Source organism: Dermacentor silvarum, chromosome 5 (genome assembly GCF_013339745.2).
Source record: "Dermacentor silvarum isolate Dsil-2018 chromosome 5, BIME_Dsil_1.4, whole genome shotgun sequence".
Classification (NCBI taxonomy): domain Eukaryota; kingdom Metazoa; phylum Arthropoda; class Arachnida; order Ixodida; family Ixodidae; genus Dermacentor; species Dermacentor silvarum.
The window spans coordinates 64,059,935-64,131,862 of record NC_051158.1 but is presented as its reverse complement, the minus strand read 5'-3'; the positions used below and the strand labels follow the sequence as shown (position 1 = coordinate 64,131,862).

General features: G+C 48.3%; 3 protein-coding genes across 3 annotated transcripts in view; 1 reads left to right on the top strand and 2 right to left on the bottom strand.

Moving 5' to 3' along the window:
- Positions 1-16,851: 16,851 nt before the first annotated feature.
- Positions 16,852-31,874, top strand: LOC119454144 (solute carrier family 2, facilitated glucose transporter member 8). The gene is made up of 5 exons (XM_037716142.2): positions 16,852-17,251; positions 27,273-27,496; positions 29,602-29,876; positions 30,762-31,034; positions 31,526-31,874. The coding sequence occupies exons 1-5, from the start codon at positions 16,852-16,854 to the stop codon at positions 31,872-31,874; spliced, it is 1,521 nt and encodes a 506-aa protein (XP_037572070.2).
- Positions 31,875-35,773: 3,899 nt separating this feature from the next.
- On the bottom strand, positions 35,774-59,883 carry LOC119453413 (uncharacterized). The gene is made up of 6 exons (XM_037715441.2): positions 59,808-59,883; positions 59,563-59,710; positions 52,014-52,164; positions 49,212-49,330; positions 48,043-48,369; positions 35,774-36,192 (listed from the first exon to the last, which is right to left on the bottom strand). Exons 2-6 carry the CDS (start codon positions 59,617-59,619, stop codon positions 35,968-35,970), a joined length of 879 nt encoding a protein of 292 aa, XP_037571369.1. The 5' UTR covers positions 59,620-59,710; positions 59,808-59,883; the 3' UTR covers positions 35,774-35,967.
- Positions 59,884-70,672: 10,789 nt separating this feature from the next.
- The window catches only part of LOC119454142 (uncharacterized), a 24,676-nt gene continuing 23,420 nt past the window's right edge, over positions 70,673-71,928 (bottom strand). The window contains exon 3 of the mRNA XM_037716141.1: positions 70,673-70,897. Within this exon, the coding sequence (XP_037572069.1) occupies positions 70,673-70,897 (225 nt within the window). The remainder of the gene's footprint in view (positions 70,898-71,928) is intronic.

Sequence of the window (71,928 nt, the reverse complement as noted above, 5' to 3'; positions counted from 1 at the left end):
GAGCTGTCATGACTTTACATACGTGTTTGAATAATACCTTACTGCAAAGCTTATGGAGAAACCAAACGGTGGGGTGTTCTTTTAAAACCAAATAAATATGGAGGGCAGTGGCATTGTGAAATAAAAAAAAAGTGAGCACCAGCGTTTGTTAGAGGGAATTTAATTTTCGGGAAGCTGTTTGCCAGTTAACCATAACTTATTATTAACAAAGCTTGAGACGTATGGCATCAGGGGCCTACCACTGCAGGCAATTAAGTCATATTTAGAAAAAAGACGGCAATATGTGCGCATAAATAAATTTAAATCGTTTCCTGGAGAAATAAAAACAGGAGTCCCGCAAGGAAGTATTCTTGATCCGCTGCTTTTTAATTTATATATAAACGATGTTGTTCAGATCTATCCGAAGGCAAAATTCGTCATATATGCAGTGTGTTCTGCAGTGCAGTGTGCAGATACTAGTGTGTTAATTTCATCGGCATGTTATACTAGTTTAATAAACAGCGCAAACGAGTTTCTCCAGAACATATCCACATGGTCTACGGAAAATTATCTAAAAATAAATTCAAGTAAGACGAAAGCCGTAATTTTTTATGCGAAAGGCACAAAGGTTCCACAAAGCCACACTTCAGAGATGAACAAAGGGGGCATAGAAATAGTCAACGAAATCAAAGTATTAGGTACATACTTCACTAGTACGCCACACTGGGATCGACATGTAGACTCTGCAGTACAAAAGCTTAGCCGTATCACAGGAATGCTAAACAGGAACAGATATCGTCTACCAACATCCGTAAAAATTTTAATTTAATTACCACTCATTATTTGCATCACACATTAATTATACACACCTTGTGTGGGGCACAACAACTGAATCTAACCTCAGGAAAATACACTTACTACAGAAAAAGATCATACGTATCATAGCAAACGTGCCATATCACAATCACACTGAGCACCTCTTTAAACACTACAACATACCCACAATATATTCCCAATACAACCGCGCTCTCCTTCGTATATGGCACTCAAACTTAAGCTCTGAAAACAGCGTATTTAATGAAATTGCGTGTCTGCAGAAAAATACAGCTACCTATATTACCCGTCATGGAGAATATTGGTCTATATTATACCCCCTTCAAGAACCAATTACGGCTTGCAAATGACGAAGAATAAATTACCCAGACAGGTTAATTCATTTCATGACTCCGGAATTGACATCATTAACATAACACGGTCAGAACGGTTGTTACTTATCCGAAACTTTTCCTAATGAATTAGGCATAATTTCTTTTTCATCTGTATTCACATATGCGTATTGTTACATGTTTGTCATCACATAATTTTTGCTCATCCTATTCCTTCTCCTAAGCATTCCAATATAATTCTAGCACCATTTCCTTTCACCTTTAATTATCCACCCTCAAGTGTACGCAATTCTCACTTTTATTTACCTATTGCCTAGTGTATGTATAGTTGTGCTGTGTACTATATGCAATGTATTTCCTTGACATTGTCCAATTTCCTTGTTTCCCTATTGAAAATTTTCTTGAATTGATTAATTATTGTACTTTACCATTTATATGTAATGTTTCTGCATTCAGTTCATTGCGCGACTCACTGCCACCATGTAACACGGGGGCTAAAGGCACCTCAAGCTGCCTCACTGCAGCTTTTATCTTAGCCCCTGCCATTGTATTTTCAGGAATGGAAACAAACAAACAAACAAATAAATAAATAAATAAATAAATAAATAAATAAATAAATAAATAAAGAAAGAAAGAAAGAAAGAAAGCATGCAGGGCGGTGCTTTGTTTGCTCGTAACAAAGTTTCACTGACATTTTTAGCAGATTGTCTTGTTTCAGACTTGTAAAGGCAAGAGAGTTAAAAGATGCATAGTCACGGCTGTGCATTTTACCAGGCTTGAGATGGTAGCAAACTGGCACAAGTGTTATTTTTTAAATGCTGACCAGCAAAAACGCTTGCATGTTACCTTCTGAACTAATGTAGTTAGGTACTAAACGATAACCGTGCACATCTTTTTCGCTTTCAGTCGGTTGTCCTACGTACCACTTCTGGTGTAAGTACAACTTACCAAGTGCTTTATGACTTTCAATGGATTGCTGAAGACTCAACAGCTGCAGCTAACTACGATGGTCAGTTATACGTAAAAATTTATTAAAATACCTAAGAACCGCGATACCATCGTTAACAGCAGTAGCGGTTCCATTGCTTCGATATTACAACTACTTGTTTGTATGCCTTGCTGCTGCGACTTCCGCGATGATTACCTCACTTACAATGCACAAGTATATGAAGATGTGCCCACATTTTGCGCTAGCCCAAAAACATCTGTTTTGGGGGCCGTTAATATTATATTGTTCGTACCTGAACCACTTCTCGGGCTTAGTGAGAAAATGCAGACCGCGGATAGCATACACTGCTGTGAACATCTCTGCCAAATTTTGCAGTCGTGCGATCCGCGTGAAGCTCGCAAGCAGCGTGCGAAGTCACCTTATCCTCAAACACTCTCTTTTCAGCCGAAACCTTCTGCTCACTCTTTTCGGGCGGCTTTATTTCGTAATGTAACAGATTCCCATACGCGCCTGCTATTGGCCAATGGAAGACATCAATGAAGAAGGGTGTTTGGATCAGTGCGCTTCTTCCCACTGTTACTGTGTATATTTATGGCGATTATTATAGTTAGGACAGTTGTAGTACAGCTAGTTATCCGGTTTATTATTTATGTGTTACGTCCCTATTTCGAAGTGCGCTGCCATATCTAGCAGTTATTAAACAGGCTGCAGTAAGCGATCATCTGTTTTCGACTATCGATAACAATTACGTATACTTACGGACGAAGTCTAATATCGTTTGCGCACGCTAGGTCGCGGCCACGCCCGTGTGCAATAAGCTCTGGCCACCCTGCTTATTGGTGTCGTAGCTGTCGGGTCTCCTAATTTTGACTATTTCTAAACACCCAACAAACCACACAGCGTGAGACCACTTATCCTTCGATTTGAAGATATGTGCCAAAACTACAATGTTCCGAGCGAGGCTCTCAAGGTCGCCGAAAGACCGAACAGACTGCCCCCGTGGTATGATTTCGCACATTTTTGTGATTTTACTCTAACATGATACAAGAAAAAAGAAACACCGCTTGAACACATAATACACGATTTCTGAGAATTAGAAGAAAAATACAATGACTACACCGAGTTTTACACTGCGGTTCCAAGACAAATGAACATGTCGGAAGCGCAGTCGTATCGGAACACTGGGAGAGATGTGTTAGGTTGCCACAGTTTGCTTCGGTTTTTGCAGCCGGAGCATTTGCCCTCCTTATGGCCTAGGAAAAACAGTAACATGAGATTATAAAAAAAGCAGTTGTCTACACAGATTCCCTCAGTTCACTTAATTCCCTCTATTGAAGATGAGAGTGCGAAATTTTTCTCGACTGCATCCTGAGAATGCTCGGCAAAAGTGAAAAGCATGGTGAAGTCATTCGTCTCTGTTGGGTTCCAATCCACATGGGAATACCGCGAAATGAAAAGGCGGACAAATGCGCAACAATGACCAGCCCATGAAAAACTAACAAAAATACATCTTCCATTCAAGCACTGTGTCAGGTTGGTCCGTGCTGCGATCACCTTCAAAGTGGTAACAGGATTGGGGCTGTCAAGTAAACAATAAGCTACACATAATAAAGCCCATACTGCAGGACTGGAATACATCATATCACCAGGAACGTTTCATGGAAGTTATTCTATGTTGTGTTCGCATCGGAGACACACATCTCACACATAACTTTTATTAAAAAATGAAGAACAAGTGGTTTGCTGTCAATGCCAGGAATCTCTAACTGTGAATCACATTGTAATAACATGTCCGGCGTTGGAGGAAAAACGACAAATATTTTTATGAAGTATACAAAACACTTAACACTACTTCATCCCTGCCTGATCCTATAGCTGAAAACGAACTTGTATCTGCAGACGATGTTCTTACGTTTTTAGATGAAACAGGTTTCTTAAACCAACTTTAATAGTAATGATCTTTGTTGCTTGAAGCACTTTCATCAAGTTCTACAGGGTGTCCCAGCTATCACGCAGCACGATTTAAAAAAAAAGAGGAACGGCGTTATGCGAAGCAAACCTAGTGCGTATTGTTTCCAGTACCGTGGAGTAGCCGCCAGTAATTTTTTCGTTACTGAGATTTAATTATGTAATTGTTAATAATTACCTAATTCGAGAAGTACTGTCCTAATTATCGAAGTGTCAATGGGAAAATTGTAGAGCAACATGAAAAACTCCCGATACAGCTTTCTGTTGCTCAATACGTGCTACATAAATGTGTTTTTCCGAGCGTGAAAGAAGCCCGCGAATACACACAAAGTGCCTCGAGCGGCCCAGTCGCGCGACAATTCTGCGTGTATTCGCGGGCTCCTTTCACACTCGGAAAAGCACATTTATGTAGCACGTACGTACCCTGCTCCGCCGTAGCCTTCGCAGTGCAAATCACTGAAAAAGGAGCGGAAGAACCGCTAATGGGATCTTTGATTGCCAATAACTCCGCTTCTGCTCAACGCATTGAAGAACTCTTTGCGGCGAAGTATTTCTGAAGGAGTCCAATTTAACCTTAAATCTCTACTTCGCGGTGAAAAAGCCGGCAGATCCCACACCCTGTGGGAATCGATGTTATGGGAAGCGGAGTGCGGGGATCCGACTAAGTTAACGGAACGACCATGAGAGCACCAAGACGTAGGCGGCTGTTTCATGACCTACATGACACGCATGTCATGACCTATCGTTTATGTCCGAACCCATTTCAGTGACTTTTGAGTGTTAATCATTATTTGCTGAGTCATTGTCATTTTTGCTTATAGTCATGCTCATAAATGTGACTTCTACCATCATCCTTTTGCGTTTCCTTTAATTAGTACCCACGTTCAAACACATTCCAGTTATATACCAAGTTAATGAAACGCCCTGAGAGCACCAAGACGAAGGTGGCTGTTTCATGATCTACATGACACACATGTCATGACCTATCATTTATGTTCGTCATACACTCTTGTCATACTATGCCAATTTTGGTACACATCAAATTAACAAAACGACCATGAGAGCATCAAGACGTAGGTGGCTGTTTTATGACCTACATGACACACATGTCATAATATTTATGTCATGACCTACCAATGACGTTCGTCGTACTCTTTTCATACAATGCCAATTTTGGTACGTACCAAGTTAACCCATTAGGTACCAGCGTGACCATATGGTCACGTAGATGTGCACGAAGCCTTTCAATTTATACAGGTTAAAAAAAGAAAACCGCACCCGAGTTGCCCCAACGTGATTTTCGAAAGCTTAGGGTACAGTCTACAGACAGACAGGTGGCAGAAATTGTCTGTTTAATTGGGAGCTGCTCAGGAACCCGGGAAATAGTGGTGTGCAGTTCGTCACGTTGAGAGGCAATGGTGGCGTGGGAAATGTTTTTTTTTTAAATTTCGGTATTCATTTGAGCAATTGTATGATCCACATATGTCTCTGTATACTTCCTCTTTCTGGGGTTTCACGTGCCAAAACCAGTTCTTATTATGAGTCACGCCGTAGTGGAGGGCTCCAGATGAATTTCGACCACCTGGGGTTCTTTAACGTGCACTACAACGCAAGCACACGGGCGTTTTTGTATTTCGCCTCCATCGAAATGCGGCCGCCTCGGCCGGGATTCGATCCCGCCATCTCGTGCTCAGCAGCGCAACGCCTTACCTGACTGAGCTACCGCGGCGGCTCTGTATACTTCATGCAATGTGTGACTTTTGGTGGTAAGTTGTGAGAAGATAACGTCCGTATGTTTTGTGTACGAGCGTTTTCCATATGGGCACGCTGGGCCTTTGGGCTCCCTTTATTGTCCGACGCCAGACCTGTGCGTACGAAGAGCACGTGCTTTCCGACAACGGGATAATCATTGTGCGCTGGATGGGCAACTCTGTTGTAACAATTGTAAGCACCGTACACGGTGTAGAGCCCATGTCATCTACAGACAGGCTTTCCTGTGCACAGAAGATGATCGAAGTGCCTCGTCCAGATGCTGTTGCCCGGTATAACTGCTCTATGGGACGCGCCGACCAGATGGATGGAAACATAGGGGCCTACGGGATGGCAGTTCGTTGCAAGAAATGGTGGTGGCCAGTATTCACTTGGCTTTGGGATGTGGCCATAAGCAACGGTTGGGCGCTTATTTGCAGCACGGGGTCCAACCTCACTCAACTTGAATTCCGGAGGCAAAATAGTCGAAAGCTACCTCACAAGGTGGAACAGCAAGCCGAAAGGACGTCAAAGCCTGGTGACATTGCTTTTAAGCGAAGCTTTATAGGCTCACAAGTGTAGGCGGTGGTGGTGGTCGTGTCGCGCTGAAAAGTGGGCCGATCCTGGCGATAGTGCAGAAAGGGTCCACGCTCAAAGGGACATACCAGGGACAAAAAAGAGATAGAGATAGAGAGAGAGAGAGAGAGAGAAAGGAAGAAAGAGAGAGAAAGAGCAAGAAACAGTGAAAGAGAGAGAAGAAAAAGTTTATAGAGGAGAGAAATAAAAAAGAAATAGAAAGAGAGAAAGAAAGAGAGACAAAAAGAAAGAAAGGGAAAGAAAGAGAAAGAGGGAGAGAAATAAGTAAAGAGAAAGAGAGAAATACACAAAAACAAAGCGAGATAGAAAGTGAGAAAGAAAGATACCACGGTCACATGGACACACAAGTTTCGCTTACCCTCATTTTTTCGACAAGGGAAGGGCTGGTGACATTGCTTTTTGTAGTGCACGAAATGAAAAAGTGGCCCACTTCGTTGGAGCCGTACCTAACGGCAAAAGGCGCCGGTGCACGGGTGCGCTGGAGGCAATTGCAACGCAGCTCACTAAATATGACATCGGCATGTGCATGCCATGCTTCAAACCATACCATACTAAATAGGTGTCCCACAGGTCCCTAATTATATTGGTTGCCATGTATCAAAGCCTGAAATAAAATTTGCCACTTTGTGCGTTTTACGGTAGCCTGGGGGCCCAACGTGGCCGTATGGTCATGGGCTATATTTTGTTAACTAAGAGCACGTTCACAATGAAAGCTTTTATGTGACTTACTTACACACAGGTACGACAAAAATATCATTTGTTGCGAGAAATCACGAAAAAAAGAAGCCGGTCACTAATGGGTTAACGAAACGACCATGAGAGCACCAAGGCGTAGGCGGCTAGATAGATAGATACTGTCAATCTGGCAAATGTTGGTCGAGAAATGCTTCGCATTTAAAAATGGTTCCGGACCCCTTTAAGCTGAAGCCCTTTGACAACAAGGCTAGGCAATTCGGCACATGATCAAGTACGAAAACCAAGAAATGCATATCACGAGATACAAGGAGTACGCGGGACAAATGCAGAGGACGCAAGCCAGCATTCATCATGTGTGCCGCCTTTATTTTTCGTAAGGGATTATTACGCTGCTTTTTGTCCTATTTGACCATGTGACAAATAGCGACAATGAGTCACGCTACTGTCGCACGCAGATGCGAACACGATAACTGAAATTCCTATTTTTAAAGCTTTTTTAGCTTGTATTTTTTTACAAAGATCGTGTTACAATGACATCTGCAATAACGTGCAGGGAGGAACCTTCAACGAGCGAACGCTGGGTGGTGTTGCTGTTGAGCATCTTTCTTCTGATCATAAGCGTCGCCCTGTTTGTTGTGCTGTTCGGCCTCTTCGCTCAAACCGGTGAGTGGCCGGCGTAAGTTACACAGCCCCGATAACTGCTGTATTCATCGCACGGTCGAAGGAATATCAATATCGCTCGAAGCTACTCACGCGCTAGTGAATATAACACAGGCTTCTGCTGAAGTTACTCAATACTTCTTACCTGATTATTTTCAAAGGCGCACTAAAAGAATTCGAAGTAACGCTGGACTACATCCGATATTAACCGTTGCGCAGCTGTGTGGCAAATAAAAATTTAGCATGTTCTGTTTACGCCGTGCCATTTAGAAAACAACGGAATATTCTAAACGGAGTCAGGAGTGGGATACCCTTAGAGCTAATGGGGTTGATTTTGTTGTTGTCACGAGCGCCTCTTGGGTGCAGAAGCAAACACGTAAAGCCGGTCAAGCTTTATAATACAGCGAAGCTGTTAAGGGCTTACCTTTCAATCGTCGCGTCCGGCAATAGAAAAAAACTCTCATTAGCCGTATGCTGGTGAGAGTGAAAGCCCGCGAGGGTGAGAGGCGCGCGCTTTCCGGGGGAGTGAACGCACAACGGAGAGCAAACGTGACTTCCCAGTGGAAGGGGAGTGGTGGGCGAGGAGAGCATCGAGGCACCCTAGACTGTGCGTGTGTGTGGCCGCTCAGGGTCGTTGCTCAGGGTCATCAAGGTCGTTGCTCACGCCGTTCGCTGCTATCTGTTTTGCCGCTTTCGATATGCAACTACATGCCTGCGTCAGTACCTCACATAAGCTCACTCTACTGAAGGCGCCGCTGGCGCCACCGCTCAAGCCAAAGTGCACAAACCACCGCTCCAGCCAGCCCAAAGTGCACTTCCTGTTTCAGCTGGCAGTGATTAACTTATATTACACGTCGGCGAGCAACATTAAAACAACGAAGTAGTTCTGTGACGCCTACCGATAATACAGTAAATAGGCTTAGGCTTGCCTTTGAATAGAGGCGCCAGCGTAGTGTGACCCTGCCGCCGTCTTACGGCGTGGTCGCGAAACTCGACGCTTGTCACCCCACTGAGGCAGGCGTGATCAATAGCGCTTGTGGCACCATCTTGGGACACTGAGTTTGACTTCAGGACACAAAACTGTAAAAAAAGCTATCACTCGGATTATTATGTAATTGCAGGCACGCAATATTGGTCGACATACAGCTTTAGGAATAGTGTACCTCTCTCGCCATATAAAGTTTTATTGTAGCATGTATATTCGAGAATTCTAGCTTAAAAGTAGCATCTCGAAGGGCCAGACGGGAACAATAGAGCTGTTGGTGAAGCATTTCACTGAGCGTGGATTGGACGCAAGAACGTTTGCGTTTATTGAAGGCACCAGCGTAGAAATAAAAAAAAAAAACATATCTCGAAATTGATTCTACAGCATGGCAATGGGACATCACATCCACTCTAGATAGGCCCTCAAGTGTAATAGCCATTTAAGTTTAAAATTTGGAATAGGCCTATACTTCTGAATACACTTTGAATAAATATAGGTACACAAAGTATGCGCAACTTTTTGTTATATGTCTATCAATGATGATTTTGGTCGAGCCAAATGTTCATGGTGTTTTCTCTGTCTGCATTATTTTCAGGAGGAGAACAACAAATAGGTAAGCAAAAATGCTGTCGCCTGTCAAAAGCGTGCTGGTGCGCCGTAATATGTAGCAGTATCAAGGAAACTTGACGCGTGAATTTGTTTAATGTGAACGCTGTATTATTGCAGTCACCACAAAGACGCGTAAGTATACATGGTGACTTCACAAGGGTTTAAACAGCGCCTCGATTTAATCGTCTTTTGCGTAAAATACATAGCGTTGAAGCGTTGTTTCGATCAGTCATGATTGAAGGGATTGAATTCAGAATTGAATTCCCCGTCATTTGTTTCCATTTTTGTCTCCTGAAGCACAGCAACACACAGTGAATGGTTATTTACTTTCCTAGTGCTGCACTTAAATGTGTCGTGACTAGCGACGTTTTCTAGTCACCACTGTGTATTACAGCCCTCCGGTAAGTGGGGCCGAGAGCATGGATTTGTGCGCAGCGTTTTCAGGATCTCGCATCATTGCGGCAGCATGTCTGAAACGGATGACCAATCCGACAGAAGGCACTCGAGTGGCTTCAGCATGAACGGAAGTATAGCTAAGCCAATGTGCAACATACGCGCCCGACATTCGAGTGTGCTTAGGACTGAGGAGACAGGACAAGCTCTCTCACGCTTATAAGGTAAAACGCATGTATCATTTCTGTGCATTTGTGTGCAAGATTTACTGCTCATTAAATTTATTTGCTTTTCAGATTGCTTTGTGTTACTGAAGAAATCGCTCAGCAGAACTTCAGCCGAGAGCGATAAACGGAGTTTATTAGTTCCGAGCAATTGTCATAAAAGGCGGCTTTAAAATACCTCAACGTTCTTGTGTTGACCCAATGAGGATTTGAGACTTGGGTTGCTATTACAACTGGAGAAGGAAAATAAAATGAGCAAACACACGTGCAACACATGATTTTGCTATTTTGTGAAATAAACTTTGAGAGTACAAAATAAAGTCGTTGTATAAGAATCAGTGTAAGTATCCTTTCCGGTGTGCTTATCCTCTCTTATTTTCTTAGCTTCCGTGTGCAGTGCCAATATAGGCACGCTAGCCTACATCCAGAGCACTTGAGCCGAAAACCGCATATTGATTGGCTGTGACTGTCCTAGTTCACATAGGAACTAAAACAGACGCCTGCTGGTATTTCTGAGGTCCACAAGCTTCAACAAAATTTTGTTAATATATTTATTGTGTATGTGCGTTTTTGTGATGACTGTGTGCACCATAATTAACAACCAAAATACCAGGCTAGCCTCTCCAGCATGCCATTAAAGTTTGCAACTCTTGTTAAGAGACGCGATAGTGGGGATGGCTCCATAGGTAACCACCTTGAAAAGATAGTCCCGGGAAACGGTGAAATAAACATTCTGAATATTTACATGCCAGAACAGCAATCTTCAGATTTCTGTGTAATTCCGACCACCTGGGGTTTTTAACATGCACGTAAATCAAGTACACGAGCTCTTTTGCATTGCACAGGAGCTCTTTCACATCTTCCCTAAATTGGTCTTGCTTAGGAAAGAGCAACCTCAAGCTCAGGAATGCTATGGCATATATATATATATATATATATATATATATTGACCGGACGGAAACGTCTACTCATTAGTAGAAGTATTTGTTAGTTGCGCCGATTGTTGTGCGTTTGTTGATGTTGAATCTGACGCTGGATATTATTCTGTCTGCGTATGGCTTCCCTGAGACCCTAAGTAGACTTTGTGCATATAAATTGCCTCCTTGCTCTCCGGCCGATTGCGCGATGCCTTTCGTATTGTAAGCCAAACTCCATGTACCTTGTAAATGTTGTTTATGAACGTGTAGAAGCGGTATGGACGAAAACAGAAGTAGAACTATGTGCACGTGGTTTGGGCTGAGGAAATCAGGTTCTCCATATCTTCAATTTCTTCATATAGTAATACAAGATACACGCTATGCAAATTATTGTATTTATGCATAGATCAGACTTTGTTTTCACAAACGGTAAGTCTAATCTAAACGGTGTCGTAGATAACACAAAAGTAGCGAAGATCATTCAAAAGTCAGCAGGCACATTTGGGTACAAAATACAAAACGTGACATTATGGCGTAGTTCGCAATGGTGATGCCAATCCTGCGCCGTGCTAGCGTCATTTTCTGGCTTACTTTCTGGCTCGGTTTCGGGTAAAACTGACGCTTTGAACATTTTATGAGTTACACTTGACTTAACATTAACCTTTAGCGTGATTTTCAAATCGTCGTCCATACGAAAAGCCCCATTTTCTCACCTGATAGTAGTCTAATGCTCTGTTTACGACTCCGGCGTTCAGGGCCAGCACTTGTTCCAACTTGAGCTGATGACCTTCAAGGAAGATACACATGTGCACGTCCACCACCTGAGCCGTGGGATGGGAAGCAAAGTACTCTCAAACAATAAGAGCTGCCCGTTGAAGTATTGCATGTGGTACTTCTTATGGCCTCTATGCACCTGAAAGTAATTATGACCAAAAACGAGGATGTTGTAGAACACGTGCATTATACAGCAAACAATATAGGCAACCCCTTTTCATGTTTTTCTTGACATATTGCTAACATAACTGAACTAATGTTGAATTCAGAACTTTTGAAAGCAACTTCTTTATCATAGGATACAATCTTACAAGGCAGAGCAACAACATACAGTGAAAATATGCACTTACATAGTACTCCGTGAATGAAAGGTAGTTTACGTGTGTCAAACTTTAGAAATGAATGCAAACCAGAAATAACTGCATACATCGTCACTGACGCAGTGGCTCAAATTACGCTGATGAAACAGTCAAGCTTATTTTATGTTCTCTTGCGTTTCATACGAAACTCCCTCCGGATAATAAACATTAAGGACCAGATTACGTTGTTTGTTTAAACAACGTTCAACCTGGCAAAGCACGACTAGCAGTCGTGCTTTCACTAAATGGGCACTGCGCAACACGCGCAGTTAAAGGTTGTCTCTGCTTCTACCGCTTCAAGTTGCCGAGCAAATCGGTCTCGTACAACCATCGGCTAATCAACGTGATGATTTGTGGCATGACGAGAATCGGATGACGAATGCTACAGACGATGATGGCACGACTACGGCAGCATGACGTGGACGGTCTGACAATGGAGGCATGCCAGCGGTTATCTGGCAATGACGGCATGACAAGGGCGACATAAGCGATACTAAATGACGAAGGTATCAATATAATAAAATGAAGAAGAAAGATTGACGTCGATAAACGACGAAGCGCGGTATGACAACGACGCCATGAATACAGTGAGATGACGTTGCTGAATTGATGACAATGATAAAATGACCGCGTGACGACGACGGCATGACGACGATGTCGTGATGACGATGGCATGACGAGAGTCAGATGACCAATCCGGAACGAGGACAATGCTACGACTGCGACAGCATCACGACCGGGAATACATACCTAGTGGCCCAAGCAGGTCGACAACTCGGGACATTTTGTCGACGTAAGAGGCTTGATGGATAGATAGACAGATGGATAAATAGATAGATAGGTAGGCTCAAAACGGACGAAGTAGAGAAAGAATGATATTCGCATTAAAACTGAGGCACAGTCCATAATCAACAGAAATCAAGTCCAGCAGCGGCGACGAATGTCCAGAATATTAGGCCATGCGCAGCTGTTGTTTATATTGCACCTGCACCAAAATGTTACGCGAACTAAGGATTAAGCACTGGAGACTACTTACAAAGTATATTTACAAAGGATAAATGCTGGTGTTGGGCTGCTGAGCACGAGGTCGCGGAATCGAATCCCGGCCACGGCGGCCGCATTTCGATGAGGGCGAAATGCGAAAACACCCGCGCACTTAGATTTAGGTGCACGTTAAAGAACCCCAGGTGGTCCAAATTTCCGCAGTCCCCCCTCCCCCTACGGCGTGCCTCATAATCAGATCGTGGTTTTGGCACGCAAAATCCCATAATTTATTTTTTTAAAGGATAAATGCAGCGCTGGCCAGTTCAGCCGACAGCTTAAGAGCCAGAAGCAGTTCGTCGGGGCGCCCGCGCGCGTCGTCCACAAGAAGCACGCAATACGCATGTACAAAGATTATTTATTTCGCTTATGATTATTTTGCACTTACCATTTTATTCAGCTAACATTTCGGCTGCGCACGTGAAGCTGTAGCGAGTGCCGTGTTCCATCAAACTGCGATTCCCCACTTTCTAGTTTGTCCATAGGAATTAGCGTTTTCTGGAGAAGTACTGTTGGCCGTTACGTGGAGCGCGCATTGTTCGCTTGAGTGCATGAACATGCGTCGTCAACAATTACTTTCCACTGAAATGGACAATTCTGACAGTGTTTATGTTCGTGGATTTTGGTAGCCGTAAGATAAAAGGAACCTAATTGTCAGTTTTATGGGCCCAATCTCTGGGTCTTCCAGGCGCAACTGCGCATGCAGAAATCAGTGGCCCTGAGGAGGCCCTGAGCTAAAGTTTGCTCTTAACTGTTATTTATTATAAAGGACTACAATGTGTTTTGGACATCCTCACTCGGGTTTAAACAGCCAACAGGAGAGGGACTGGCGTCGTATTCAGACGAAGACTATACCCCAACCTGCATCACCTAGACAGAATACAGCCCCACGTGGTTCATTGATGGGTGCCCGTGATGCACAGACATACCCACACTAAAACACATCACACGGGAGTGTCCCCAGAGGCCTCCGCATATAGACCGCCCAATAGTACTCAAACATCCACTCATGAGAAGTAGGCAGTGGGAGGCATGGCTTGCGGAAGAGATCGGGAGAGCCAATTGGCTCTTCTGCACCAAGCCCAGCGAGCCACTCGTGCCAGTGGATCCCTGGAATAGGGGCCCCAACAATCGTGCCTTCTTTTATTTATTTTCAACAAAGCTTTTACTCCCTCACGTTGTGTATTGCGCATGAGCATCATTTCCTTGAATATCAGAACAGAAGTATCACTGATGCACCGGTGCATCACTTATAACTCTGTTGTGTTATACGGGAAGTCTTGAAGCATACAAAGTCTTCAAAATTGATCCGGAGCCCTCCACTACGGTATGCCTCATAATCAGAACTGGTTTTGGCACGTAAAACTCCAGCAAGAAGAAGAAGTATACGAAGATTGATCATCGCTGCAGTAAATTAAGGAACCACCCGGCCTTTTCGTCATCTCTCCATAGTGGGTAATCCTAGTGTTGGCGCGCAAGACGAAGACGAATCCGTTCGGGTGAGCCACGCGGTCACGATTCACGTGGCCAAGAAGGAGAAGAATCTAGCGGTTAATCAGCTGTGGTTCCTGTCGTTCCGCCGTCACGCTGGCTTCAGACAGAAAATGCCGAGCGTAAGTGTCGCCTTTCTATTGTCGCGGGTGAGCTTAGGCTTCACAACATCTGTGGTTCCGATGAGAGTAGCTCGGTAACGACCTTTCTTGACGCCCCAAATCATCGCCTTCTAGTTAGTAGTAAGCGTGGCGTATAGCATTGGAGGAAAGTTCCTGTATGCGTGGTGAGTCAGCCAGTCCTATTATCCCGAGCTTATATAGCCAAGCAGCGGTAAACCAACACCGAGTGTTGTCAATCACTGCAACGTCTTCGTGTCGCCCATCCGAGACCAAGCAGGCGTATTCACAGGACACGGTTACGAGCGCAGTTCCTGTTTAACATGCTTACCACGACACGAAAAAAAAGCATATAGTGTCGTGGTAAGCTTCCCGCGCATCACATTTAAAGCGAAGCTTTTCTTGCGAAGTTTTCCTGACTTCGGCTGCGCGCTGGCCAGTGTTACCGAGTACTTCTCGCACAAAACGTCCAAAAATGACGTCTGCAATGGTGTCGTTGAATTTCGGACTACCAGTGGAACGGCTTTATGTTCACAATCCCACGGATATCAATCTCGCGCCAACGTCAACTAGCTCCGGGACAATTGGCACACGTGTCACGTCGCGTGCGATTGTCAGCTTCCATTAGGTCAAACACGCAGGAAGCTCACCACTGTCTTTCGCTTAGTACTTCTCTGCATACACGTCTATTCCCCATTTTTCTCTCGACGAAGTCCTTGCGGTAGCATTGCGCCGACGCTTCGCAGTGTGCATTTGCACAAACTGCCGTTTGCATATCGGCGTAATTTGTGAACGGTGTAGCGCACCTACCAAATTTAGGATAATAGAGTGTTTTAGCTGGGTGCTTGCTGACCGCTCCGCTCAGACCGGCGTATGCTAGCAAATGCCACACAACCGCTTAGCGGGAACGCTAGTGCGCTTGCGCACAACGCTCATACCGTCAGCGGAACGAAGACCGCATCCCTCGCTCCGCTACAAAGCCGACTGAGCGGAGCGTGACAGCGTGTCTACTCGGCCTCTTCGTTCTTTTGCAGCCGAGTTGATAGGGCGTCGCTCGCGTCTCGGCAAGACGCGCTTATCAAATGAGAAATCTACGCAGTTCCCGGCAGTAACTCAGAGCGTGAAATCTGACCGGAACGGAGCGTAAGCGGCGCTCTGCTAAAACTGTCTCATATCAAAGTCGTGACCTTTGCAGTACATGAAGGAAAGGTTGCATGGAATTATACGTTTTATATGGAACGACCCCAAATAAACTTCTATGGATTGCATTTAGTTTCATTACATTAAATTAACCTCTTCCCGAAGGCTTCGCTTAAGAGATTGCCAATGCGTGCGTTCAATCGTAATATTTTAATGCGACAGCGTTTAGGGCCCCGTGTCGCAGAAAATCCGGTGTCGGCAACCGGCGTGTCATAGCGAGTGGCGTAGAAAATCATCCAACCACATCTACCACGCAGGCCCTCCAAGTGGTGCAAGGTTTTGGCCATCAAAAAGTTGAATTTCTCAGTGAAATCCGTCAGAAAAATGGCGAAGTACGACTTTACAATTTTGCGTGGGATTCGCCATCGTATTGTTTACCAATCAGCGTCGGATTGCAATTTGAATGTACGAGAAAACCTAATTCTCCTGCGAGGAAACTCAAACACAAACCATTTTCGAGCATTTCTACCAGACCTGCGCGCGTCGGGGCGAAGTTGGTCGGGGCAGTAGCAAACAATAATAATTATTAAAAAAGGTCCTAGGGTCTTCACATTTTAATATAAGACGACTTATATTGCCCCTGGAAAAACGTCTTCCCAGCAATGCATTTCTGTTTAAAAGTGAAGCCGACTTTAGGTGGATCGGTGTAAGTTTGGTCTTTGTAAGCTGGCTTTTTCACGTTCAGTGTTGAGGTGAATGAAGCCTACTTGCCGGATGCGAACGATGCGATTGCGAACGGGTCCCGATAACGCTATCGAGTTCTACTCTTAAAGGCGAAGCTTAATCGTCCTCCAATTTTTGTTAATAATATTGTTATTACTCTAATTCTTGGCCTCTGTCACATTTCTTGGGTCGTGTAGTCAACCCCGTCTAGTGCCTTCTTTGACCATGGACCGAGGTGTTGGAATGCAGTCTGAATTTGAAAGTTCCGGACTTATTACGTACATGGTTGGCGTCACGTCCCTTTTCGCCGAAATGACTCTTCCCAGGACGCCGAGCGACCCTTCGATGGTTGCTTCCGCACACGAGCAGCCGCAGCCGCAGCCGCAGCTGCAGCTGCAGCCGCAGCAGAAGCCAGCGCCAGGCTCACCCGGCAATGCCGCCATGGAGGCGCTACGTCGCTGGCGTCCCGCGGTCAAGGGCGCCACGCCCACAGTGGCCCCGGACGACCCGGCCGCTGGGGGCCGCCACGAGCGTGCCATGATGGTCGCCCTGCTGGTCAACATGTCGGCGGGCATGGCGCTGGGCTACGCCTCCGTGTCCATGCCCCGTATCGAGCTCGAGATCTGGTACAGCCTGCAGCGCAGTGCGCCCCACAAGGAGTGGGTCGCCAACGTCCTGCTTCTCGGGGCTGCCGCTGGAGCGCTGCTCTCCGGTGAGCCCGCTGCGGACACCGAATATACCAATTACCATCTATGTCGAAAGCGCGACACTTACTGACCGATAGTAAGTGTCGGATAACTCGCTCATGATGAACGGGACATTGTATACCAGGTAACCCAACTATCATGCAGCAAAATTTAAAAATATGTTAATGCAACTTAGGTGGACCGAAGCAAGGTAATGCTGTTGGCGGTCGCTTGGAGATACTCAGAATATTTGTTTCATTCCGCCTAATTACATAATTAGTGTTAATTATTCAACTTCTCAAATATTATAACTGGATGAAAAGTGTCAATGAGAAAATTGTAGAGCAACAGGAAAAACTCCCGATACAGCTATGTTGCTGAATACTTGCGACATAACAGTGTTTTTCCGAGCGTGAAATAAGCCTGCGAATACACGAAAAATTGCCGCGCGACTTGCCACTCGAGGCACTTTATGTAGTATGTACTGAGCAACAGATAGCTGTATCGGGAGTTTTTCATGTCGCTCTACAATTTTCTAATTGACACTTTTCATCTAATACTCAGAAAAATACTCAGTAGGCAATACCTCAGAATTTTTTTTTATAAAACTGATAACTTATGGTAAAAGCTGATGCGCTTTCTCTGCCAAAAATTGCCCTCATCATGGCGGATCCGTAGTTCGGCTGTTAAATCGCCAATCTCTGATCTGATCTAACGGTCCAACTAATTCCATTTAACATTGACTGCAGGTTCGTATATAGCGCTTCTTTATTATGATAGTTTCCAACAAAAATACTACAGAGAATTCCGGCGCTAAGAGTGTTCAATGATCACTGCAATGGATTTGTGCTTCTGGCTTCAAGCGATATTATGACGTTCTTTATTACGCCTGACTATATTTGTAAATTTCGAGATACCTATATTTTTCTTAACACAGCAAGGCAATCAGTCTGTGCGAACATGCGGTATCATTGTAAATTGTTAAATTTATAACACAATGTTTAGTTGAAAGTGATCAATTTACGAAGTCACAAAGTCGCTTGAAGCCACAAGGAGGAAGTTCTGGCAAATTTATTTACTGCGAATTATTCCATGCTGGCCTAACTATCATACTTGCAGCTTCAGCAGACAAAAGCTCCAGGACTCCCACTATTGAATTTTCTAGGACACCCTATGTTGAAAACCAAATATGTCATTCTTACTATGAGCGTCGACTTGTTAAGCCAGAAAAATGCAAAACCAAAAGGTAGGCGGCGAAGCCATTTTAAAATCCACTCTGGGGGCCAATCCTTGCTGGGGTCCACTTTAGTATTTATGAATAAGGATAGCATTGCATTCGAAAGGAAATGCAAGCTAGCATTCACCGTGGCAACTTCTGCGAACTTTTCCTGTGCAGAATAAGCGAAAACGCACGAATATGTTCGGAAATACTTCAAGCGACAATCACGTCATTTAACCGCACCTGAAGCCGAGCCCGAATTTCTGGGAGCAGCTGAACGTTCGGCTCGGGCAGGATTTCTCTGTCGCTAATCCGGAATTACTATTTGTTGTTTCAAACCAAATTAAAGCGCGGTGCAAACCAGTCGAACGTATCATTACAATTTGCTGCTATTCAATGAATTTCCAGGGTTTGATAAATTGCTTTAACGCATGCCATCCGGTTAACTGGGGGGATAATTATTTTGAAGATGATAATTTTACTGGCTCCACATTGAAACCGGTAGAGGCAGTCACCTAGCCTGCTTGAGCTCATCGAGTTTTACTATTTGTATAGCAGCGTAGCATTTTGGCTTGGTCAATTACCTCCGCATGTTATCTCGACCGCTGACCAGTTAGCCTTCCCTGCAGCATTAAGCTCTAGCAATTAAGCAAGTTTGACGTTCACCACAGTTCTGGCTGGGCATATATTTACGCATTCTATTACAATGTGCTGAGTGATCTTCGGATATTGCTGCAGTAGCAGACACAAGCCTCATTCTGTTGAGAACATTTGCTCCTGAATGTTTTTATTGTGATAGCAACTAATGGATTCTCCAAGCGCATTTTTGCCGCCGCCGACGCCGTGACCTTCCGCATCAAGTCCAATGGGGATAGAACCGTCGCCGCGTGCGGTACGCTGTGTGTGCAAGTGACAGCATGCGAAGGTGAGCCGGCAACCGCAGCTTAATCTCGTTCACGAGAGAGACGAAGGCGGTCGGAAGCGCGCAGTCTTTGCACGCGAGGCACGGGGAGGAGGCGACGCAGACGGAGGAGGTTCCTGCTGCACTTGCGGCTGCTACTCACAGAGCTGCTGCGCGGGCGCCATATCTTGAAATCGATCAGCGGTGTGGCCGAAGTGTGCGCCCACGGGAGCCTCATCTTTAAAGCGATCTGCGATGGATACAAAAAGCATGCGCCGAGTGCCGGTAGCTTAGTACGCGCTGTGCTTTTGACGTTTAGCTCGCGTTGAAGCGAGAGCCAGTGCGGAGGTCAATTTGCTCACTGCCGCTGGCTCGCTTTCTCACTCCAACGTTTTGACGAGTTTCCGTGGTCATCGAGCGAGATGTGTTCATGTTTACCTGTGTGCGCGTGACACAGCGCTTGCTTATTTAGTTATGTTGAATTGCAATGGCGGAGTCGGAGCAAGTTTTTCTGCTCGTTTCGGAGCAAGTTTGTTCCAATGACAGAGAGGGCGGGAGTAAAATGTTCCAATGAGAGAGTCGGAGTAGATTCAGAGCGGGATTGACTCCGTGGAGCAGGAACAGATGCTCCGCCAAAATCGGCGGAGTGGACCGGAACTCTGCGTGACGCATTTCCTTTACGACGTTTGTCTGCTGGGAGGCGCAGCCGGTCGCGACTCGCGATGGTAATGGCGGACGACATGAACGGCTCGACTAGTTTGGCAGAGCGTGCGGCATTGCTTCTGCTACTCGATAGCGACAGCTCCGAGGCGGAAAGCTCAAGTTCCGACACGAGCGATTTCTCGGATATTGCCAGCGACGCTGAAACTGCCGCTTGTGAGCGGGAATTCGACAGGATGCACCGCATTCCCGCGAAGAGGCCCGAAGTAGTGAGCTTTATCGAGGATGTCCTTCAAGTTGCGAAGACACCTACCATGTTTGTCCGCATCCTGTGTGCTCACCATAGCAAACAAAAGCTGTTGCACGCTTAATTGGCAAGATATCCATTTTGCAGTTTTAAGCAGCGGGTGAGCGGCGCTGAAAAGACAAGTGACCGGTGCGGCGGTGCTGGGAGCAAACAGCGGAAGGGAATGACAACACGCAAGGTACGGTATCCTGGGTAACTTGGTGCCCGAAAGATAGAACTTCCGCTTCCGCCTTGCTCCGGCGGCGCAAGTTGTGTTCCACTCGCGGATTTGGAGGCGTTGCTCTACGCCAGAGTCGAGTGCTCGCTCGCGGAATCCGTCGGCTGCTCCGGCTCCGCCATTGGAATTCAACATTAGTAAGTGAATATTTACAACTTTATATGGCTCTAAAGGTGTTTATTTGGCAGAGCTTGGAGCAGCGCAACGTCAACGGTCAGCGCAGTAACAGCTTCCAAGCACGAGAGCCAGTTGCCGATCAAGAGCGCTTGACCCACTAGAGTTTTGATTCAGTAGCGCTGAACCCACTAGCGTCTCTCTTCTTCGCTACAATCACCCCCGGGAGCGATTATGGAGCCGTCCGGTGACCTAACAGTTCGTCATGATGAGCGGGTCGTAGTAAGGCTTTAGACGGTCGACATGGAAAATGTCTCGTCCACGGCGGCGGATGTTTGAAGATGGCTCTACTGGTTCTATTACATAGTTCACAGGAGATGCGCGTTCGATGACACGATAAGGGCCTTCATACTTCGGAACCAGTTTTGATGAGAGGCCAGGGGCAGTGAGAGGGAGTAAGAGCCACACGAGCGCTCCCGGATCGAAGGCGACCGTGAAAGTGGCGTCACCACGAGTGCTCCTCTGGTACTATTATTCTTCGGTAGTAAAGGCCCGAGCGAGTTCGCGGCACTCTTCTACATGTCTGACCGTGGCAGAAATAGGCACGAACTCGGATGCATCCGGCCGGTACGGCAGAATTGTGTCGATGGTGTGCGAAGGGTGCCGACCATACAGTAAGAAATAGGGTGAAAACCCAGTGGTGGTCTGCGTAGCGGTGTTATACGCGTAGGTGACGAAGGGTAAGATGGCGTCCCAGTTCGTGTGGTCGGAGGCGACGTACATTGAAAGCATATCACCGAGCGTACGGTTGAAGCGTTCCGTGAGGCCATTCGTTTGAGGGTGGTACGCCGTAGTTGTGCGATGAACAACGTGGCACTCTTTGAGAATGGCTTCAACTAATTCCTACAGGAAGACGCGTCCGCGATCGCTGAGCAGTTCTTGAGGTGGACCATGCCGGAGATTGAATTGGCGAAGCAGGAATGTGGCAACGTCACGCGCTGTAGCTGCCGGAAGGGCGGCCGTTTCGGCGTATCGTGTGAGGTGATCGACTGAAAGAATGGCTCAGCGGTTACCAGCTGATGTCAAAGGAAGTGGTCCATACAGATCGATTCCAACATGGCCGAACGGCCGGTTAGTGCAGGGTAGAGGCTGCAGACCAGCTGGCGAGAGCTGGGGTGAAGATTTCCGGCGCTGGCAGTCGGGGCACAAGCGAATGAACTTTCGAACGTAGTTGTACATTACTCGCCAGTAGTAGCGTTGTCGGAGGCGCTGATAGGTTTTGAAAAGTCCCGAGTGTGCACACTGTGGATCAGAGTGGAACGATGCGCAGATCTCAGAACGGAGGCTTCGAGGGACTACTAATAACCACTGGCGGCCGTCAGAGGTGTAATTGCGTCGGTGAAGCAGGTCGCAGCGAATGGCGAAATGGTGAGCTTGACGGCGCAACGCACGAGTGGTTGGCTGCGATGATGGATCAGCAAGGAAGTCTATGATGGAGGCAATCCAGGGGTCCTTGCGCTGCTCTGAAGCGATGGTCCCGATGTCGATGGAAGAAACGTCAAGCTGGGATAGGGAGCAGCATGCATTCTCGTCAGGCAAGGGCGAACGTGAGAGGGCGTCAGCGTCCGCATGCTGGCGTCCGTTGCGGTACAGTAGGCGGATATCGTAATCCTGCAAGCGAAGTGCCCAGTGGGCGAGACGGCCTGAGATATCCTTCAATGACGACAGCCAGCATAATGCATGGTGGTCCGTGACGACATCAATTTGGTGACCATACAAATAGGGCCGGAACTTGAAGTGCGCAGATGATCACCAGGCATTCTTTTTCCGTGACGGTGTAATTAGTCTCGGCCTTAGTAAGCGTACGGCTTGCATATGCCACAACATACTCAGGAAACCCTTGTTTGCGTTGCGCTAGGACAGCGCTGAGGCCAACACCGCTGGCATCCGTGTGTACCTCAATAGGTGCCGTTGGGTCGTAGTGGCGCAAAATGGGAGGAGACGTCAGCAAACGACGGAGCTTTGCGAACGCTTCGTCACACTCGGATGACCACGAATGGAGGGGTGCGTTGCTTCCAAGGAGCTTCGTCAGGGGCGATATGACGGTGGCGAAATTACGAATGAAGCGCCTGAAGTAGGAACATAAGCCTACGAAACTGCGCAGTTCTTTGACGGACGTCGGTTTCGGGAATTCGGCGAATTCACGAAGTTTTCCTGGATCAGGGAGGATTCCATTCTTCGAGATGACGTAACCCAGTATAGTGAGCTGCCGCGCTGCAAATCGGCACTTTTTTAGGTTCAGTTGTAGGCCAGCGTTTGTTAGGCACGTCAAAACACGCTGGAGGCGTTGTAAGTACGTGGTGAACTCAGGGGCAAAAACAACGTCGGGTAGGTAAGATAAACACGTGTGCCACTTCAAGCCGCGCAGAACTGTGTCCATCATGCGTTCAAAGGTTGCTGGCGCATTACAAAGTCCAAAGGGCATGACGTTAAATTCGTATGAGCCGTCGGGTGTGAGAAAGGCTGCCTTCGACCTATCGGCGTCAGCCATAGACACATGCCTATAGCCGGAGCGTAAATCTAGAGATGAAAAGAATTCAGCTCCTTGTAGGCTATCGATAGCGTCATCGGTTCGCGGTCGCGGGTATACATCTTTGCGAGTGATCTTTTTCAGGCGCCGATAGTCTACACAGAACCATACAGAGCCATCTATTTTCGTCACATTACGACAGGAGATGCCCAAGGACTGTTTGAGAGTCGGATCACTTCGCGGTGAAGCATTTTGTCGACTTACTCATTAATCACGCGACGTTCTGCGGCAGAGACGCGATGTGGGCGTTGCCTCAATGGCGATTGGGAGCCAGTGTCAATATGGTGCATGACAGCAGACGTCGGGCCCAGGGAAGGTTGCCCGACATCAAAAAAGAACGAAATTCTCAAAGATGCGCAGAAGCTGAGAACGCTGAGCTGGGGTGAGGCCATCGGCAATAGATGAATCGAACACACCTGTGGCTGTGGGCAAAGGGTCGGACGTAGAGAGAACCGAGCGTGCTGTAACTGGCGCAGGACGTGTCTTCGGGAGCATCCGTAATTTGTACGGCGTCGATCGCTTCCACATAGCCAAGACATTCGCCTTGAAGCAGCACCACAGGGTATGACAAGGGGTTACCGACAAAAATAGCTGTGGAGCTTTGTTTGACGTTCACTGTCGCAAAAGGTAGCAGCAGACCTTTTCGAATATAAAAGTGGCCGGATGGAGAAAGTAGTGCGACGGCGTCAGAGAGGCTGCTGCAATGCATAGCGACAATTGGGAGGCACGTTGGTGTCGAGTTGGGAGGCACTGACGAGTTGGGAGGCACGTTGGTGTCGTGCCTGACGGGTAGCTTGTTGACAAAAGAAGCATTATGGGCGAGCGTCATATCTGATATCGGCGACAGTTCTAGTTCGGCCCGTGCGCAATGAATGGCAGCATTGTGGCGGGCGAGAAAGTGCCACCCCAGGATAACATCGTGGGAGCACGATGAAATGACAATAAATTCGACGGCGTATACAACGTCCTCGATGAGAACACGAGTGGTGCACGCCGCTATCGGGTGAATACGCTGTGCGCTTGCTGTGCGGAGGGAAAATCCAGCAAGGGGCATCGTGACCTTTCGAAGAAAGCGACATAGCTTTGCGTCCATAACTGATACAGCGGCCCCGGTGTCTACGAGGGCATGTATGCGCACACCGTCAACTAACACGTCTATCACATTGGTCGGGATACGTTGAGGACTTTACGTGTTTCGACGGCGTGGCAGCCCTTGCATCATGGACTGCGACGACTAGTTTTCCTCTTCCCGAGCTTCGGGACGAGATCGCATCGGTGATGGGGAGCGTCGACGTGGAGAGCGTGAGCGGCGGATGTTGGCAGACCGGCGGAATGGTGGTGACGCAGCACTAGGTTCATCATCGTAATATGGGCGCGGTGAATCCACCATACGACTTGGCGCATATGGTGTAGCACTAGGCGACTGCACGCGACTACAATGGCGTGCAACGTGGCCTGCGTAGCCGCACGCAATACATATTGGCCGATTGTCCGCTGTACGCTACCGAGTCGCTGCGGTAGGCTCCATCCATGTGGGAGGATGCGTTGGACGAGGCGGCAGGTGAAGTGATTGCATGGAAGGCTGTTGTCGAGGCATAGCGAGGACTTCGGCGCACGTGAGAGGTCCCCGTTGAGAGAGCTGTTAGGGTTGGGTGACGACTTCTGCGTAGCTGAGTGGTACAGCCGTCGGGATCTGTCGGGGCCTGGGCATGACTTCAGCGTAGCTGTGAGGCGCAGCCGCCGGGACATGCTGGTGATGCTCAGGCAAAACCTCGTGCAGTTCTTGCGCTATGACGCGGCGAAGCGGAGACGCAAAACTCGGCGTTGGCGCGTGTACCGGCTGCAGCTGTGCAAACTACATCAATGAGAGTTGCCGGGCAACTTCCTCACGGACGAACGCCTTCATTTCTGCGAGAAAAGTTGTCTGGTCGGACATGGCAGCGAAACCAGCGAGGTTTTCGCCACGCGGTAGAGATCGACGGGTCAGTGATCGCTGCCTGCGGAGTTCTTTATAGCTCTGGCACAGCGTAATAATTTCGGCCAGAGAGCGAGGATTTTTGGCCAGCAACATGTTAAAGGCATCGTCCTCAATGCCCTTCAGGATGTTTTGGATTCGATCAGACTCCGCCATGGTCGAATTGACTTTCCGGCATAGGTCCAGGACATCTTCAATGTAACTGGTGAATGTTTCACCCGGCTGTTGGGCCCGTTCTCACAAATGCTGCTCGGCACGCATCGTGCGAACAGCAGGGCGACCAAATACATCGGCGAGGGAAGCCTTAAATTCGGACTATGTCTGGAACTCTGCTTCATGGTTATTATACCACAGGCTGGCGACACCAGCGAGGTAGAACATAACATGGCTAAGTTTCGCCGCTTCGTCCCACTTGTTATGGGCGCTTACCCTGTCGTACGCCGTGGGCCATTCGACCACGTCAGTGTCGTCGGCTCCTGTGTAGATAGGAGGGTCGTGGTGACGAGGTACCCCGCAACACGCAGTAGGTGTGGGACGAGGCGTTTGCTCGGAGGCGTCTTGGGGCATGGTAGATGGTAGGGTACGGGATCGGAGTTATAGGATGATTGTCTGAGGTTAACCAGCACACTCCATGTCACAGCTGTCCCCGATTCGTCGTCGGCGCGAAGTCGATCGACGGGGTAGACAAGCTGGTTGGTCGTTCCGTACTCAAGCGAGCACAGTGAAAAGAGTAAGAGTCGGCAGTAAACAAAAAAAACACAAGATATTTATCGGCTGATAAATATACACAAATTAATAAAATACAATAATAAAAAAACACAAGACAGACTAACACACCTGAACTTAATGTAACACAATGATGAAGACAAATAAATACGAGCAAATAACAGTAGATATAAGAATGAAACAGTGCGAGTATCAAATATACAAGAATACACTAAACAGTATTTCACTAAACCAACGTTCTATATAAGTCAAAGTTCAAAAGAAAACAAAAGGTGTCATTCATACGCTTGGCCGGGCAGCAGCAGCAAGTCCATAGACCGTGAAGTCGGTGCACAGAGCTTTCCCGAAGAAGGCTGGCGGTCCGATCTTGTCGAGGTGGATGCGAATTGCTGGGCTGGGTTTCCCGGGAGTCTAGATCCGACGAGTTCCCTCAAGCAGGTTGAGCTAACTTGAGGCGGACTACCGAGGGCTTCGTTGCAGACGCTGGTTTGACGTCTCGTACGTCAACTAGTTATATAGAGTTCCGACGCGGCTAGGCGGCCCAGGCGATATTGGACTGCGCTAGCTCCTTGACTGCTTCTCAGCAGATTACAGGATCAGCTTCTAGACTAATCAGCAGGGCCCAAAACCTGCGCTTAAATAGCCTCTCCTTTCCCTAGTTCCCTATCTAGGGAAACTGCCGGTATGTAGAGTTCTCCTAATTCACGGCTCCTAGCTCCCAACAGTCTTGGCCGCGCCCCTTTCACCATGGACGAAGAACCGCAGATTCTCCTCTCTCCCAAGGTCAAGGGCCAAGGTCGAGCCCGGCATACCACGGGGACGTACACGCACACTTCTGGGTCCATAATCGGCGTGTCGCGTCTCGAATCGAGATGGCACACCGTGCGGCCACGACGCTTTTGACGCCCGTAATTCGGCGTGTCCTTAATCAGCGTCCAAACCATTCGAAAATATGCCACTCCGTGACACTCCACCAATTCTAATGGTGCTTATTTGGCAGAGCTTGGAGCAGCGCAACGTCAACGGTCAGCGGAGTAACAGTTTCCAAGCACGAGAGCCGTTGCCGATCAAGAGCGCTCGACCCACTGGATCTTTGATTCAGTAGCGCTGAACCCACTAGCGCCTCTCTTCTTCGCTAGATGACCAATAAAACTAATATCGTTACTTCGTATAGCTGTCTACTAATTTGCTATCCCAATCGATGCTTCGCCTTTAGGGCGAAACTGCGACTTTTTGTTTTTAGGCGGCAAGCCGGCACCTCAAAAAGCAAGGCTGCAACTATTCACTGTGTAATAGCACACGTTCTCTTCCGTGATTTCTTGCTTCACACAAACCCAGGGCTTCTGCTCCACCTACTGGGCCCCAGAAGAACGCTGATGCTGTCCGCCTTCGGCCTAATCAACGCCTGGATATGCGTCGTCGTGTCCAACAGCGTCACCATGCTGTTGATCGGCCGCGTAACGTGCGGCATCTGGCTCGGCGTCTCCACCAACTCCGTGAGCCTCTACGTCTGCGACGTGGCTCCCCCGGCAAAGAGGACCTTCTATGGCGCGCTCACCGAGGTGCGGCACGTATTTTACACCATCACCTTCCTAAAATTAGGGCGTAAATTAAGTGTGGCTGTGCTTCCAGTTGTCGATTAATTTTGCCTCATTCTGCGATCTGCTGTACTTGTCGACAACTTTCTGGGGATATATGGCAAGAAAGCTACAAGAGTGTAGCTTCTGCATGCGCGTTATGGCGCCAAGTAGTCCGGCAGACTTTGACAGTGCTTCCTGCCATACTGAATCAGCCGAGCTTGATATTGACGACGGTTTCGCATTTGCCGAAAGGCGGAAGAGAAAGAGCAGAGAATGAGGGAAACTTAAGACTGCGTGCTTATTTCATTATATGAGCTGTTGTAAACTAGACGTTTGTTCTCTGTTCCCCAGCCACGTCTCCAGCTTAAGCTAACGGGAATGAGAGTGTGTCACCATTATCAGGCATGCTCTTTCCGGTGCGTGAATCGGTTCTGTAGCTTCCCTTTTATTGCCAAAAAAGGTGTTCGTGCGTATGGCCTCCTGGCTAGCAGATGAAATAGACCTGTCCGGCTAAGTATTGGTCTTGGGTTCAATTCCTGAACCAGGACCGAACCGTTTCCTTTGTGGCTTCGTGCTACTGTGCTGTGGTTGATGATCTTTTCGCTCGCACCCTAAAAATACCGGTGCGCGAACATAGTAATTTTGAATACAAATATAGCAGGGTATTTCCCATCTGATTCTTACACCAGAAGTATATGAATGCTGGTTTCACCGGGATTACGAGGGGTACAACAAGATTTATTGGAGTCTCGGAGGAGAAATAGTGATGCAAGTTGTGACCGTATGAATGGTTCTCATTCAGAAGATCCAACACCAGCTTTCGATAGAACGCACGGGACTGATAACTTCTGCTGAATAATTTCCATTTGACAATAATTTCCATTAAGCATTTGGGAATCTACGAATTGGTTGTCTCGATTTAGGCTAAGTGGCGTGGGAGAATTCCGAAGTAAAAATCGGGCACAGCGCGGATGAATTTCAATGTTGCGCGATGGTTATCAGACATCTATCATTTCATCGATAACACAAACTGACTGAGTCAATGAACATCTGCGATGAACAGTAAGCGAACAAACGAAGAACGGAAGAACGTTTTAAATAATTCCGCCGAGGAATTCGCCCAGCTTCCAAAGTTACGTTGGTCAAGAGAACTCACGAAAGGCTTGAGATTTCTTCAACTGCTCAATTCCTGCGGTTGCCAGACATTGTACAAGGAACTCCATGTCGCCAACACCGAAGCATACTTTGTGGGATTGATGAGAACTGGCCACCAGTAGGATGTACAGTTAGGGAAATTCAAAATGGTGCCCACGGTTCACCTTGTTACTAAACCTTGTGGGAAAAACGCCTCGGTCCGGTGGTCCACGGCCAAAGCTACAGTCCGTCCCGGCCGCACCCAAGGGCGCGCAGCCGCAGCTCGCATGTCTCTCGCACTACTGCTAGCGCGTCCGTCCTTATCCACGGTTGGCTCCTATCCACTATTCTCGTCAGCGTTCCCACAACCTATGACGTCTGAGCAGCGTTTCGTATCCCGTATGGCATGCGGACGTTCTCGAAAATGTCAAATTGTATCATAATAGCTCTCATAGAGATGCCTGAAACTGAACTTAGATTGAGTGATAGGCCTTGACTAAGTCTACTTTGCTATATAACGTTGTTTCATGTAAGGTAGGTGAGAAATAATAACGAACGAGAGGATTACAATTGGGGAAAATGCGAGCCCCAATTGCTTGGTAGTCACCGCTTGTACGCCAATCCCCAGTCTCACGCTTTAGTTCCACGCGGAGAATTTATAAAGAAGGTTGCTAATTATAAATCTGAAGAAGACTCTCGTAGACAAGCTTGCTGTTCGACGTGCACCATTTCAAAAATGCCCCATCCTATACACCATGGAGAGTGGGTACATTGAGGGCCTGCTGCTTGTGGGAGTCCAACGCTCGATACTCCCACAAAAAACACCTAAATTTTTCCCTACGCCCTCTCAATACTTCATATTATCTGTTTTAAACCAAGAAATGCGCATATAACTCTCATATCCCACACCTAAAGGTGCATTGAGTCATTTGGCCCGTTTTCACCGCCTACAGGTGGCCGTGAGCTTGGGCATGCTAGCGGCCTACGTGCTGGGTGGTCTCGCGTGGCAGATGTCGGCGATCGTGTTCACGCTGGCGCCGGTGCCAGTGTTTCTGCTGCACAACTACATCATCGAGAGCCCGCGCTGGTTTGTGACCAAAGGCCGCTACCGTGACTCAAACACGGCCATGGTGCGGCTTTACGGCGACGACGTGCCCACAGACTTCAGGTTCAGCAGGACGGGCGAGGATTCAAACATCTCTACAGTTGGCCGACAAAAGGTGGCCAGGTAGGTATCGATCTAACGTCACGCTTGATTGTGCTGCTGCAACTGCAAAGAGCGTAGCAGAGCTGATAAGGCGTCATGAGGAACCAAAGTGAAACTTTCGGTTAGTTGGTGCTGAACTACCAAAGTTACTTTGCGCAATAGACACGGCCCAACAAGAATTGACACTCAAGGCGCTGAACTAAAAACTGAAACTTTATTTTCACGTGCAGGTATAAATACGCTCCGCATCAGAATAAAAATATAGGAACAACAGACAGAAAAAAAGCAACTTGCAGAAGCATCCCACAACATGTGCCAATTATACTGTATACCATTAGAATTTATGTTCCTTACTTGGCAAGGACGTGAGCGTTTTGACAGGGAGTGCCTGCGCTCATCGAGTGTGATGTGTTCATGTCTGCCTGTGCGCGCTGACACCATGCTTGCTAATTTAGTTAGTAAGCCACTGTTCGCAAGTTTATGCGGCTGATAAAATTAGTATCCTTACTTAGTATAGATGTCTAATAATTTGCTGTTTGCAATCCATGCTTCGAATTTCGGTCGAAACTACGACTTTTTTATATCAGCATATCTTTTGAGCCGCATGGGGCATGAGCATAAAAATTGCATCCACTTAAAGTTATCGCCATTGTGATGGATAAATATAAATATTGCACGAGGTTTCACGGTGCATAGCATAAATCTGAACACAATCGTACGTGTCGCCGTTAGTTGCACCCCAACATGTGCCTTGGATCTCTAGAAATATTTTTGAGATACGGATGTAATTACATGTTATGGCCATCCCTTGCCCATTTAGATCAAATCTACCCACGTACCAGCACAGCGCATATGCAAGAAGGGCAGCTGTCTACTACCGTCCACGCGTATGCTTACCCTTTGCAGGATGCTGTCGGTGTGCCTTCTGCTGAACCTGCTGCAGAGCCTGTCGTGCGCGCAGCTCGTGCTGCTGCACGCCGTGCAGGTGGTGGGCCCCCTGGTGGACGTGATGGCACCGCAGGAGGCAGCCTGCCTGGTGCTCGCCACGCACGTCAGCTGCGCGACCCTGTTCGCCGCCCTGACCCGCTTCATAGGCCGCCGCCAGCTGCTCATCGTCTCGGCAGTACTGGTCGCCGGCGTCCTGTCCACCATGCGTCCGTTCGATTACGTCGTCTTCAGGTTAGCCCGCTCGTCGCACCAACCCGACGAGCCCGAAATGCCTACTGCTGAATTGCTCTACCATTGAGAAAGGTCCATTACAAGAGCGTTACTGAAGTGTCAAATTGCCTCATTTCATCCAAGGAGATGCTCTCGCTGCTATGTACATTTTAGATGTCGCTTAAAGAAACACCAAAGACAATGCACCCCTAGGAATGTGCTCGACAAAATATTTACTAATACCAATACTTTCATAGACGGATGATGTCTCGCGAACATACGTCGTCATCCTATAAGGTTCAAGTCACAGCGGAGCCTGAACGAGCCGAACTTTAATGGCAAGGAGAAATATGGAGAGGAGAGAATCGGACACGGTGGTTCGATGACTCACTTATACATCTTTCCCTTGAAAGCTATGTGCCCCTGCTTCCTGGAACTGCCGTTGACTATAACTCGGCCTAACGTTTTCCTTAAGTTCGCATTTCTTAAAGCGCACCCGCTCACTCGTGCAGCCAGTGGTCGCCCAGCCCGGCCACCACAACCAGGTGGGACGCGTTGTGCTCCGTCTGCCTGCTGGTGCTGACCTACTCGATCGGCCTGTGTCACGTGCCTCCGCTGGTGATCAGCGAGCTGCTGCCCTTGAAGGGGTGGCGCTACCTGAGCGCCTCGTTCGTCTGGGTCTGGCGCTGGCTGGTCGCCTTCGTGATGGTCCACTTCGACCAGGAGCTGCTCAGGGCCGGCGACTTCAAGAGCCTGTCGCTGGCGTTCGGCCTGGCGTTGCTGCTCGTTGCCGCAGCCGCTGTTCCCTTCGTGCCGGAGACCGAAGGTCGCACGCTGGCCGACATTCACCGCGACGAGTGACCATTTCGAGCACGTGCGGCGATTACTCGCCGTCGACGGTGTACCAGCCTTTGGAAAGATTTGTGGCTGCTTCGTGGCTGCTCGCCTAACTTTATGAACTGCGCGTTGCGGATAGAAAACCGCTTCATTGTTTTTTTTTCTTTCGCGTAATTTGCATTTGTTTACTATGCTGTGCATTGAAACCATGTCCTCTGTTTTTTTTTCCTCCGCATGTCAGAACATTTTACTGGTCTGTCAGGGTTCGACGTACGTGCTCTGCTTTTAGAAAGGGCCACTGCGACGTATATGTGCTGCATTCGTCCTTGTAGCGCAAGTATTGGAACTGCCGTCTCTATCTAAGCGGCTGAGGCTGAAAAACGATAATGTTCTTTGTGAACTTTTCTCAAACGCAAAGCTCAGGAGAAAACTCAAACTTTGTATTCGAAACAAATTGTGCAAGTGACCTCATTTACGATGCGAGTTGGAATGAGCTTTCGGAGAACTTTGTGCGCTTCCGATCCGGTGTTCACTACAGAGTAAATGGGGCCTCATTTAAAGCAAAGCAGAAACCAAAGCGCGTGTAAAAGCGAAACTTACGTGATCCTTTAAAGACAGGATTTTTCATGGCACTGAGTGGATATGAAAGTACATAATCGTGCGCGTCAGCTTGCTTGCGCTGCCAAGCTTACATTTGTGCAAGCGTAGTGCATTTCTCGCCATGTTATTGCGGGCCATAGAAACGCCGATTATGAGTTTCGGTGCTCACGTTCTGCGTTGCTGCTCAGTGTATGCAGCGTTTAAGTGCTTGTGCTTACAACCATCTTCCAATATTACCTTCTGTAAACACCTCCGCAGGAAATATAGGCACAGGTAGAGTTTTCAGCAGGGGCTACCTGCCCTTGCCTCTGAACAGCGCAGAGAAATTGTATCTGCCTTCACCATAAAGATCTGGCCCAGTCGGGTACTCTTCGAGCCTCGCTCATTGTTTTCATTGGGGAAAAGTAATTGCCCAAGGCGCTGTTCAATAGCGCATGGGTGACTAGGTTGACGTGATAAAAAAAACCCCGAAATATCTGCAGTGCCTCCGCAGAAACTGTGCAGTTGTAAACAAATGATCTGTGGCATTGTACTGAAGTAAAGGACGGAAGGAAGTGCAAAGTTTTAAGTGTCCCGATGACCGTCTCTACAGAAATACACCTAGATCTCTGGCACGTATGTTAGGTCCATCCGCTGGGCGAGAAAGAACAGCGCGCAACGTACGCGTGTGCCACGCGTGGTAGTATGCACGTGACTTAGTGTCTAAGAGGGACGGGGTATTAAAGTTGTCATAGGCTTTACTACACGGATATTTGTTTCATTGGTGTAGCTTCAAAACGTGGCCCTACTCAGGCGACCGGTTACTAAAAATAGAGACCTAAAAAATGGAGGCAAAATGAAAAAAAAAGAAGGGGTGGGGTGGGGGCATTGCGAAACTTAGGCACCGAAATTCCGATAGGGCATTGAAACTTTTTCAGTTTGTATGTGTGCAATATTTGGCGCAAACTCGCTGCATAAAAAGAAATGGTCTGCCAATGTAACTCTCACTCTTTATTTTTATCTTCTAATTTACCAAATTTATCGCAGCCCTAATCCTCGTTCAGCATGTCGCGTAAATAGGAGATTACAAAGGTTGGCGTAACTTCCATATCGCGATAATCTCGAAAAGATATTTGGTATTGCTACGATAGAATACGGGTGCGATTGTTGCCTAATAGAGCATCGGGTTGCTGCTGTATTTGGAAGCTGAGGTCCGATCCCAGCAGCGGACAAGTAATTCGATTTTTGTTTTGTTTGGTGTGTGAGCTTACAAATACGGCAAGACATTGGCAGAAGCACCCATACTCTCAACCAGCAGTCGCGGTCAGGAACGTACAGGAGGATTCGCAAAGAATGCTTAGGTTTCAGAAACGAACTCCTGATTTTCTAAAACGGTATGATATCGCAAGACTGTGCATTGCCAGGGAAAGCAGGATTATTTAACCAAGATGTCTCACTATGTAATAAGCTATACGGTATGTCCTTACAACTAGCGGTTAATGTAGGTGTATATGTCGCCCTTGGGATAAGATGGGAACGAGGCATTAGACTTGTCGAAAGTTCCTTGATAAATTCTGCTAGAACAATGCATGGGCTAATTTGGACGCCTAACCGGCCGCTAAAATTTCGCGAATACTGCAAAATGGCGATTTTGTTGTTAGGGGAACTAAAAATCCGGCTGAGCCTATCTCACAATAACTGTCGACGTTGATGCATTGAAGCAATGATGTGACAGGAATGGGAAAACGTGTCTATAATGTGACATGTATGCAGTCACGCTCTTCTCTGGCGCTTTTTGGATGACGATTTGATCCCGCAACCTCGGGCTTAGCAGCGCCGCACCAAAGCCACTAAACAATTACGGCGGGTCACAATCTGTAATTTATTGAGCCAAAATTTCTGGTTTGTTTGAGGTTTCTGTTGTTACAATATTTTCCTTGTACATAATGTTTTCCTAAAAGGGTAGAATTTACATGGCGCTCAGGCAGGCAATAAGTTTTTTTTTTGCACAGTTGTTATATTGCTAATGCATTTCGTTGCACCAAGTAAATTCCTGCAATTAGCAAAACAGAAATAAGAACAATTTGGGCTTCCTGCTGATGCATTTGTTGTGAAATGGTCCACCACCTCATGTGTATTGCACGCTCATTCTAAAGGCAAATATATGGTGCATGGTTCTAAAAAAATATTGGTCTACTGCATAACTGATTTGAAATGGGGAACATTAATTTCTTTAAAATGCGCTCAAGGTCAAAGGTATTAGAAATGGTAGTGATTACACGGAATAGATGTAATAAAATGCGTTATAAATGTGCAGCAAGATCTTGCCACACGTCAAGGAAAATTAATATGTATGCACGTATGTACGTATGTACAGGTGCGTATGAGGAAAATATAGGCAATAATATTAAATATAAGATGTTTGGTTATGTAAAAGCACCGCAGTGAAAGTCCAAATAAGTGAAGTTCTTATAAGTTGATAATACTGTAATACTCTCATATATGCGTCGTAATCTTCAATTGTCTCTAGTCATGGGGGCTGGTTAATCTACTCAGTGGATGTAACTAGCACATAGGAACCTAAAGTGAAGTCGTCGTGCATTTTCGAGCACAAACTCGATGAATATAATCAAATCTTTGTTTAATGTATGTTAGGGATTCATTTAGGTTGTGTTAAACTTGATATAGGTCATAGTAGCCATATCGTATATACCAGCTAGATAGCATATGAATCGAACAAAATTGTTCTGAACCACAACAAAGGAGTTGTTTTGAATGTGTTTGCAGTTGGCTGCATACTGCTGCAGCATACTCAAGTTAACTTCTCACAGGTGTTTCATTTGAATAAGCAAAAGTGTAGTTGGATGTAACGTATCACTGGTTCTATCACTACAACAAAGCACTGATGATGAGAATGACAGGCTGTTTAATATAAGGTTCAAGTCAGAGTTAGTTTTACCAGTGTTTCGTCACTTTCCCTTTCCCATAATTCGGGAATCGGTCGTCACTAAAACGTAGTTTGATCATGTCTGTGTGAATACATGCTGTGCGTGTGTGTGTGTGTGTATGTATGTATGTATGTATGTATGTATGTATGTATGTATGTATGTATGTATGTATGTATGTATGTATGTATGTATGTATGTATGTATGTATGTATGTATGTATGTATGTATGTATGTATGTATGTATGTATGTATGTATGTATGTGTGTATGTATGTATGTACGGGTGTAGGGCTATACTAGCCAGGATGTGTATGTACTGCACGTGAGCCCCGTGTGCAATGTACGTACGTACAGTAGTCACCTTTGACAGGTGCAGAAAAACAACAAAGCGAAACAAAATATTTAGGTGGCCCAGAAAACACATTTATCATGTCTCAGCGCTCAGCGTCATTCCTGTCGGACGTGTCTTACGGCCGAAAACGGGGTACTACAACGCCGCTGCTTGCAGGGCGTTCCTGTTGCGACGCAGAGTTCTTGATGCCGATCCTCGCAAAGAATGTCGTTGGGAGAGCCGTTGGACTTATTACAGCACTAACGACCCGTGCCACTTGACAAATCGGGCTGCTGCGCAGGGCTAAGCTGCCAGCCCGAAGCCTGGAGCTCGGTCAATTCGAGCAGCACATGGCGTGACCGGATCGGCAGGCCCTGCATTTGCAAGGTGGCGTGGATCTCTCGCATCAGGGCCGCTAGTCGCTCCGGGGCCACACGCTCCAAGGCAGCGCCAGCGGTGATCAGTGCCGTCCGGAGGCAGTCCATCTGCGACACGAACCAGAGAACAAGCTTGTAAATTATGTTACAAACGTAAAGAATATATGAGACGGACACAAGTCAACCGAAAACACCGGATTGCAAGCAAGTATTTGCAGGGAGAGGCCTTCTTCCTGCAGTGGACATAAAATGTAGGCTGCTGCTGCTGCTGATGATGATGATTTGCACACACACACACTGGGATGAAAAAGATGAATATTAAACTGAATTAGCAAATTACTGTTCTAGAATAGCAAACTGGGCATTCTTCATGCAAAAAGCAAAAAGAGCGTGCTAAATCAAGGCGAGTTGGCGAAGCCTTCCAAATGTTTCCGCACAGCTGTTATATCATTAAATTCACTGCGCTCATTCAAAATTTGTAATTTTTCATAATTATAAACGAAATTGGCCATTAACCATCAACAATGATTGTCAATGTATGAATATTCGAATACTTGTTGCACACTATTCAATTTTAAAATAAATCATGTGCCGGTGGTGAGGACATGCATTTATGCTGCATTGATGACATTTATGCAACATTTGAAGTTCCATTGCGCAATTGTGTACAGAAGTCAGACATTAACCCGCACATTCGACTTGGTAGTAGAGGTGGCTATGCATACAAGCTGATTCGTCATAGACGTGCTGACTTCTGCGAGAGGGAGTGTGATTTTGGAAAGGAAGAGCCGTAATTCTCTGCAGCCCATTGGGGAGCACGGGTCAGCATAGAAAATAAACTCTTAACGCGCCACAGCTCTCGTGTGACATCATGTGCGTTTGAAAGAGCTGCAATATGTGGTGTGCGGTCAAGATGCGCGCACTGCAACTCGGTTAACCGAGCATTATTATTTCACCGGCTTTGCATCAGCTTTGCCCACTTGGGATGATGTTACAAACAAAGAATATACGGGACACAAGTCCACCGAAAACGCCTGATTGCCTCCACTAAAGGCAAGGCATACAAATGTTCTCGCCTTCAGAGTCTGTTATGAGGTGGTGTGTTATAAGGTGAAAGGAGAAGTGCTGATGCATTAAAGTCGGACACATGACGTACACGTCCCCTTAATTCGCTTAGTCTACTTCGCTTAGTCATCTCTTAAATCGCTTACTGATCCTCTTAATTCGCTTAGTCTACTTTGCTTAGTCATCCCTCCTAGTTCACTGAGTAAACCTTGTAATTCGCTTACGCATCCTCTTAATTCGCCTGCTCTTCCTATCAATTCAATTAGTCTAATTCGCTCACTCATCCTCTTTATTCTGTTAGTCATCCTCTTAAATCAGTCCATTCTACTGCCTTTACCTTGCCTCAGTCATCCACATTATTCGCTTACTCATCCTCTTAATTCGCTTACTCACTCATATTTATCATCCATCTTGCTTGCTTACGGGGTATGAGCCTTTGGTGATGATAGTTTTTGTACCTTTCGTCTCGTCAACGCGCTTTCGCTCAAGGACCTTGAAGGTCGACTGGACATGAGAGATTTAAGGCCTTCGCCTTAAAACGCGCGTAAGTTCTCGCCAATGAAAATACTATATTCATGAAGCACACCAAGCTGATTGAATGTCATCATCAGCCTACATTTATGTCCACTACAGGACGAAGGCCTCTCCCTGTAATCTCCGATTACCTGTGTCTTGCGCTAGCTCATTCCAATTTGCAGCCTGCAAATTTCCTAAATTCATCACCCCAACTAGTTTTCTGCCGTCCTCGAGTGCGCTTCCCTTCTCTTGGTATCCATTCCGTAACTCTAATGGTGATTGCATGTAGGCTCTCATAATCCGGAGGCGAAGATTCAGACTAAGGACGACTTGCCCACTTCCCAGCAATGAAAATAAAATTACAGCACAAGATGTGCAGAGACAGCACAATAGCAGCGTTAGTTTGAGTAGAACTGAGTTGATGACGCCAGTTAAAATAAACAAGAGAGACGAAGGAGCAGGGTAGGTGGCTGCATGTATAGATCAGATAAGCGACGGATTATAACAGAAGAAAAAAAAATTGTTCGTGTGTGACAGACGTTTGATGGTAAGGAACTGATGAAAGCAGTTCAATAGATGTATGTGTGGCCGTGGTGCAGTAGCAATTCTTGCGACTAAAAGGATGTTACGCTCCAACGGCTGCTTAAGAGAATGATATATCGCGCCAGGTCCAATTTCGTTTTAAATACGAAGCATTTCTTGGCGAACATTTGCTACTTTGAGGGTATCTATCTATCTATCTATCTATCTATCTATCTATCTATCTATCTATCTATCTATCTATCTATCTATCTATCTATCTATCTATCTATCTATCTATCTATCTATCTATCTATCTATCTATCTATCTATCTATCTATCTATCTATCTATCTATCTATCTATCTATCTATCTATCTATCTATCTATCTATCTATCTATCTATCTATCTATGTATCTATCTATCTATGTAGCCACCTACTTGGTGCTCTCATGGCCATTTCGTTAACTTAGCACCAAAATTGCCATAGTATGACAAGAGAGTATGACGAACATAAATGATAAATTATGACATGAATGTCCCGACATGCGTGTCATATAGGTCATGAAACAGCCGCCCACGTCTCGGTGGTCTCATGATCGTTTCATTAACTTGGGGCGCTATAACGTAAAATGATTTCAAACTATTTTGATTCCAAACTCCTGACGTCAAACCTACGTAACCACCGGCGCAAGCATCGGGCGATGACCCAAAGCGTTGTCTGAACAATGCAATCAAACACTCTCCTCATTTATAGGAGGTCACCTTTGTTCGCTTTCAAAACCAATAACATTGTCTACACTCAGCGGTTTTTCTTATCCAATTGGGTGACAAGAGGCGAGGAGCACGCTCTAGTGGAGAGGTTTTCGATGGGGCCGAGCCAGCACAGGGCCTGAGCCATCGGCGGGCAGCCATCTTCTATTCCTTTCGGAACGGGGCAGTCTGTGGCTATTCAGAAAAATTTTCAGTTTTGTTCGGCATATTAATGCATTTTTGTCGTGTACACGTCACTTTGACGTCACTTTGACGTGGCTTTGTCGTGTACACGTCACTTTGACGTGGCGATCTCGCGGTCTTGTGAGGTCGCGTGACAGACAGGCGAAGTGGGCGTAGCCAGAAAACATAAATGATAGGACATAAATATCATGACATGTTTGTCATGTAGGTAATGTAAGAGCCGCCTACGTCTTGGTCTTCTCATGGTTGTTTCATTAACTCGGTAGGCTCCCCGCACACTGCTTCGGATAACATGGATTACCGTAGGGCGTGGGATTTGCCGGCTTTTTTTACTTGCAGTTTTACACGTTCTTACAGGGGCTACGCCGGGGCTCATTTATAAAGACGGGAGACGTTAAAGAATTGAAGAATTACAGACCCATCAGCTTGCTTTCAGTATTGTATAAAATATTCACCAAGATAATTTCCAATAGAATCAGGACAACACTTGACTTCAGCCAACCAAGAGAACAGGCTGGCTTCAGGACGGGATATTCTACGATGGACCATATCCATGCCATCAATCAGGTAATCGAGAAATCTGCGGAGTACAATCAACCTCTCTATATGGCTTTCATAGATTATGAAAAAGCATTAGATTCAGTAGAGATACCAGCAGTCATAGAGGCATTGCGTAATCAAGGAGTAGAGGAGGCATACGTGAATATCTTTACAAATATCTACAAGGATTCCACAGCTGACTTGGTTCTCCACAAGAAAAGTAGAAAGATACCTACCAAGAAAGGGGTCAGGCAAGGAGACACAATCTCTCCAATGCTATTCACTGCATGCTTTGAAGAAGTATTCAGGCTCTTAGACTGGGAAGGATTAGGAGTGAGGATCGACGGCGAATATCTCAGCAACCTTCGGTTTGCAGATGATATTGTCCTATTGAGCAACAATGGAGAGGAATTACAACAAATGATTGAGGACCTTCATCGAGAAAGTGCAAGAATTGGGTTGAAGATGAATATGCAGAAGACAAAGATAATGTTCAATAGCCTGGCAAGAGAACAAGAATTCAGGATCGCCAGTCAGCCTCTAGGGTCTGTAAAGGAACCGAATATATTCGCTTATTTATAAATGTAATTGAAGATTTCATTAGTCGGAAAGAAAAAAAAACGTTTGGGAGAGTCCATCTCACGATTACTGTCGATGGTATTACGTATTGCGCGACAGCGTATGCGCAATGCGTAACAACGTATTGTCACCATCTAAACGACTTATGCATGAGGCGTGTACTGAAGCGGGACTCCATTTTACCGCCTCCATGAGAACACGTTCCGGATAAAGTATCCTCTTAGCTCAAATCGGTTTCCGTTCAGCGGCATTTTCAGATCGGGAAATAACCAAAAGTCACAAGGTGCTATGTCGGGGGAGTAGGGGGGCTGATGAACCATAGCGGTGTTTTGTTTCGCTAAGAAATTCTCAATCAGGTGCGCAGAATAGGCGGGTGTGTTATTATAATGCAGCTGAAAAGTTGTTGTTGCCCGCAGATCCGGTAGTTTTCGCCGCACAGCATCACGAAAGCGACAAAGGACCGCCTGGTAGTATTCCCTTGTGATAGTTTGGCCTTACGGTGCGTACTCATGATGCACAGCCCCACGCGAGTCGAAGAAAACGTGCAACATGAGCTTGACATTGCTGCGGAGCTGCCGTGTTTTTTTTTTTGGCCTCGGGGATGTCGAACGTTTCCGCGATGACGATTGCATCTTGGTTTCTGGGTCATACCCATTGTCACGAGCTGAAGTAGAAGAAAAAAAGAAGAAGAGAAGAAGGAAGAGGAAGAAGGCTGACGCGGCCTGGAAGGAGTGAGGTGGGAAATGGCAAAACAATATTCAAACAGAAGAAGGAAAAAGTCCGCTAGAACACTGGGCGAAGAAGGCGGTGAACCAGGGGCGTAGACATTGCAGGGTTGAGCAGGAGGAGGAGACCAGTGGCCCTGCACCAGTCGGATTTGATCCTCCACGCCCCGCGGCTGCGCACCGTGGTCACCAGCAAAGGCTTGGTCCGAGGACAACGGCCACGCCCTACGCTACGGGGATAACCTCGCCCTCAAAGACACCAACGTTCGACAAGCGAAGCTATTCCAGGAGACAAGCCTCAGCAGAGATGCCAGTAGTCCATCGGGCAATGCGAAAGAACCACACCAACTCAGACATGTAAGCACCACATCGCACATGACTTATTAGGACGTTTTAAGAACTCGTGAGATGACTTAAGAACTCGCGAAAGATATAAGTGGGAAGGGGAGAGATCAAACTCAGTGTAACTCATTTATGCGGTTGTATGTAGATTTCACGTGCACTTATTTCGGTGTGGTACATTATGAATGTGTTTTGTGTGCATTTGTCTGGATTCATGTCTCGTGTGCCGGTAATCGTGGCATCCATAAACCGACAACTCATCGCCTGTGATCACGGTGTTCAGAACGTTAGGGTTACTATTTGCGTTATCCAGCCCGTGCTGTGCTATTTTCAGACGGAGATTCTTCTGCTGCAAGCCTGTTGAGTCTTGCGGATGGTTTCGACTTGGGTATCACCAAGATTTTGGTAAAATGTGATACAACAGCGCAGCTCATATTGATTCCGTCATTTTATAACTGACTGGAATCCGAAAACAAGTCACTACACGTCCCCATTCATAGCTCGACTGCCAGCAAGTGTCGCTTTATGCGGGCGGAAAAAAATGAACGCATGCGCATGAATGTCCCCTCCATACCTGCACCGAAGGAAGCCTATCGCACTTCGTTGGTTTACTTGGGAAAGAAAAGGGTTCCATAGTGTTTGAACACATCTCGAGACATAGATAGACTGATATATATATATATATATATATATATATATATATATATATATGGTAAGGCGACGCCCGGGACGAAGGCAGAACTCATGTATTTCAACACAGCGCGAGACAACCAACTAGCACCAACCCGACAAATGATGAAGATGCTTTTGTGGATGGGTATATGCAGATGAAGACGATGATGAATTGCACAGTTAGCGCTCACACTTCCTTCTCACGAAATCGGTCGGCAAGGCAGCGAGTCAGAAACTGTACGAACGCCGAAGATACGGCTTCAGGAGAGAAACGTGAGCAATTTCAGTGCTGCGGCAACGGCGGTCAGTAATACAGGTAACAGGAGCCACGCGATAGTTCAAGGCAGATGTTCTTTCAAGCACGGTATATGGGCCGCGATACATATGAAGAAATTTTTCACAGAGCCCCAGCAATCGAACAGGTGTCCACAGGAGCACTTCGTCGCCGCGACGGAACGAAATGACACGACGGGTCGCATCACAACGGACTTCGCTCTTGTCCTGAATGGTCGCGGTGTTGGCGCGCGGAATTTTGCGGCAGCGGGCGACGCGGGTGGCGAACTCCTCTGGTAGAGACGCGGATGGAACAGAAGGCGTAGAGAGAAAGGTGGTGTCCAAAACCAAAGACGGTGCACGGCCGCACACGAAGAAACAGGAGCTGTAGTTCCAGTTTGTGTGGTCGGGTTTAACATGCATAGAAATCATGTCGGACAGAGTTCGATGGAAACGCTCGGTGAGACCATTGGATCGGGGATGATATGCTGAGGTGGTCTTATGGATGGTGTTTGAGGCCTGCAGGACTTCAGCAAAAACATGGGAAAGAAATGTCTTGCCACGGTCACTTAGAAGAACATGTGGCGCACCCTGGCGGAAGATTATGGCATGCCGGACAAACTCTGCGACTTCAGAGGCCGCACCAGAAGGAAGAGCTGCCGTCTCAGCGTAGCGAGTGAGGTGGTCCACGGCGGTGGCAATCCAGCGGTGACCCGAGGGTGTAAGCGGAAGGGGCCCATATAAGTCGATACCCACGAATTCGAAGGGAACGGACGGGCACGGCAATGGCTGTAAAGGGCCGACGGGAAGAGAGGTCGCACGGTTTCAATGTTGGCATGACGCACACGAACTGGCGTACTTGGCAACACTGGTAGACAGGCAAGGCCAGAAACAGCGAGTCTTAATGTGGTCGTAGGTTTTGTGAAATCCTAAGTGGCCAACCGTTGCGTCTTCGTGAAATGCTTGTAAAATTTGCAGTCGAATTGGACGAGGGACGACTCGGACCCATCGGGGACGGGTAAGGTTGTAAACTAGCCAAAATAATGATCCATCATGAAGCTTAAACCACGCAAGTTGTTGTCTTAAGCGGCTGTTGGGAGGACAGGATAAGCCAGAGCGCCGGTCGATAATTTTGTGGCAGCATGCATCTGCATGTTGGAGGGAGGCGTTGTCTCCTGATGACAGACTGTCTACCGAGGTCACGAACGGCCATCGTTGTGGTTGTGGCCATTGTTGTGGTCGGTTGGCTGGGTGGTACCGAACGGATGGAAGGTGAGACATGGGCATTTGGCGACAGCGGGCTGCGAGATAAAGCGTCAGCATCTTGGTGTTGCCTGCTAGACCTTAATGTGACAGTGTAGTCGTACTTCTGCAAACGCAGCACCCAACGGCCGAGGCGTCCGGACAAATACTTCCGGGAGGACAACCCACACAGAGCATGATGGTCAGTCACAATTGTGTATTGGCGGCCATATAAATAGGGGCGAAACTTTCGTATGGCCCATAGGATGGCAAGGCATTCTTCTTCAGTGATAGTAAAGTTTCGCTCAGCAGGAGAAAGAGTACGACTCACGTATGCCACGACTTGTTCTTCAGACGCGTGGTTCCGCTGCAGCTGGACAGCGCCGATTCCATTCCCACTTGCGTCAGTGTGTAGGGTAGTATCGGCTGTGGGATCAAACTGACGAAGCACTGGTCCTGACGTGAGGCATCGCTTGAGGGTCTGAAAGGCGGCTTGACATTCATCCGTCCAGGTAAAGAGTGTGGTCGTGGTCAGGAGTTTATGAAGAGGAGCTGCGATAGTCGCGAAGGCACGGACAAAGCGGCGGAAGGACGACGCTAATCCGAGAAAGCTGCCAAGGTCTTTAGGTGTGGTTGGTGTTGGGAAATTCTGTACAGCAGCGACCATGTCGGGATCTGCCTCAATGCCATGCTTGCTAACAAGGTGACCGAGTACTTTGATGCTGCGGCTCGCAAATCGACACTTTTTAGAAATCAGCTGGAGACCGGCCTTGGCTAGACACGTGAGAACGTCGTCTAAACGTTCTAGGGGCTGGCAGAAGCTGGACGAAAAGATAACAATGTAGTCCAGGTAACACAGGCAAGTTTTCCATTTCAGGCCGCGTAGTACGGTATCGATCAATCGTTCAAATGTGGCTGGCGCATTGCACAGATCAACAGGCATTACATTGAATTCGAAAAGGCCATCAGGTGTTGCAAACTTCGTCTTCTCCTTGTCGGATTCATGCATTGGTATCTGCCAATATCCAGAACGCAAGTCGAGGCTCGAAAATTACTCGGCCCTTTGTAAGATATCCAAAGCATCGTAAATACGAGGCACATGATTTACAAGCCACAGTAGAAATACAAGCCACAGTAGAAACATACTGAGCCGGCAGGGCGCCATGTAGAGTCGTATGGTAGTACGGGAGCCTTCGCTGCAATCGAGGCCAAGTGGTCACAGACAACGGCAGTAGGTGCAGATGGAACTGGTACAGCAGGCCGCGAAGCAATCTCGGCGTAAGAAGGCGCACAAACATGCGCAGGGGACGGGGCATGTGTGACACTTGTCATGGACGCCAGTTCTTCCTTAATGATCTCGCACAAATTGGGAAGAGGAGCGCGCAGAGACCCAATGGCGGTGTTGGCAGGAGCATGGCCGAGAAGCTCCTCTCGCACAATGATGCGGATGAGCGCTCACAATTCGTAATTGTCGGTAAGGCGAGCGTCGCAGTAGGCGTGTGGAAGTCGAAAGGAGCAGAGCGTGACAGGGCTTTGGCATGTCGTGATGATGTCACTAATTGAAGTGGGGCTCTGAATTACAAGAGCGTTAAAGGGAGCGCAGTTCGTGCCCTTCAGGATGTGGCGGATACGTTCCACTTCAGATATGTCACTCTGAGCGCGACTGCAGAGAGCCAGAACGTCTTCAGTGTAAGAGGTATAAGATTCCTTGGCTCCCTGGATGCGGGTAGCGAGCTCCTGTTTCGCTGCTTTGGAGCGCCCAGCAGATGTTCCGAATATCTGACGCAGCTGCGCAGTAAATACTGACGAATCAGGGAAGTCACGTTCATGGTTTAAAAACCAAGTTTGGGCGACCTCCCTCAGGTAGAAAGCAACATTGCGGAGCTTGTGTGCCTCGTCCAAATGGTTGCAAGTGCTCACCCTGTCGTAATGGTCAAGCAAGTCTTCCACGTCTTCGCCGCGAAGGCCAGAAAATACCCGAAGGTCGTGTTGCGTGGCGGTGACCGACCAAATAAGCCCAGCTGGTGGAGCCGTGGTGGTGGCAGCAGTGGATGCGTTGGTTTGTGCCATGACTGGTGTTGGCGAGCACAACCGTCGACCAGAGCGGATCTCCAGGGGTGACCGTTAGAGCAAGAGGACGGGGAAATCAACGCACGCTCCACCACTTGTAAGACGACGCCCGGGACAAAGGCAGAGCTCTTGTATTTCAACACAGCGCGAAACAGCCAACGAGCACCAACGCGACAAATGATGATGATTAGGAGAATGGGTATATACAGATGAAGACGATGATGAACGGCACAGTTAGCGCTCACAATATATATATATATATATATATATATATATATATTGTGAGACAACGTTAGGCCGTCACTATCTTCTTTATTCTCTCAAGCGAGAGCCCCACCACCAGGCCCAAAATGGTGATGATGAGTATGTACAGATGAGAATATGGAGCGTATGAATAATGCTCTGACTAATTTACCCGCGTGCGCAAGCGGCCAGCCAGGCCGTGACGTATCAGGATGGAAACGCCGAATGAATCGTTTGAGACGCGAAACGTGAACGATCTCCGAACCACGACAACGATGGTCGAACAAACCTCGACGGGAGTAACACGATAGTTCACTAGGAATGTTTGTTCAATAATAATGTAGGGGCCAAGGAAGCGCGAGCGAAACTTCTCACACAAACCTGGTGTACGAATTGGCGTCGAAAGGAGCACTTCATCTCCGGGACGAAAGGAGACGTCTCCACGAGAGATGTCGTAACATTGCTTGCGGTCTAGTTGACTGACTTCTGTGTTGAATCGAGCACGGTCACGACATTCGAGAAGTCGCGAGACGAACTGTTCGGGTATACTGGCCGAGGTGTTAGAGCAGTTAAGAAAGCCGCGTCGATGGTCAATGTCGGCGAACGGCCGTAAACGAGGTAGTAGGGTGAGTACCCTGTAGTTCGCTGGATAGCAGTGTTGTGAGCAAACGTCACAAAAGGTAAAGGCTTGTCCCAGTTGTCGTGGCTTGGCCCGATATACATTGATACCATATCTGTTAGCGTGCGATAAAATCGCTCTGTTAAGCTATTTGTAAGACGACGCATACCACTGCATACCACCCATGTTTGGGGGTGGTATGCGGATGTCGTCTTATGAACTGTGGCAGAAGCTCAGAGTACTTCTTCGGTCATTGTTGACATGAAAGTCTTGCCGCGATCACTCAACAGTACACGAGGTCCACCATGACGAAGCACAATGGCATCCAGAAAGAAGTCAGCAACGTCTGAGGTCGAACTAGAGCGCAGAGGCGCGGTCTCTGCGTACCATGTGAGGTGGTCGACAGCTGTGACGATCCTTTGATAACCCGCTGCTGTTATGGGCAGAGGCCCGACCAAGTCTATTCCGACGATGGCAAAAGGTATCTCGGGACATGGGATGGGCTGTAAAAGGCCAGCAGGAGGCGAAGTTGGTCGTTTACGCCATTGAAACTGGACTCAAGAAGCGACGTACTTGGCCTTAAAGGTGGACATACCTGGCCAAAAGAAACGGCTTCTAACGCGGTGGTATGTATTGTGGAAACCCAAGTCGCCAGCAGATGGGTCGTCATGAAAGGCTTCACGGATTTTTGTGCTCAGCAAACGTGGGCGAACAGGTACCCAGCGGTGTCCGTCGGTGCTGTAAATGTACCGGTGCAGCACATCGTTGTCGAGCTTAACGCAGTTGTCGACGTAATCGGGCATTCGGTGCAGAAATAGTACCGCACAGCCATTGGATGATGCTGCTGCAGTAGGGATCAGAACGTTGACACGAGGCGAACTGAGTGCCACGAGTAGAAGATGGTGTGTCAGTAACTGCTAGCGGTAATAACGTAAGTGGAGACATAGTATCATCATCAAGTGGCACGGAATGGAGAGACGTTCTCGAAGATAATAATGGCAGCGGGCCGCGAGACAGAGCGTCGGCATCTTGATGTTTTTTCCAGACTTGTACACGACGTCAAAATCGTACTCTTGTAATCGGACCACCAAGCAACCAAGGCGTCCAGACAAATTTTTCACTGATGACAACCAGCATAAGGCGTGATGGTCGGTTATGAGAGTGAAGTGGTGTCCATAAAGATATGGCCGAAATTTTTTGTATGGCCCAACACTTTGATGTTCTCTCGGGCGAAATGACATGTCTTTGTGTTGAGTTGGAGTGCAGCGTAGAAATGCATGTTAAAAGGTCGTCCAAACGCTCAAGGGGCTGACGAAATGTTTTAGAAAAAATAACGATGTCATCTAAATAACACAGACAGGTCTTCCACTTAAGCACCTCCACCACTTGTGAGAGAACGTTTAGGCCGTCACTCTCTTCTTTATTCTCTCAAGTGAGAGCCCCACAACCAGGCCCCAAATGCTGATGATGAGTATGTACAGTTGAGAATATGAAGCGTATGAATTATATATATATATATATATATATATATATATATATATATATATATAGCCAAAACTTTAGGGAGCGCTATATATCATGAAAGTGTCTCCTCACCTCGGTAGGATTGTAAAGTGACGGCGGCTGCAGAATGGTGTGGCAGCTGACACATAGCAGAGTGGCAAGCACAATCATGCTTCTTGCTTTCGCCGCGGAGGCGGCGCCACTGCGGTAAGACCTGGCCATGTTCTCGCCATATCCTCCGGAAAGACCGTCGAGGAGCTCAGAGAGGAAGGTGACGTAAGCCACCCAGCGCCTGGATCGGATCGTGGGTTGATCGGGCGGCCTCAGTACTTCGTCCCGGCTGTTGAACAATTCGCGGCAGAAGTGCAACAGGCTCTCCAGAAAGATCTCGTACCTTTCAGCCTGGGCACGTTCACCACGCTTGCAATGCGAAGAAACAGGTGAGTGCGAGGAACGATGTCGCAGGTGCGTAGAGCAACTATTTAAATTTGTAGGTGTTGCGAGGCTTCTGTTTTTATTCATTATATTAATAAAGCTCCATTTCAAATAACACGGTGTAACTGCCTACAAAAATGTGATAATGAAATAATAAACATGTTTACGAGAAAAAAAAAGTGACATTTAATTCCCTATGCCTGGTGATTACCCTAACCAACCACATGAGTTAAATGTTGTCATATGTTTATCCAGCAATACATAAAATTAGCGGCCTCGGCATGCGCACGCATAATCTCGCATTCACCTCTATTTACAGTCTCATAACAGTATTTGTAATTTTTTTTCTGGTATTTGCTTTGAACGACACATTTAAAACATCCCCATAAATGACGTTGGAAAATAACACGCGTTGGCGCACTCAAAGCAGCGAAGTGTAGAATTTCACAAACAAGTTGTATGGCAGAAAAAGTAACAGTAAACAAAAAAAACTAAAAAGTGGATATGCCAGCCTATACAAAATATTAGGATTATGAACCAAAATAAGCTTCGAATTTAAGCGAAACCGTATTTTGGAGGAGTCATCTGATGCATTAACTGGGCCAACGAAGGCACCCTCATCGACAGCATTTTCACACCCTGTAGACTCTTTGTGTTGTTGCGTATAGCTTGTTAGGTAGCTCATACGTTGTTCTATTATAACACTACGCAGCGGTTTTGTGTTAGAAGCCCAAGGAGCAACAGTGGCATGCTTGAACAAGAGACGTCACATTCGCCATCGTACTTTATGTTTGAAAATGCATGAGAAGGTGGGACGTGTGAAGTACCTCGATGATGGTGAGGCAAAATTCGGCGGCTGGAATGGCGTAGTTGGCCTTGCGGATGGCTGACTGGCAAATGGCAACCGCGAGCAGTTTCAGGTCGTCCGTGGTCAGCGAGTTTGGCTCTGGAAGAAAAGTTAGAGAGATTAAACATCAATAGAAAACGGAAGGACGCAGCATTACTACTACTACTAGGACTGTAATAAAAGTCGCTGAAGAGAAATTAAAAGACGTATCACAATAGCAAAAAAAAATCAAGGGTATAAAGTGAAACACCAAATACGACTTGTACACATAAACATGAATTGAAGACTATGCAACAGCTCGGAGAGTTGGAAGCAAGACAGCACGGCTTAGGATGGTACTCGTACCTCCGCCTTTTTTCATCTGTGCGCAGAAAATCAACAATTAGAAGAAAGAACAAGCGGCCGGGAAAGCACTTGGATGCTCTTGATAAAGAAGGAAAAAAAATCTGCTTTCTCTTGCGCAGCTGATGACGGCTACGTCTCCTTTGAAAATAATGGTGCCGTTACCAGGGTTCTGGCTCTTCTAATAGGGTAAACTATCACCAATGACCACTAAACCGCAGGCGATAACGAGCTTTAAGCTTAAACTCACAGATTGAGTAAAAAAAAAGCGAGAGAGTTCACAATTGCGCGGAGGCCACCCCGACGTGATCAAGGCTAAGATTTCTGGATATACAGAGATAACCTACGCTGTAAGCCAGCGATTTCTTTTATCGCAGGAGATGATCAGTGACGACTTGGTGAAGCAAAGGACAGTACTGAAAACGCAAATTTCTATTACGATGACGTAAGTCGAAGCGAAATTAGATGAAAATCATAACATGCGGGTGCTCTCACACACATCAAGTCAGATTAAATTGGAGAAATGCTGAGGACTTCACGAAGAAATGTGAATGACGTTAAGGCCAAAGACAGATAGACGGCGAATTTCACACAGTCATTGTGTACAACTTACCGGTCACAACAGCGCTTCGCAAAATACTGATTATGTCGCTTGTCCAACGACCTAGTCACCAACAAGAGTGTGTTATCACTGAATTACCTGGCTTTTCTCGAGCCATAATGATAATGCTGCCGAAGGTCAAATGTCCAAGTTCCATGGCAATATGACAAATGGTCGAAGATATTCGCATCGGTTCGACACAGTATGGAAAAAAAAAGTGAAATAATACTGACGGCAAAAAAATTATCAAAGTCATTATGACTGGGAAGACATTGTTACCCGATCACAATATTGCATGTAATCAATATCTTTAAAGGTAATTATTGGAATGTAGAGTTTCTAACCCGATTGCGCATGACACAGTTGGGCAACCTGGAACCACTGAAATCATGAAATGATCGCTAACGCCCAATAAAGCTACAATAGGAGATTCAAGCGCATCTTCGGGGGATTTTAACCTTTAAAGACAGCTTGAACAATCGAAGGAGCGATGTTTTCTGATCGCCATTACAAGCACGTGCTCAAAGCCCAGCAAGCCCCTGCCACCGACTACAAAACATGCAGAATATAACAGAAACCTTGTCGCGGTAAAGTGAATTAAAGGACGGCGCTGACTTGTATAGCTGATGGCGTGTGTCTCGTTTCAAAGCCATCCCGGTTCGGACGAACCTGGCAGTAATGAAGTTCACCCAAACGTATACCCTGCAGTGAAACGAGGCGCGGCGTTGCATTGCAAGTGGCACAAGAAAGGACGAATGTTGTTAAACAAACACACACAAAAGAAGAAGCGCAGGGTGATGACGTTTGCAGTTGCAGTCTTAAGAGAAACCACGTGACGTTCAAGATGCATTGGAGAATTACCAGGAAAGGGGGTCCCGCACAAGCGCCGCCAATTGTTCTTTTCCTAAAATAGCTTTCGTATCTTAGACATTCATGCGCTCTCTGGTGGTGCTTTTATCTTGCTCGCGTTATAGGTTTCTTACGAACGAATTAACAGGTATGTATAATGCGGCTACGGCAACAAACCCCAAATTTCTAGTCCGTGAAGTGATATCGAACTGCTGCTGAGTGTTCAGTAGCGCGTTCATAACGCAATTAGGTAACGTGCGTACCTAGTTATACACACTAAACCAAAATCTTCGGAAAGCTTTATCACTAGTCGCTGTGGCTTAACTGCGCATAGTTTTTCGCTTGCGCTGATGCCAGAGGAGTCCAGTGGCAGTTGAGATGTCCGTGGAGTCATTGCAACGCACGTGAGACTACGAGTCACGCTACAATGTTTCGTACAACCTCGGCTATTTTGTGCCTTGTTATGTCTTGCATCAGCTGACGCAGTCATTCTACAAAATAATTTTCTGTAATCAATTGTCATACCGAGGATTACACTTGTTCTATAATAACTAAAGTCTGCTCTTGTCAAGGTCCGCCATTTTTTCTTGACAGAAAAGTTAAGTTTATTCTTGGGAGGATACCGGGAAGCTTGCCTGCGCCCTGACAATATGTGGCCAGAAGCCAGTAGACTTGAATATTTTCGCATATAAAACAGAATCCATTCTAAAATAAATGAAATTAAACGTGAAAGCTGCCAAGGTACTGCGGGTAAAGCACAACAAAAGAAATGCAGCAAGAGATATGTAATTTCACAACGTAGCGACTTTGGCGGCTGTCATCCGCCACAGGAAAGTGTTCATTGTTTCTTTCGTGAAAATCTTGGCTCTTATGTACTAGCCTTTCCCTGTAAAAAAAGGAAGGCTTCAAAAGAGGTTCTCACTTGTGGAGCAAAATGTACATGTTTCGTTCTCATGTCTAAGGTTTTTGCAAAACAACGCGCGGCCTCACCCTGCACCGCCCTTCTGAAAACGTTCTGGCAATCGGCAGGCGACGGTGCCGTCACTTCCGAGAGAGTGGCGGGAAGGAGTTGGCCTGCGCCAGGCTCCGGGGGTTCCACTGCCGCCGCTGGAGTCCTCCTGCAACCTGAAGTAGAAGGAACCTGCACAACAGTAGAAGAGCAGTACTGTTATGTTATGACTCCGACAATTAACCCATGGACCTCAGTTCCCAGTGGCTGCGGAGCACCTGACCAAGGCGGCGGTCAGATCTGCTACGCGGCAGGGGGTGCTAAGAATCTCTGGGTCAAGACAGGCCGCCAATGGGAACTGAACCTGGCAACGTTCAACACGCGCACCCTCTCGAGTGAGGCTAGCTTAGCAGGACTATTTGAAGAATTATCAGGCATTTCCTGGGATATTATTGGCCTTAGTGAGGTTAGAAGAACTGGTGAGGCTTACACAGTGCTGACTAACGGCCACGTCCTCTGCTACAGAGGTCTACCAGATAAGAAAGAATCCGGGGTAGGATTTCTAGTGCATAACAACATAGCGGGCAACATTGATGAATTCTACAGCATAAATGAGAGGGTAGCAGTTGTAGTAATTAAGCTGAATAGAAGGTACAAAATGAAGGTAGTACAAGCCTATGCCCCAACCTCTAGTCACAATGATGAAGAAATAGAACAGTTTTATGAAGATGTTGAACTAGCAATGAGAAAGGTGCAAACTCAGTATACTTTAGTCATGGGCGACTTCAATGGAAAAGTGGGGAAAAAGCAGGTTGGTGAGCAAGCAATTGGCAACTACGGCATCGATTCTAGGAATGCAAGAGGAGAGATGTTAGTAGAATTCGCGGAAAGGAATAGGCTCCGAATAATGAATACCTTCTTCAGGAAGCGCAGCAACACGAAGTGGACCTGGAAAAGCCCTAATGGAGAAACAAGGAATGAAATAGATTTCATACTCTCTGCCGATCCAAGCATAGTGCAGCATGTAGAAGTGTTAGGTAAGGTTAAGTGCAGTGACCATAGGTTAGTGAGGTCTCGGATTTCTCTCAATTTGAAGAGAGAGAGAGAGTGAAATTAGTCAAGAGGAAACAGGCCAACCTAGAGGCAGTAAGGGTAAAAGCAGACCAATTTAGGCTGGTGCTTGCAAACAAATATGCAGCTTTAGAAAAGGAAGATAAAGACAACATAGAAGTAATGAATGAAACTGTAACTAGGTTGATCTCAGAAGCAGCAATTGAAGTGGGAGGTAGGGCACCAAGGCAACCAGTAGGTAAGCTCTCCCAAGAAACAAAGGACCTAATAAAGAAACGACAGAAGATGAAAATATCCAACTCAAGAGATCAGATAGAATTGGCTGAACTGTCAAAACTAATCAACAAAAAAAAGTAAGGGATATTCGAAATTATAACGTGGGAAAGATTGAGGAAGCCGTAAAATATGGAGGCATCATTAAATCAGTAAGAAGAAAGCTTGGCATAGGACAAGGCAAGATGTATGTACTGAAAGATAAGCATGGTAATATCATCAGCAATTTCGATGACATAGTAAAAGCAGTGGAAGAATTCTATACTGACCTGTACACTGCCCAAAACAGCCAAGCTACTTTCATTCAAAATAGTGATGAACCGGATACAGAGGCTCCTTCTATTACTAGCGCTGAAGTTAGAAGGGCCTTGAAAGACATGACCAGGGGAAAAGCTGCTGGAGAAGATGAAATAACAGTACATTTAATCAAAGATGGAGGAGATATAATGCTTGAAAAGCTTGCGACCTTTTATACACAATGCCTCACAACTTCATGTGTACCAGAGAGCTGGAAGAACGCCAACATTATACTAATCCATAAGAAGGGAGACGTTAAAGAACTGAATAATTATAGACCCATTAGCTTGCTTTCAGTATTGTACAAAATATTCACCGAGATAATTTCCAATAGAATCAGGGCAACACTTGACTTCAGCCAACCAAGAGAACAGGCTGGCTTCAGGACGGGATATTCTACGATGGACCATATCCATGTCATAAATCAGGTAATCGAAAAATCTGCGGAGTACAATCAAGCTCTCTACATGGCTTTCATAGATTATGAAAAGGCATCTGATTCAGTAGAGATACCAGCAGTCATAGAGGCATTGCGTAATCAAGGAGTACAGGAGGCATACGTGAATATCTTAGCAAACATCTGTATACAAGGATTCCACAGCAACCTTGGTTCTCCACAAGAAAAGTAGAAAGATACCTATCAAGAAAGGGGTCAGGCAAGGAGACACAATCTCTCCAATGCTATTCACTGCATGCTTAGAAGAAGTATTCAAGCTGTTAGACTGGGAAGGCTTAGGAGTGAGGATCAACGGCGAATATCTCAGCAACCTTCGGTTTGCAGATGACATTGTCCTATTCAGCAACAATGGAGACGAATTACAACAAATGATTGAGGACCTTAATCGAGAAAGTGTAAGAATTGGGTTGAAGATGAATATGCAGAAGACAAAGATAATGTTCAATAGCCTAGCAAGGGAACAGGAATTCAGGATCGCCAGTCAGCCTCTAGAGTCTGTAAAGGAGTACGTTTATCTAGGTCAATTACTCACAGGGGATCCTGATCACGAGAAAGAAATTTACAGAAGAATAAAATTGGGTTGGAGTGCATACGGCAGGCATTACCAAATCCTGACTGGGAGCTTACCACTGTCGTTGAAAAGAAAAGTGTACAATCATTGCATTCTACCGGTGCTAACATATGGGGCCGAAACTTGGAGGTTAACAAAGAAGCTCGAGAACAAGTTAAGGACCGCACAAAGAGCGATGGAACGAAAAATCTTACGACTAACGTTAAGAGACAGGAAGAGAGCGGTGTGGATCAGAGAACAAACGGGGATAGCCGATATTCTAGTTGACATTAAGCGGAAGAAATGGAGCTGGGCAGGCCATGTAATGCGTAGGATGGATAACCGGTGGACCATTAGGGTTACAGAATGGATACCAAGAGAAGGGAAGCGCAGTCGAGGTCGGCAGAAAACCAGATGGGAGGATGAAGTTAGGAAATTTGCAGGCGCAAGTTGGAATACGCTAGCGCAAGACAGGGGTAATTGGAGATCGCAGGGAGAGGCCTTCGTCCTGCAGTGGACATAAAATATAGGCTGATGATGATGATGATGATGATGATGACTGTTATGAAAGGAATGTCAGTATGCAGATTGCAGAATGTTTCTGTGAGCGGTTAATGCTACGCCTTGCTTCATGTCCTACCCCGACGGTGGAGTGCATGGACCATACCAACCGCCGACACATGCAGCTGATTCAACCGAAGCTTTTAAACTAGCTCCCAAAAGAAAATGCATACATATACCAAGCAAATTGTGAAATATAATGCGTTTCCGGCACATGGATGAGCTCTTGCCGATATATTGCACTTCTGCCTACAAACATTAATGTAGCGGGAATGTGTGTGTGGACTAAATACAGACGCATTTGAGAATCGATATGCACCAGCATGCGTTTTGCCCCTCGTAGACCGCCAACCGTCATTTACAGATCAGTAAGTGATCGCTTAATAATTTTTTCTCGCCTGATATCCAAGCCGCAACAATAGTACAGGAGCACGCGATAGCCTCCTGGACGCATGAAGTGCCCTCGGTTGCGAGCGACGCAGTGGGAGAAGGAGCCGGCCACACCCACCACTGAACTTTCTCTCCGTGCGAATGGGAAGGCCGGATCAAAACCTGCCAGAGTGCGCAGTCTCGGATGCCATGTGTTGACAAGCAAGGAGCGGAGAAACTTATCTGGAATGAGGTTGCCAACTATACTTTTAAGCTGTGACTAGGATAAAGGCTTTTTCTTGTGGTTTTCAACATGGTTCTACTGAAGTGCAGTCGCCTTGGTGTCCCCGTTTTGCTGCGTTCGCCACGCCTGCACAACGCGTTGTTTACGTAATAAATGTACTTTGCTGATAATGCAGCTTTTGATTTCTGCAGTTTCGTTGTTTTGCTTGCACAATGAACAAGTCGTGGGCACAAATGACGTATGGTCGTATATGTCGTGGGGCATCAAGCGCTGGAAATGTCAGCTTTGTCGAATTCTGTACCCTGACATTGTTTGCTCTTCTGGTGTCTCTGTACACTGTATATCAATAGGCGCATATTCCACCGACTTATTTAGATGCTGCAGCTTCCATGCTCGAGGTGGAAGTGGTTCTAATTTAACTGGTACCTTGGGGTGGTTCGCAAGAAATGGTTCCTTTTATTGCTATATCAATTATATCGACACTCCAGGCGAACTTCCGCCGCCGTCGTTGTCGTCGCCGTCGGCATCGCCGTGAGGTTACGTATAAACTCCCAACTGCAATAAGATCGCGGACGCGCGCCGGAGGCTGAAGGTGTCTGGAGCCGCGTTTACATGAATGCGACAGAATGCGACAGTAGCGCATCACATTTCCTAGCGCATCACGAGTAATGCGATGCGCCAGCGTTTACATGCAGCCCATCGCCACTGGTGCGATGGTAGCGGTGTCGCACATCGAAGGCAAACAAACGCTTGCAGACGAACCCGGCGTCTCGCAACGCCGCAGCTCGGCGAGCGCAGCAGATCCACAGCAAATTGCATTGGCCATAATTCTTAATGCGATGCGATCGCCGTTTACATGCTGTGCGAAAGTCGACTACTCGTCTCAATCCACCCTGTCTGACGCATTAATGCGATGCGCTTTCCTAGCGCATCATCCCCGTTTACATGGATGCGATGCGCTAGAAAGTTAATGTGATGCGATGCGATGCGCCAGTTGTCGCGTTCATGTAAACGCGGCTAGAGAAAGCACGCGAGGATGAGCAGAGAAGGATGGCGGCTTGGTGCGACGGAGTGTTCGTCTGCACCACACACACGCACTCACGCACGCACACACACACACACACACACACACACACACACACACACACACACACACACACACACACACACACACACACACACACACACACACACACACACACACACACACACACACACACACGCGCGCGCGCGCACACACACACACACACACACACACACACACACACGCACACGCACGCGCACACTCACACGCACACACACACACACACACACACACAGAGAGAGAGAGAGAGAGAGAGAGAGAGAGAGAGAGTTGGTTTTATTGTTTTTTTCTGTAAATGTGTCTACGAAAAGCGAGCGACGCGCAATCCACTTGTATGCTAAGCCTCAAAGAAGCAAGTGGCGGCACCCTTGCAGTCAGCTGAATGTGCTCTGCAAAGGAGTGACGCCAGCGTTTTATCCTCGGCGGCCGGCAGGAGTGTTGTGCGCTGTCGTGCTATAGGGAGCCTACATGTAACGGTGTTATCGTGCTATACTCCGTTCCAGACATCAAGTGCAAGTAAAATGCTGCAAGTAAAAAGAAACCCGAAAAAAATGACAATGAAATTGACCTAGAACAAACCATTAGCAGCCGTATACCACAGTTTATTTGCTTCTAAGGGCTAAAATGTTTTCTTCATTCAGTACTGAGCCCACATGAAGAATAGTTTTCCAGGACTGTAGTAAAAAAAGCTCCGTCGCATGCCCCCGCGCGAGGGACACGTGTAAATGCAGAGCATAGTGGGGTTCCGTGGTGTTGGTGTTGTTGGTGTGGTGGTGGTGATGATGGTGTGGTGGTGGTGGTCTGGGTTGAGAGAGAAGAGGAAATCGTAAGTAGGTAACGTAAAGTTGTTATTATTTTATTGGCATCACTGTGATTCTTATTATCATATTATATTAACCAGCGAGTCCTTGCACGAGGCGCACACCGCGAACGCCCGGAACCGTTCCAGCGAAGCGGCGTCCGCGTCGTTGTTGTTGCTGACGCGTGCCAACGCGACGGTGCCGTCCAGGCATCCGCCGCCGTTGTTGCCGTTGTTGTTGCCGGGGCCGTTGTCGCCGCCGCCGTTGACGACGAAGCCGCTGAACCCGTCGTTATCGTTGACGCCGTCGCTGACGTTATCACCGGTGTTGTCGGGCTTGTTGGCGGCGTCGACGACGAACCCGCTCCAAAGAACCCGCAAGGCGTTCGTGCGATGCGCCGCGTTACGCATGTTCCCGACCGTGGTTAAGTTGTTGTCGAACCACAGCCGGTCGCACACGTTGCAGCTGTGCCCGAAGCTCCGGTCCAGGAACTCGCGTTTGAAGCGCGCGTCGGCACCCCCAAAGTCCCGTTGACGTTGCCCGACGGCTTCCGCGCCAGCGCCCTCCGGGGCGACGGGCTCCGCGGCGGCAGCCTCCAGACGACGACGCTTGCTCGCCGCCGCCTCTCGTTCCCGTACGCCGGGGTCCGCGGCCCGACGCTGACGTGTCGCAGCCGCGTGTCGTTCTCGACTCGAAGGGTCCGCTGCCCGACGCTGACGCCTGCCCGCGGCTTCTCGTGCACGCTGCTCGGGATCCGCTTGTCGACGTTGACGCCTGGCCGCGGTTTCTCGTTCACGAAGTTCGGCGTCGGCGAAGCGCCGCCTCGCCGCCTTGTCTTCTGCCGCCGTCGACGAAGACGATGGTACGATGTCTTGAACTGGTGCTTCGGCGCTGATGTTGGATTGCGTCGAGGTACTAGTTGAAGGTCTTGCTTCCATCGCTTCTCAACTGCGACCGCCGACGAACGCAAGAGAAGAGGGCGCAGGAGTTGACGAGTGGAGCCCGCGCCCAACCCGCTTGATGATGATAAGTGGTTCTTGAGGGAAAGGGAAAGGTTGGCGCTATCTTCTGCAGCCCTTGAGGGAGCACGGCTCAGCGCCAAATCATCATCATCATATCACCTAGCGCGCGCGTTAGAGGGAGAGGGGGTGGAGAGAGGGCGCGCTATCACGCCAGCACTTGCTGTTGCTACGGTGCTTGCAGCGCCGGAGCGCGACCCAACTACGACGCTTCGCGCGCTGCACATGTGCTGCAAGCGTGATGCGGGAGAGGAGGAGTGGGGGAGAGGGCGCACCTGTGCTCGAGCTGTTGCGGACGGACGGCGCACGCTACATGTAAGTTAAAGAAATGCTCTGCATTTAAAAAAACACCCCATATGCATGAAGTGAATGTTGATGAGTGGGCGAAGCACCGGAGGATCATTCGGGCAAAACGCCGGAAGCGTTCTCCGGAAGCCGGAAGTGGCTTCCGGAACCGGAAGCGCAACCGGAAGCCGGAGCTTGGCGTATATATATATATATATATATATATATATATATATATATATATATATATATATACATACATACATACATAGCGGTCTCCATGCCAACCAGAGCTACGGACTACGAGGGACAAGGCTCGGCCCTAACGTGCTTCGCCTCTAAAATATCGAACTATTTCCAAGTGCGAACGCATGCACTGCAAGAAGTATCTCTAGCCTCCACAGCGTTGCACCTAATTTCTGAAATGAAGTACAGCTTTCCCGATGAGCAGCTGCATGGAAGCACATTGCGAAGCAAAGCGAAAACCCCCTGCTTAACTTTCTGTCGTCTATGCATACAGACGCTACTTCTTGATGCTACACGATGCGTCTTCTAATAAAAAAAAATCAACTTTGGTCACCTGATCCTGGCTGTCATCCTGGCTACCTCGGGTCTTGCTCTGCTTCCTGCGTTCCATGCTGATCTCTGTGGAAGCCTTATCCACGGCGTGCAAGCGCAGACATCCAGCGGAACGCCGCAGAGTGCAGGATAAAACAGAGTGCTTGCGTCTGCGCATGAGAACAAAGACTACGTTCTATTGCGCAATATCTGTCTATGATTAGGTTGCAAAGGAGCACGTCAGTGAGCACGCCACAAACGACTTACATGAGTTTTCTGTTCGTAGGAAAATGCGATGTCTGAGAGCGACGGCTCTCTCTGTGGAACGCGAAAGCCAGCGCACGGTGATCACGATGACGATACTGATAATAATGGTCCCAGAGAGTGGCACACATCCGCAAAGGACGATTGGTAATCTAGCTGTTATAGAAGTATCAGAAAAGAGGCAATATCCGAGGCAGCTAGGTTAGAAGTAGAGGAATAATACAAAAATTTGGAATAATACTATTATTGTGCAGGAATATTTAATTATGATAGATGAATAAATAAAACGCGTTCATTACCAGTCATTCTACTTACGCAAAAACCAAGGACATGAAAGGCGGAAACATTTATGAGCCATTCCTCTCTGTGAAGGTCGATGCTCAGCGAAGCTGTTAACGCACGACACATAGGTGACACAGAATTTTGAACAAAGGTACGAACATAATTACTGCCTTGATCGGTGGTCATCGTGACGATAAGTACGCACACACAGTCGCGTATCGCCCCTGTTATTAAATATGTCCTTCCCGTAAGACGGACATACCCCCTTAATTAAGCAAAGACTCATACCCCCGTAAACGCGGCCTCCCCATTACGACGACAGAGAAGTGAAATTCTACGCTGGAATGACGATCGGCAACGGAGCCATCTGTTTAAGAAGACAACGACGACGAACGCGTGAGCAGTGGCACGAGCGCGTTCACGCGGAGGGGCGTCTACCCTTTCCCCTTGGTCGCCTAATCAGGCGCACTCTATAAAACAAAAACTCAATCTCACAAGCTGGTGTCAGCACTGCGGAAGCTACACGAATTCTTAGCCAATAGGAAGGTCGAATGCCCCTCGAGATGTGCTCGTCCGCGACGCGTCGTGTGCTCAGCGCCTGCTTGCCATCCTATTACATTCTCCATGGTTGGTGGAGTGACAGAAAAAGTTTGACGCCGTAACCATAAACTGCGTTTACATGCATGCGAGTGCAGGGCTTCGCTTTACCTGTACGCTTTCCCTGCAGTTACCTTGCAGCCTCCTTGGCAAGTATTACGGGTGAATGCCCTTACAATATTCACCTGCGCCACAGCGTCTGCTCGGCGTCGACTTGGCGTTTGCTCGCTATCGTCGTCACGTACCGTGCTAGAGCGGGGTAGTAAATTAATGATGCAGCGAACACCTATGGCATCTTCGGCTGGCCGTTTCGGAGCGCTCTAGACCGCTTTTGCGAGCGGTTTTGTCTTCGGCTGGTTGAAAGAGGGTGCGCGCTTTGCATTCGGACGGTTTTTTTTTTTCGATATCGCTCTCCTCCATCTTCGAGCGCTCTGAGGCGCTCCGCGCCCTGTCGTCGGAGCAGTCGTCGAGATGAGAGCGTTTCCAGCAACGTCATCACAGCACAGCGTCGCCGTTCTTGGCGACGGTCCACCGTAGCCTAGGCAATCTAGGCCACAGCATGCTGGCGTCTAAACGAACGGTCGCCCCACCGGCACGTCTGCCGGTTTAGCTTTGGATGAGTGAAACATCGGACGTTAGCAGTAGTCACGTGGTTTCGCAACTGCATTTCCCCCTCCGAAAGCGAGTCACACGTTCGGCTTGCGCGCTTGTCCTCTAGCTCTAAGTTCGGGAAACGCCAGATGTGCACGACTACGCTTCGGAGGATGGATGCGACCAGTCGAAGATGCCATTAGGCTATTATAGCGTTCCGCACCGTCAACGCATCACCAATGCCAATGCTGTGGCACCATGTGCTAACTATAAATCGAGCCAGTTTTACGGCTCGGTGCCATGCATGTAGTCCTACCAGTGTGAAAACAAAGAGCCGATCTCAACAATTACGACAAAAATACCTAATGCTTTGACCTCAGCGTGAGATGAGACTTAGCGATGACGGATTTGGCCACTTGTTTCCTGCTGACAGGGCGGACAGCCAGTAACATGTACCGCTACTGAATTGTATTTACTGCGTACACCTCCTACCTTCAGAAGTGCCGACAGCTCGTGAGATGGAGTATATGTCTCTCACTACGTCAAGTTCACAGAGACACATAATTTTAGACATAGGTGGCCGTTAAACCGAGCTCCGACCCGAATGGCGGTATGCGTTTGCTTTCAGCTGTGGGCTCTTGCACTCTAAGTTTTTATATAGGAGAGAGTTTTAGGGGAGAGTTTATCCGCGCGGACACCATAATATCCCGGATCCTAGGCATAGACAGTTTTGCTGTGAAGGGTAACTGGGAAGCCTTGGCGGACTGCAAGTTCTAAGCTATTAGTTAAATGTGGTCTTTCTGTTTCTGCGATTGTGGCGTATGTTTCTTTTTAACAGCGGAGCCGGCCGTAAGTTGCGCCGCGAGCCGCAAGTCATCGCTGAAGCGGTGAGTCACCTTGGTTGTCTAGCAACCCCCTAGCAGAGCGGCGTGTGCTTTGCCTCCTCTCCGTCCCGTGCATATGTTGCCTCGACACGGGACGTAAAGGAGAGAGAAGGAGAACATGCTCGGGAGAGGGTAAGGGAAAATGAGAGCGAGCGAGAGAGAGGAATTGTAGCAGCACCAACGAGGCAACGCGCAAATCGGCTGCCAACGCCGCTCGCGTTTCCCCGTGTCCCCGCGTAGTGTCCGTGAATGCAGCAGGCGCCTCTGGCGTCGGCTCAGCAGGATTCGACCAGCCACGCCCCAGCAAGTATCGAGGCGCAGCTTGGTCGTGACTTCACCGGGGAGATAAAGCTCGGAGCCGCCGCGACGGCGGTAGAACTCTCGTTGACTCTGTGGCGAGTACATGTACCCTTGACATGGGACGACCAAAGAAGATCGGGACACCCGAAGAAGAAGCCGCTCATCTGGAAGCGCGTCGCGCGGCCAAGCGATAATCTGCGCGTCGGCGGCGAGCCGATTCGGAATAGCGTGCAGCAGAACTTAGCATTTCTAGCAAAAATTTAGCCAAGCCTTGCACCACTAGTGCAAGCTGCCCACGCTTTTAGATGCGAAGCAGCTTATGGCGGGGGCTTTGTCCCCCCCTCCTGCGTCCCGCGGCGTCCCACACCCCCACAGCGCATGCGCGTCCCCTCCCCCTTTCTCTCCTCTAGGAATCCGGAGCGGCGCGCACGACAGGTGGTGCGACAGCGTCATACTCCTCTGGGGGCGCCATGGTAGTTCCGCGGTATGAAAATGACGGAGCGCGCGCGCCTCATTTTCTCTTCTGTGCAGCGCCGTGATGAGCGGCCGCGAAACCATCTCCTGCTCAAGCTAACCATCTCCCCGCTGCTTCGCATCCACACATGGTTCCCTTTATTGGGATGTGGAGTAATTTTTTTCTCGCTCTAGCAGTCCCACCCGCAATGCGCTGGGAACACTGTCGCAGTGCGCTAGGTGTTCCATCCCCAGCAACATGCAAGGAACGCCGTCGTCCGTGGACGCCGTCCCATCCTATCCCACGCAACGCTAGGAACGCCTTTGCCCGTGGACGCCGATGTGTCCCATTCCCCGCAAATAGCGCCATTCGGACCAGCCAAGCAGCCACGAATGCTCAGCTTCGCTGTTCGACCATCTTCACGGAGTGGAAAGGGTGGTGATATTTTATACACCGGTGTCTCTCCTCCTCCTCCCCTTCGCGCGCTCCGATTGGTCGACGGCTTTCCTCCCGGCGAGTGGGTCACGTGACTCTGCTCCTGCTTGACGGCGCTGTCATCCATGGCGCACGCTCGAATAATCGCAGCTCCCCTCTTAATAGAGAGTTTTAGAATTGGGGCTCCAAGCGCCTTGCGGCCCCAAGACGATAGCGGGCCACAACTGGTCATGCGCAAAACGCAAGGCAGCCTTGGGTCTTGGCGTTAGGGTCAACCAAAGACGCTAAACTCGAGCTTTAGCGTGGGTTCCCAAGCCACCTTGGATGGCTCACGCGGGCGACGAGCAGTCGCGTGATAGCCAAGAGAGACATACGAGCCGCAGCCACCCAGAGCTCGGATCGCTCAATCAAGTTGGTTGCAGAGAAAAAGTTGTCGCAGTTTCACCTGAAAGGCGAAGCATCAATTGCGATAGCAAATTTGTAGAGAGCTATACGAGTAATGATATTAGCTTTATCAGCTGTATAAACTTGGACATGCAGCAGCACCGGCAACACGCAGAACTGTTGTCGACGCCGTCGGCGTTTTGCCCGCGTTCGCTCAAAATGCGTGCGGCGTTGGTGACTGTTGCCGGAGCCTCTGATATAAATAGGCACTTGGTGCCGCAGCTAAACGTCGCCTCCCTTCCATCCAAGACATGGAAAGCAGAAATTGAAGACTCTCTTCCATAAGATCAAGAGCGCCACATCACAAGCACAGAAAGACCTGGCGAAGAAAGCAGATGCTGCCGCGATAATATGCGGCGACTTCAACGCCCAACATCGAGAGCTCGGCTACACGACGACCACGTCCAAGGGAAGGGACATTCTCGAAGACGCCGGCGAAGCCGAGTTCACGCTACTGACCAATCCAGCCCACCCATCAAGGATCGGAACATCGGTTGCCCGGGATACAAATCCGGACCTCACCTTTGCGATGCTGCCCGAAGGCGGCACCGCGAAGTGGAGGAATACGGGAATCAACCTAGGCAGCGATCACTTCATAATCGAAATCGAATTACCACTGGCTCATCTCAACGGACACCCGAACCGCGGCAAAACATCAAAGCACAAGCTCGTCGACTGGAGCAAGTTCCGCAACACAGAACTCGGCGAAGTCGACAACATCGACGAGTGGTCAGCGAAGCTGCTGGCCGCAACAGATGGGGCCACAGAAGAGATCGAGGCGCCCGAAGAAATCGAAACCATGGACCCGAGACTAGCCCATCTCCTCGAAGCCAGGCGCTCGCTCCAAAAGCGTTGGCGGCGGCAACGTCACAACAAAAAGCTACGAAAGAAGATAGCAGAACTCGGCCGAGAGATCGAGCGACACAGCAAGCAGCTCTGCTCACAGCAATGGTTTGCACTCTGCAGCCAAGCCGATGGGCAGCTTCACCGCGGCGGCACCTGGAAACTCCTCAGGCAACTGATGGACGAGACCAAGAGCTGCGAATACCACCGCACACGCATGGCCCAAATCCTACACACCACCGCTCGTCAACTGGGCGAAGAGGAGATGTTCAAGCGACTCAACGAGCGCTACCTCCCCATCACCAGTCGCGAAGACCACCCGGACTACGCCGGCCAGCCGAACCCCCACCTCGACCGAGATATAGAGGCATGGGAAGTGCGGCTGGCGGCGCAGAACCTGAACTGTCGTTCGGCAGCCGGACCCGACAGAGTTACTAACAAAGCCCTACGCAACCTGAGCGACTCAGCCATCACATCGCTGACACGCTACTACAACGAATGCTGGCAAGGCGGCAAACTGCCCAAGGCCTGGAAGACGGCAAAGGCCATCCTGCTGCCAAAGCCAAACAAGCCACCGGGTATAGAGGGCCTGCGTCCCATCTCGCTCACGTCCTGCGTGGGCAAAGTGCTGGAGCACGTCCTTAACACCCGGTGGAACCGCTACCTGGAGGCGCACAACATCTACCCGGACTCGATGCTTGGCTTCCGGGCAAAGTTGGGAACGCAAGACGCCATGCTCCTGATCCAACGAGAAGTCTTCGACCCACCGGGCGGGACTCCGAAGAACGACAACCGAGCGATCTTGGGCCTGGACCTGCAGAGCGCCTTCGACAACGTCAGGCACTCGGCGGTCCTGGCTCAGGTGTCCCGCCTAGGGCTGGGCGCAAGATCATACAACTACATCAGAGCCTTCCTCTCTCGCCGCACGGCCAGGCTGGAGGTGGGAGGAACGAAGCTCGAAGAACGAGAGCTGGGCAGTGTCGGGACCCCACAGCGCTCGGTCATCTCCCCGTTCCTGTTTAACATCGTCATGATCGAGGTGGCCAAACGCCTGGAGGCGCTGGGCCCGGGGATCCGACACTGCCTCTACGCCGACGACGTAACCATCTGGGCCACGGGTGGAAGTGACGGAGACATCGAAGCGGGCCTGCAGGCGGCGGTGGACGCCGTGGAGTCTGCGCTCTCGGGCACGGGCTTGCGGTGTTTGCCGCAAAAATCACAGCTACTCATCCTGCCACCACCTGGGAGGCACAGAAAGAAGGCAAGCCAAGAGGCAGCCGAGAACATCATCGTGCGCACCAGTGACGGTGTGCCGATCCCGCACGTCCCGGGGCTCCGAGTCCTTGGGATGTTCGTGGACGGCACCCAGACCAACGCCACGGCGATCAAGAACATCACAACCAAGATGGGCATCGCGGCGCGCCTGGTCTAGCGAGTATCGTCCCGCTACCGGGGCATGAACGAGAGGGGGCTCCTGCGTCTGCTGCAGGCTTTCGTTATAAGCCACGCGGCATATGCGGGGGCCTTCCCCCGCTGGACCGGCGCGGAACGAGCCAAGATCGACGCCGCCATCCGGAAGGCCTACGCGGGGGCTCTCGGGCTCCTACCAGGCACAAAGACAACAGCCTTGCTGTCTCTGGGAGCACACAACACGCTCTCGGAGATCAGCGAGGCCCAGAGAGCTTCGCAGCTGAGCCGCCTGAGCAGCACAGCCGCGGGCAGAAGTTTACTCGATCGGGTGGGATTACTACCTCCCGGACAACGCCCGGGAGCAGGACCGGACGGGGAGCCAGAAGAACAAGTCCCCCTGAGCGACGAGGCAGCGAGAAAGATCATCGTCTACCCGCTGCCAAAGAACACGAACCCGGAAAGGGATGCGGGCAGGCGAGCGGCGAGAGCAGCGGCGCTGGCCCGGCAACATCAGAGAGACGAGGGCGCAGTCTACGTGGACGCCGCAAGGTATCCGGGAAGACGCAACGCCTTCGCAGCTGTGGTGGTCAGCGCTACTACCGGTAAACTACGAACGGCATGCACCGTGCGCACCCGAACAGCCGGCCAGGCAGAGGAGGCGGCGATAGCCCTGGCCACAGGTTGGCCGGGCACGCGCACGGTGCTAAGCGACTCGAAGCAGGCAATCAAGAATTTTGCCCGAGGCGTGGTCTGGCGGGGCACGGAGCGGCTAGTGAGGTCCATCGTGGCTTCGCGGGCTGCTTGCGGTGCCGCTGCAGGGCCAACCATCGCTCTCAAATGGTTCCCAGCCCACATGGGACGACAACTGGCTCCCGATATCGAGAACCGCAACGAGGAGGCGGACGCTGTGGCCCGTGATCTCATCACGTGCCGGACCGCGGCAGCCCGACCCCCCGAAACCAGCGATGAAGAACGTGAAGAAGACCTCGACCCCCTCACCGACTACGGAGGGATCCTGGCGGCATACAGAGAGGCCAGGAGAGCCTTTCCGCCCCCGCATCATGAACTGTCACGTGCGGAAGCAGTGCAGCTCCGACAATTGCAAACAGAATGCGTGCTAACGCCAGCATTGGCCCGGCACGTATGCCCCGACATGTTTGTGGACGCAAAGTGTAGCGTGTGCGAACGTGAACTAGCCACCCTCCGCCACATCATGTGGGGCGGGTGTAACAGTGCTGTGCACAACGGGAACGGGCAGTGCCAGGACGCCACGTATCCCAAAGAGGTGGGAGCTTGGATACGCTCCGAAGACTCAACGACGCAACGAAGGGCCATCCAGCGGCTTGAGGAGGCTCTGGCAAAGCAGAAGAGAAAGGGAGCCGACGCCCCGGACGACGGGAGCGGAGGAGCCCGAGTATCCAATGCCTAGCCGGAGCACAACGTCCTCAGGATCTAGGCCCTGGGACTATAGGACTCTATTAGCCTTAGTCCTCAGATAGGGAACACCCGCGCCCTGCGTGGCCGGTGACTTCCCGCACGCCGGATGCGTAAATAAATGTTGTTTCTCTCTCTCTCCCTTCCCTCCCCCCTCCCCCACGGCCTCTCGTGCGTCGGAAGAAGGCGCGTTTGCTCTACATATATGGTGATTGTAAAGGAGGAAAGAGACGCCTACTTCTGCAGCCCTTAAGCGAGCGTGGCACAGAACGCGCGTTTGTTCTCCGCCGTGCGTTCACTCCCCGTGAAAGCGCGCGCCCCCTTTCACTCGCACATACAGCGTTCGGCGCGCGGCGACGATTTCATCTCCGTTGACGTCATACGAAACCTCACGGCGACGGCGACGGCGACGGCAACGACGACGGCGACGCCGACGGCAGAAATCTGCTTTTGAGTGTCCATATAATTGCTATCGCAATAAAACTTGATGTGTTCTGGGTGGTTTTCGGTGTTCGTAGAGGCATGATACTCAGGGCGACGCAAGAATACGCTAGCTGCGCTCGGCTCAGCGTCTTTTGACCCCCACCCCCTCACTTTGGCTTAAAGATGGCAGAAAGTCGCACAAATAACAACATAGCCATTATTATTGCGAGAGAAATTATATGGACACTCCAAGCGGATTTCTGCTGTCGTCGTAGTCGTCGTCGTCGCTGTGAGGTTTTGTATAGAGTCCAACGGCGATGAAATAGTCGCCGCGCACCGTATGCTGTATGTGCGTAGGGATATGTGCGAGTGTAGTTCCTCGCGCGCTTTCACGTTGAGCGAACGCACGGTGGAGAGCAAACGCGACTTCTTCCGTCGCGTGAGGGACAGAAGGGAGGAAGGGGAGGCGACTTTTAGCTGCGCTACCAAATGTGTATTTATATGAAAACGTTGTGAGGCGAGAAGGTGGTAAAGACTACCGACGATGCTCGACGAGTGTCCCGTTCTGATCTCGTCGAAAACCCCCGAGCCGCCCCAGAGGCACCGGCAACAGTCACCAACGCCGCGCGCGTTCGGTGCGATCCGTCGGCAAAACGCCGACGGATCGACAACAGTTCTGTGCCTTGCTGGTGCTGCTGCATGACCAAGTTTATACAACAGATAAAACTACCATCCTTACTCCCTATAGCCCTTTACTAATTTGCTATCGAAATTGATGCTTCCACTTTCGGGTGAAACTGCGAAATTTTTTATTGCACACATTTCCAAGCATTTTTTTAAATTAAAGGTGCATTCCTTTAGGTTTCACTTGAAAAGGACTCTTCTTGTTTGTTTGTTTGTCGCTTTCAAGGGCCTTCTATTTTCACCGCTGCGGCGTCCCGAGCGCGCAACCCAAAGCTTCTCGTGTCCCAATTCTAAAGCTCTGATGCTCCTCCCATCCCAAGAGCAACCAACGCAACGCAGCTTCTAAAACTCTCTAATAACATTTGTGGCGATTGGCGCTTGTGTCAAGGAGTACCAGCTGCTTTGAGGCTCAAAGCATAAGTTGTTGCGGAAACTCGTAACTGGCACCCAGTGCTGGGTCACCTACAGCGGCCCATGCGTGACGTGGCGTTAAGAGAGGGAATGTGGGCTTTATGTTTGATGACAAATTTGCTTGTTGTAGAACTGTAGAACTGAATTTCATGCCGAAGTTGCATGAAAATGTATTTACCTGGAATAGCAGTGTGATAGCAGCCCTGTTCAACAATTCAATAGTGTACGTTGGTAAGTTTGTGCTGAAGTTATATTTTCAATACTAAACTGAAATGAGAAAATGTGCACTGTCTGAGATTTGTGGGTATTCAAAATATCCGAGAGAGAAAATCTGATCTATAGCTTGGGCTTATTGGCGCGTGTTTTCACATCTTGTGTGTTTTGAGGAATTTAAGCTAACGGAACACTTCGGCAAAATTCTACGCTAAACATTACAAAAGATGTCGTACAAAGAAGGCCGCCACTCAACGATTGCAAAGTTTAGTTGTCTTGCGCGCTCCGTAATTAGGCTGTTAGCACACAAAACTCTTGTCCGTTCGAAACTTGAGTGTGCAAGTGCAATATATGACCTTTACCAACTGCACCCAATTAAAATATTCGAATCAGTCCAGAATCATGCTACAAGATTCATCCTAGGTATTTATTCTGACAACTATAGTGTCAGGGCCCTTAAATGAACACTTGATTGACCCGCCTTGACTGATCATTGCAGGAAGTCTGTACTGAACTTTACCAGAAGTTTTGTATTTTCACGACAGCCTAGCAACGACCTCATCGTACCTGTTCATCGCGTGACCCCACCACACACCGGAATACCGTCATGCCTCCACTTCCCCATACCGCAATGTGCAAACAGCCCTTTTTTATGCGTACTGCGGGCGATTGCAATTGTCTTCCCAAGCACGCTGCTTCAATGGCCGACCCTGCTGGCTTCCAATCGGCCATCCAAAAAGTTGAGTGCATCGGCATATATCTGTATGCCTGTATGCCTGTATCACTATGGTCATCGTAGTTATTCTTTTGAATGTTAGTGCACCCACTATTCATGCAATGTGCCTCACGGGAGCCCTGGAGGCACCAAAATAAATAATTAAATAAATACCACGTAGTAACAGATTTTGCGGTGGTGCAATGGTTATGGCTTTCTGCTGCTCAAGCTTGAGGTAGCGGGTTCGACTCCCTTGCCACTGGCTGGGTCACGATTAGATACAGAGCGTCAAAAACGTCTTGCGCACAAAAGGCGCATCCAGTAACACCAATCGTCGAGAATATTGTTGACTACAACACGGTTCCTAACCGCCACACACACTCAAGCACTGATGCCCGTAAGTTGCTTCTGGGCGTTGAAGTGCCTCTTCACTTCCGAGCTGAATACAAAACACATACATCTTTACGACAAAATTACCTTTATTACATGACTCCGTGGAATGAACACATGCTCTTCATGTACACAAAGGAAAAGCAGCACCAGTTGCATTTGAAATACTTATAATTTGCGCTTGCTAACATTCAATATGCATCCGCAGAAAACCTCAAACGAATATATACGAAATGTAACATCAAAACTTGCCTGATAACAAAACAATATAACAAGGTAAAATACGTTAACATCGACAAAGTAAGAAAGATAGCGAGGGGCCTTCGTATTCGCAGCCCTGAAGTTCGTGCGTGACGAGTCATGTCAGCCGCAGGCAGCGATCGAAAAACGTCGCTTTTGGGTTTTGACCGCTGCTCTCTTTTCTCAGAAAGTCTCGGAACTCCTGCACCAGGAGCAGCCGCGACCCGTTTGGGGTCCAGTTGTCTTCCGGGCACTGAAAAATGCGGTGGCGAAAGTCGGCATCCAGGCTGTACGCGCTGATGCCGATCTTGGAGCTGCCGTAGTCGCGCCAGGCGTCGCAAATCTGCAGTTGTAATATACCGGACAACAGTTTACCAAGTGTCTACTGGTTGCTGCATCGTGAGACAAATTTTAGAATCGCCTGTGGCATATCTACAGCTACATGCAGATTAATCCAGGAGTTATACAATTATTGCGCGAGAACTGAGAGTAAATATTTAGCAAACTAGCATTACATTAGGTAACTTTTATAGAGAGAGAGAGAGAGAGAGAGAAAGAGAAACGAGAAGGGAAAGGTAGGGAGGTTAACCAAACATGTGCCCTGTTGGCTACCCTACGGTTGGGGAGACGGAAGAATAGATAAGGAGTGAGAATACAAAAAAAAAAAAAAAAAAATAGAGAGTCAGTGCTTCACACAGTAAGTCGCAGAGGAAGGTCCACTGTCACAAGCGCTCATACAGTCCAGTCGCCTTCAAGAAGTGAAGAAGAGCTTTTGTGGCCTTTCGCATGCAAGAACGCGTAGGCCATGGTCCCAGAATGTTTTCCTTTGAGAACACTTTGTTATCTAACATGCTGAGTTGAGTTTGAAGAGTCCGTCGTTGAGGGTCAAAAGCTGGGCAATGGCACAGAAGGTGCTCTAGCGTCTCATCGCACCCGCACGAATTGCATGCCGCGCTGTTAGCCATTCCTATTAGGGATGAATAAGAATTTGTAAATGCGACGCCCAACCACACACGACACAGTAAAGTTGCTTCACTACGGGACAGTCCAGGTGGCAGGCGAAGTCACAATTTAGGGTCGAACTTTTTAGAAAATCATTGTATGGCCTCGAGCGGCGACATGAAGTCGGTGAGTTACCAAAGTGCGCCGATCTAGAATACATTCTGAAACCACCACAAATTCGTACTTAAGAGCCGCCAAAGTGGCAGCTGTATGTACTGTTGTTTGACTGATTTTTAACAAAATACTGTTTAAGAAGTCCACGGCGGGTTTCACTATAAACTCCATTGCTTTAACCGAACAGCTCCGGAACGCGTTTCTTAAGTCTAGTGCAAGTAGAAAGTTTAAGTGCGATGCCTTGAAAACTCAATCTAC

What these genes read in the sequence shown, in the direction of transcription:
- LOC119454144 (XM_037716142.2), top strand. Translation starts at nt 16,852, where the DNA reads ATGACTCTTCCCAGGACGCCGAGCGACCCTTCGATGGTTGCTTCCGCA. An exon ending in TCTATGGCGCGCTCACCGAG is followed by an intron (nt 27,497 to 29,601) that starts GTGCGGCACGTA and finishes CACCGCCTACAG; the next exon opens with GTGGCCGTGAGCTTGGGCAT. An exon ending in GGCCGACAAAAGGTGGCCAG is followed by an intron (nt 29,877 to 30,761) that starts GTAGGTATCGAT and finishes TACCCTTTGCAG; the next exon opens with GATGCTGTCGGTGTGCCTTC.
- LOC119453413 (XM_037715441.2), bottom strand. Translation starts at nt 59,619, where the DNA reads ATGGAACGCAGGAAGCAGAGCAAGACCCGAGGTAGCCAGGATGACAGC. An exon ending in AGGATGACAGCCAGGATCAG is followed by an intron (nt 52,165 to 59,562) that starts GTGACCAAAGTT and finishes ACTGTTGTGCAG; the next exon opens with GTTCCTTCTACTTCAGGTTG. An exon ending in TTTGCCTCACCATCATCGAG is followed by an intron (nt 48,370 to 49,211) that starts GTACTTCACACG and finishes TCGCATTGCAAG; the next exon opens with CGTGGTGAACGTGCCCAGGC.